We start from the raw sequence: 72,089 nt of genomic DNA, 5'->3' as shown, positions 1-72,089 counted from the left end.
CCTATTACCTGATTTGCCGATCAATACTACCAACTTAATTATGTTTTCTCCCAATTTCTTTAGCCCAACGATTAACTCCTCTCGAGTTTGAAAAACATCTTAAGTCAAAAAATACTCACCAACATCAATAATAAATTGACACCCATCATTTGAACATAGATTTTCTTCTTTGTCATGGTACTCATCTTCAAACGGAGCAATATTAAGGCCCAGAATCTGTCAAAAGGCGAAAAAAACATAAAAATCTCCTAAAGAAAAAAATTCTTCAGAATGGAACGGATTGTCCAGTCCGCGACCCCTTTCAGAACAAAACGGATCAGGTAATCCGTCCAGGTGTGAGGAAGGCTCTGGACTATCCAGTCCGTGATCTTTCAGATCTGGACGGACAAGGTGATCCGTTTTGGGCTGAAACGCCTCGGGCTGGTTCAGTCCGTTCACGTAACCGAGATTTCACTTTTTTTTCGAAAAACCACACAATACGTATTGAAACATAAAAAAGAGGGTCGTGGAATGGTTGTATACCTCATGAGAAACTTCTCCTTGTTCGAAAATAGGTGAAAGAGTTGGAATCGATGTAGAAATCAAATTTTTGGATCCCCCTTCTTCCATGGTTAATTCTGTAACTTCTTTTGAAAAGATGATATAAAGGAGATATAACACAGTTGAATGATGAACAAATCACTCGGATTGATGGTTCTGAATAAAAGAATGGTCGTCAGTAGGTGTCAGTGTCGTGGCCAGAAAATGTTGTACTCTTTTCTAGGATTTTGTTTTGGAAGAAAAATGAATTGGGCTTCCTTTTGTTTTTGTAGAAGAAGAAGGAAATGGGTGACGTTAAAAACCGATGCTTATAGAGAACTCGGATCAATAATGATTGACCCGAACCAACGAAAAGGCCGCCCGCTAAGAGTCTTTTGACCCGGTACTTTTAGAAGCACCCAAAATTATTGTGGATTACAACCCCTCATCAATTAACAACACAAGGAAAACGTTGGAATGGATTCCAAGCCTGGAAAGATCAAGGTCAAAGATAAATATTGGTTGTTGAGCTGTCTCTTTTCTATAGATGTTCTAAAGGCCATAGTATCTTTTCAACAAGAAAAACGTATCACAAATTTAAACAAAATCAACATGAAGCATGACTTCACATTTTTCATGCACATAAAGGGAAAAAAGCTTTGATAGTGAGTGAGAGTAGGAAAACAAAATACAAACACACGATTTAGTCACGTGCACAAATACATGTATATAATCGTTTTTTTATGACAAGTAATGGTCAATTTTTATGTCCTTTTGGAAGATTGACTTTTAAACACCATTAAGATTTGTTCTGACTAAAATTCGAATTATCATCATAGTTAAACAAATTATGTTCGAAAACACAACAAAAACAATCTTTTGCAGTTTTTTGTTACGTGAGTACAAAGGGTCAAGATGGATCTCTTTTGAAGGCCCGTATGAGTGAAGTCTACAATTCTTTGAAGACAACATGAGTATATATAAAAGATATATAGACATCCGCACAACAATCTGTAAGCATGGGAACAACATATTGTTCTTGGTTTGCACTAAAAGGATAATGAGATTTCTATCTTGCACAAAACATGTGGATCACAATTTTAATTGATTGTAAAGACAATGGTGAATAGGACTTTTTTTTTTTGGCAAAAGGTGAATAGGACGTTTGACAATAATCTCTCTATTGGTCAAAAATATTGTTAGACAAGATTTAGAATACACAAATCGATAAATTTTGTCATCAAATTCTAATATTATAAAAAAAAATTATTAGATGAAACAAAGGGTTGCCGACATTATCTATCAACCGTGATACACATCCCGGCACGAAACCTGGCCGAAACCCGGCGAAGTGAACGTGTCGGGCTGTGATCTAGAGAGAGAAAGTATTTCACTTCCTCTCTCTAGATCACAGCCCGACACGTCACCCTGTCGGGTTTCGGCCGGGTTTCGTATTGGGATGAGGATCATTTTCCATTATCTATTACCGACAAAGATAACAGACTAGTTGATGGTTTTAATATAGAATGCAATATCAATTATCATCTCTTGTGCAAGTTGACTAATGGTTTTTCCATATATTCACTCATGCATAGACCTCTGAAAAACAACGCCTAGCTTCTTGTTAAATGTTAATTTTCTTTCCATATGTTCACTCACTCATACGAGTCATACCAAGTGTTTTTTTTGTTGAATCTCATAAGTCATGCCTAGTGGAGTAGTGGTTAGTTCCATACACTTTTAGCAGCACGGCCATTTGAGACCAAGATAAAAAAAATGCGTGCTTCACAAGCCATTTTATCTTTCTCTCTCTCTCTCTCTCTAAAAATTCCATCACTCTCTTTTTTTTTTGTATAATCTGTTAAAAACAAATACACTATAAATCTGATCATCAGGAAAAAAAATAAAAAACCTAATTTCCAGTCACAAATGATTATCCCCATTGTTTATTAATCTGGAATTAATGAGATAGTCTTAATACTATGGCAATGCCATTAGGAAGTGTGTTGATCTCGGACAAAATGCAGTTTGGTAACAATGGCGGCGGCGGCGGTGGTGGGGGTGGTGGTGAGATCTGCCCTATGCAGTGGTTTCCGGACGAAAGAGATGGATTGATTTCATGGTTGAGAGGGGAATTTGCTGCATCAAATGTTATAATTGATTCTTTATGTCATCATCTTAGTTCAATCGGAGAACCTGGTGAATATGATGTTGTGATTAGGTCTATTCAGCAACGCCGTTCCAACTGGAGTTCTGTTCTCCATATGCAACAATATTTTCCAGTTGGGGAAGTCATGGTTGCTTTAAATGAGGTTTACATGAGGAAGAAACACAGACATTTTGGCCAGATGAAAGTTTCAGACAAGGGTTTAGTAAAATCTTCTCCACTTAATTCTAATTTTGATAAGAACAGTTCTTCCGAATCAGTGAATGTGGATTTGGTTAATGGAATAGAGAAAGAAGAAATGGGTTGGGAAGACAAGTATAGGGCTGATAATGAAAAATCAGAAGGGAAAGAAGGTAATAAATAATAGGTTTTGAATTATTTTTTTATTTATATTTGAAAATCTTTATTTGATTATAAAATGTTATCTGGTTATGCTTTCATTAGTTTAAATTCATATAGTCTAGGTTGAGGCTTATTGTGTTATCTTTGTGAACCAAAACTTTCAAGGTAATTGAAATTTTGGGCTAAGAGAGTTTTTTTTAAAAGAAACACAATTAATGGTATTTGAAAACTTGATGCACTATCATAAGAGCTACAAGGTTAAATCGTGAACACGAATTTCATGTTAAACAAAGTAAAATGTCATGCATATATCGAGATGTTCCTTAATCTTTATTTTTATATGACTTTATCATCAGGTTTGGGTTATGTCACGAAGTTTGATGAAGGTAATCGCTTGAATAGTCATCCGGAAACTGAAACTAATGGTTCAAAGACTGAGGTAGTGAGCAATGGATGTATTTCAACTTCAACAGGTTTGTTTGCTTGCATTTGCTCTAGATTTTTCAAATGGGTGGGCCTTTCTTTCGCATAGAAATATTGGGATCTTTCCTATTTCCTTTCGCCGATGAAATTAGACCATTAAGTTGCAAGCAGTTTTTGGACTGCTACATAGAGGCGGAGCGATCTATTTATATCTTATAAGCAGGAGAAAAAAATGCCGTTAACTATGTTACTTCTCGGTTATTAGTAACTTATTGCTTGTATATAAATTCATTTTCAATGCTTACAGGTGCAGCAAGAAGCGTACTTCTGAGGTGGAAGAGCATCTCTAAAATGCAATTTTGTTTGCTTTGTGACAGAATCATTTGAGGCATTCCCTGAGAGCACCGAAAATGTGATACAAAACAATGATGAGAAGCAGAATCGAGTTCCTACGTTCAAAACATTTGTGGGAACTGAGATATATGAAGGAAAGGAGGTAGGGCATTGAGATCACATGTGGCTCCAATCTGTTGATCTCCTTCATATAGATAAAAAAAAAAAAAAGTTTCTATCAACTAGGCCATCTAAATTCGCATTATGTTGTTCTGTAGGTTAATGTTGTTGAAGGACTTAGATTGTTCGAGAAACTGGTTGATGAATCAGAAACTTTAAAGCTTACTTCCTTGGCAAATGAATTGAGAGAGGGAGGGAGGAGAGGGCAGTTAAAAGGCAAGTTCATTATCTGTTATCAGAGATAGATTTGATGCAATGTTTTGTTTCTTTTTCTCAACAGTGTTTAATCATTTACTTTAATTTTCATTTGGTCTGGTCATCCATTTCGGAAGTCGTATTGCTAAAGTTTTAGACTTTTAGTTATTTAATAACTAGAAGCGTTTCTACCGTGTTTGTTGCTTATGCCATAAACTTTCAACTAGGCTCCTCAAGTTTAACCAAGGTGCATTTTCCAATTCATTATCAACGTTGTTGTGAACGAAAGCAGGACAAGCATTTGTGGTTTCAAAGAGACCCATGAAGGGGCATGGAAGAGAAATGATTCAATTGGGCCTCCCAATTGCCAATGCACCACTGGAAGATCAATATACTGCTTCGTCTTCCATAGGCATGTTTCTCTCTCTTAAATATTACCAATACTTTTTATTTAATAACCTGCAAACTGTCGATAGCTGCTTTTCCTCTGGCCCAAACAGCTACCTTATAATAAACTTTGCAGATCGGAAGATGGAACCTATCCCGGGGTTGCTGCAAGATGTCATTGATCAGTTATTTCAGTCTCAAATTATAAGTGTAATACCAGATTGTTGCATCATTGACTTTTTTAATGAGGTAAGCACCGTTAGTGGAAGCATGTTTAAGAAAAATGTGATATTCTTTGCAAGATTTGTGATTGTTTTTGCACATTCCTAATCTGGGTGAATAAAACCCATGTTGACAATTGATTGTTGAAATTTTGATTTTTGAACAAAGTGTAAAATAAACACTGATATTCTAAAACAATCATAGTTAATGTGGAATTCTCTACCCATCTTAGGTCAGTGACAACACCGAACTCTTGTATGACTCATTTTTTTTGTTTCTCTCTAGGGGGATCATTCCCAACCTTATACAAGTCCATCTTGGTTTGGAAGGCCTGTTTGTGTTCTATTCTTGACAGAATGCAATGTTTCATTTGGTCGCGTAATTGTTGTAGAGCATCCGGGAGATTACAGAGGTTCTGTCAATCTTTCTCTTTCACCAGGGTAAGCATTTATTCACTAGGTCTTGTCGTGAATACCATGGATTAGCTCTAATATGATATATTTCTCGCAAATGCAGATCTCTGCTCTCAATGGAAGGGAAAAGTGCAAATTTTGCTAAACATGCAATTTCCTCTCTTCCCAAGCCACGAATACTTGTTACATTTACAAACTCTCAACCAAAGAAACATATGGTAATTCCTTCTGCACCACAATCACCCTTGCCATGGGCCTCACCACCGACTAGGCCATCGAGTCAATTCTATCATGACTCAAAACATTTTGGGCCCATCCCAACTACACCATCCGCGCTTATCCATGTACCGCCACACCTCCCACTTCCCAATGGTGTGCAACCACTCTTTGTTCCAACCCCAGTGCCACCGCCAGGACCTTACCCAGCACCAGGCCCACTCCTTCCACCTGGATCAGCAGGATGGGTACCTGTTTTTACTCCAAGGCATTACCCACCACCAAGATTCATACTCCCTGGGACTGGAGTTTTTCTTCCTCCTCCGGGCTCTTCCTGCAACTCCTCAACTCCTTGTCTTCAACAGGCGGCATCGACTGGAACAAATCCTGCACTTGAGACACAATCAGCAAAAGTGAACGGGAATAAGTCTGAAAGATCAAATTGTCTCACCAATTTTTCCTCTCCAGAGGATGATACAAATGGGAATTTGAGCAATAGTACTACTACAAATGCAACAGAAACAAGTCTGAAAGTACATAGTCAGGAGTCTAATGGAAGTGTGAACAGTACTAGCGATGCAACAGTTGTAGCGGGAAACGAAGAGCAACAACAGTCTGCTAACAACATTGAGAAGAAGACAGCAAGCAAGACAGCAAGAATATGAACTGTTAAGCGTGTTCTTGCAAGAGAGAGAGAGAGAGAGAGAAAATTCTCTTAGAAGATGCATATGGTGCAAGGAGAGGATGAAGGCTAGAGCAGCTGCAAAACGCAAATGAGTTTAGATCAGACGTAAAAAAAAAAAAGCTGGGAAGAATTTGGAGATTCAAGTTTTTAATTATTGAACATGGGAGTTTTGATGTCAAATTTTTTATTATCGTACATGGGGAATTGAATATTTGATGTCAAAATTTTTGTGGGCTTATTTATCTGAACCGGATTTGAAGCATGTTAATCGTACTGAACCATTCATTCATGTTCTTGATTTAAACCAATCCCTGTACCTCTGATTAAGGATTTAAATTGGGCGGGTTTGGCACCAATCACCTGTCCTCGGTCCAATACGAAAAACCACCAGGTCAGGGCACTGGGCACGTCTCTTCGGTCCAAATTCCAAAAGCAACCGGGTCAGCCGACCTGCCTTAATTAATCATAGATGCCTGATGCCTGAGTTTTGATTTCGAAAGAGCATGGAAACTCCCCTGGTTCTGGAAGGCACATGATGCAGGTATTGTGTTGGTTTTTGTTTGGGTCGAGGGGCTAAGGAAAAAAAACCTTCATAATTCAGGTTCAAGCCAATGGGAAGAGGAAGTTAAGAGCAAATCCAACCTAGGCCCGGAACGTCAGCCGGTTGGGGTTGAGCCCCAATCGACGACTTCAGTCGACTCTAATATTAAGGTCGACCGAAGTCTCCCCAACATGACCGTTTGGGACTCCCAATGTTCATGTCGGGCTTCATCTTGGCCGTCGGATCACATCCAACATCCAACTTATTTTTGAAGTTTTTAGAAATATAAATTATCTTAATTTACAAAAAAAAATTAATACTCAAACGCTAATAATAAAAATCCACTAACAATCCAACTTCTGGCCAACAACTCTTGGATGGAGTGGTAAGAAGTATAATCTTCCACCTTAGAGGTCAAGGGTTTCAAGGCACACGCTGAACAATTAAAAAGACAAAATCAAATTTTGCATTAATATTCCAACGATCCAATATATATTACAAACAATCCAACGACCAAAATCTATTCATTGTCATCATTAGATTTCGTATTCCACATGTGTTCAACAAGATCTGCCTTCAACCGAGTATGAATTTCCTGGCTTCTAACTCGACCAATACGTTCAAGTACTTTGTCCGGTAAATTTCCCACCAACGTGTTATGCATTATGATACATGCCTTTATAATATCACTCAAGGTCTTTAAATCCCACCAACGTGAAGGTTCCCGAATAATTTCCCGACGAGCTTACAATACACCAAAAACTCGTTCAACGTCTTTTCAAACCGACTCTTGTCTTTTGGCAAAGTATGCTTCTTTCCAGCCATATGGATTAGAAATAGTTTTAATTAAAGTACCCCATTGAGGGTATATCCCATCAGCAAGATAATAACTCATATCATATTGTGTTTCATTAACTACATAATTAACTGGGGGACTCTCACCCATTAACAGTTTATCAAAACCGGTGCACGTTCAAGAACATTAATGTCATTGCAGGATCCAGACATCCAAAAAAAATGCATCCATATATGAAGATCTGACGATGCAACTTCTTCTAAGATGATAGTTGGAGCTTTGACATGGCTAGTGTAGGTTCCACACCATGCGACAGGGCTTTTATTCCATTCCCAATACAAACAATCAACACTCCCTAGAATTCCAGGAAATCCTTGTGATCCACCAAGTGCCAGGAGTCTAGATATGTCTGACTCATTCGACCCCTCAAGTATTTAGGGCCGAAGACATGGATGATCCTATTACAAATACTCTTAAAGGAGACAATAGACTTACTAATCCGACAATATTCGTCTTGTGAATCGCTCGGACCTCCATATGCAAGCATCCTCGTAACAAATGTAATTTCTTGATGAGGTGACAATCCCTTTTGGCCCATTGCATCAATTCTTTCGGTAAATTTGGGGTTGTATTCCCCAACCCGCATTGAGAATACGCATAAATAAATCACGATTGATCCTGTAGCGTGAGCGAAACATTGTATCATCATATACGTTCGAGTTTCATTGGAATAGTCTCTCACAATGGTTTCATGACCAAGTTGTTTACTACGATCTATCGTTTGGTGACCCGAAACGAAACCAACATAACGAGAACATTTTCGTGTAACTGTAATTTCCACTCCTTCTAACATTCTGAGATCATCATCCTCCCTTTCTTGAGCCCATTCATCTTCTTCAAGCATCAAGTTTAATAAAGTAAAATCGGGATTCATTGTAGAGAAAAATAGAGGGTATAGAAAAAGAATATGGAAGATGAAGTTTGATGAGTTTGTAGAGAAAGAAGAAGATGAAATTTGATGAGTTTGTAGAGAAAGAGAGTTGTATTTGTAGAGAGATATGAGAAATTTAATATAGTTGTTGGATGGGTAGAAAAGAGAGAAATTCAAATTCAAATTTTCGATCTCAAGAGAGGCTGGGGTTGGAGCTGAATTTTTTAGGCTGAGCTGGGATTAAAAATTTAGGTGAAAAAAAATGATTTTTCCGAACTAAGATAGACTGGGGTTGAAGATGCTCTAATAACATAGGGTTGGTCCAAGCGACTTGACCATGCTGAAAAAGTTGGGGAGGCGCTATTAGTACAGATGTGGGGCGGCACTAAAATTTTCCAGCCAGTCTTACCAGTGTTAAAGACACCCGATATAAGTATCATAGGCGCCTCCCTCAAGGCAAATTTGAGGAAAGTTTGTGAGAGAAAGAGGCGCCTTTAACACACTGGGATCGGTTGGTTTCGCCTCCGGTTTTCAAGTTCAAACGGGTGAGTGAAGAACAAGAAATGACTTGGATATTCCACGTGTAACAAAATTGCAAGTAATCTCAGTATTAGGATATTTTTTAGACTAATTAAGCTAACTTAATTAGGGTTTTTCGAAATCCAAACATTAACACCCGCCGCAGTTTTCTCTAATTATAGAAAAAATCCTTGTATTCACTGTTTTCACCACCTTTGGATTTTCTTAAACAACGGCTTAGATTTACTTAAGAGTTCCCGCTTTGAAATTTGACACCCTTATTTTTCAACCAAATTTAGAGAGAAAAAATCTTCATTTTGATTACTCTTTCTAAATCTCTTGAGAAATTTCCTCTTCAAGTGTTTATCATTCCAATTTTAAAATACTAGGGTTCCTTCTTAAAAATGTATAATTTCTGTTTCTAGAATTCAAATTCGTCAAGAAACAATGGTGGGTTTTTTCTTTCTTTCATGAATTTTGAAGTTGTAATTGAAATATATTGAAATCTGAGTTTGATTTGAAACTATATTATTGAATTGATAGGTGGGTTATGGAATTTATTTAATGAGAGAAAAGAAGAAAAGAGAAGAATGGATTAGAGAATTGCTGAAAAGTAAATTTTTTGATTCATGTTTTCGACATCATCAAGAAAAAAAGAATGAAGTAAATTTATTCTGTATAAATTGTCATGAATGTTTATGTCAACATTGTGTTTCTTCTTCAACTTCAAATTGTGTACATAATTTTATTCAAATAAGAAGATATGTTTATCAAGATGTTGTTAAAATTCATGATATGCAGAAGCATCTTGATTGCTCCAAGGTCCAGGTAATTCTCTCTCTCTAACTTTGTTCTTTTACTTCTCAAATACCTAATTTCCGCAATTCTTCATTTTCTTCTAGATTTTTTTTTTGTTTTGAAATTGTCAACTTGTCTCTAACCCTTTAGCTCTAGGATGGAAGTCTACTTTTTCTTCTAGGTTAGATTCTATAGTACTTAACTATCTTAAATTGCAAATAGCTCATGTTCTACTCCTCAATTTTCTGATTTTTTTAGTAGTTATCTAATAAAATTATAATGTTTTCACATTAAGTAATACCTTGCTCTCCAAGGTTTATAGGCTGTTACATTTTTTTTCTTTATTTTTGTCATGATTTTCATTTTTTTTTAGTAATTTCTTTTATAAAAAAAACTTAATAAGTACTAAAAGAAATACAATAACACCAATAACAAACTTTAAAATAATTGATGGCTTAGTGAGGATTTTTTCCCTCTATCACTCATCTTTCAGCCAAGTCTTTGCCTTATGTTTCAACAAAAAAAAAGTCTTTCCCTTGTATTTTTCACTTATCTAATCTTTCACTAATCACGAACCACTCAAATTCCAAATTCCATGATACAACCTAGTCCTTTTCTCTCTTGTAATTTAATTGTTTGAGATAATGTTTTCCACTCAAAAATATTCTTCAATCATAGCTTATTTTAATTAAAAATCATAAGCATAATAAATTAATATGAAATGCTAACATTTACGTACTTTTAAGGTCAAAATTTATAACTAATCAATTTTATAGCACTTAAAATTATTATAATAACAAAAATCACCCACTTTTGAAGTGATGAAAGCAAACAAAACAAAGAAAGTGTTGAAAAACCAAATAGCCTATTAGTTAGAGTTCGACTTAGAAGAAACTGATATGACATATTTCTAACAACGAATTTTATTAAGTACTTTAAGAAAATTTTGACGACTTAAAAAATGAAAACTATATGTTGTGCTGCAAATGTGTTGCTTAAGTATGTGAGTCACAGTAAATAATTGTAGCAATTTGAGTAACTAATTCATATTTATCTCCTATTTTTCCATCTTAAATTAATGTGATTTTATGCCTAATTTTCTCCATAACTTTGTTCATTAATTTGATTAGACATACGTTTCGAATGCATCAAAAGTTGTCTTCTTAAATCCTCGTCCACCATTCAAGACTCAAAAATCAGGCCCTAGCTGTAAAGTTTGCGAAAGAATGTTGGCAGATCAGAACGAGTATTGTTCCATTGCTTGTAAGGTAGATCATTTCAAATACAACATTGAAAATTGTAGTTTCTTTTATTTTTCTTTTCTCAAAATTCATTGTATATATAAAATTTTCAGGTCTCAGAGTTTTTGGATAATTCGAGTGATAATGGCAAGAAATTTGAATTATATGCAGTTCCAACTCCAGACTTCAGTAAGGCTCATGCTGATGATCAACAAAATACTGAACTCGATATTAAGGACAATGAGGATTCCCCAAATATATATTGTTTAAGTAAATCAGAAATATTGAAGCCAAAGAAACGGGCACATAAGAGAAAAGGATTTCCTCGGAGAGCTCCACTATCTTAAATGGATTTGAAGTTTTGTTTAATAAATACATTATTTTTCTTCGAAGTGAAATATTTTATTTTCTTTTAATGTGTAAATGAAATGGAAGATTTGTTTATAGTTCTATACGAGTGTCTCAGTTGGAGACCCAATCGTTAAAACTTAGAGAACTACATAAGTTTTATTGTTTTTCTCAGGGAAGACTTACCTCTACAATGACATAGAGTAATTTGTGAAGAGATGGATGCTTTGGGTGATAAAATTTCATTTGACTTGGGTCAATTAAACAACCCTTATTGACTTAAACGACACCCTGACATTAAATCCCAACACTTAACATGTATGGTTTGGTGATACCATACATGTTTTTTGGATCATTGTAAAATTTTATCTCTCCTCATCTCCACTTCATTGCATTGTAAAATTTTCAGGTCACATGTTTTTTAGATCATTCAAGTGAAGACATTAAGAAAATTGAATTCCCAGATGGAGCCTTGAGTAAGATTTGTATTTATAATCACCAAAATATTGAACCAGTTATTAATGATAGTGAGGATTTCAGAAAAAAATATCTTGTAAGTAAATCGAAAATATTGAAGCCAAAAAAAAAAAACAATCACAGGTTTAAATGGTCTTTTTAGTTTCCTAAAAATAATTTCTTAATAAGAAGTTTTCATCCCTAAAAAATGTTCATCTTTTTCGTTTAAAAGAATGTTTCCCTAATATTTTGACCCAAAGAAAATAGATCATAACTCTCTCTTTTTCATTTCATCGAGAGAAATCGCAGAGAAAAGTCATCCACGATTTTAAGTCTTCATCAATGAATTAAATTTCTCCTGTTACCATATTCTCGTTTTTTTTTAACGATAGATTGTTGCACCGTGTATGATTTTGTTATTTTTATTCTTAAAGTTAGGATATCAATCTTTTTCTTATTAAAAATCTTTTAGATCTTGTCCCACTTTTCTTTCTCTACAATCTTGTTTTCTCTAGAAAATTTGCATGGAAGGTAATTATATATTAGGGTTTTTTGAGCTTACCCCCTCATCACTAATTGGTAATTGAGTTTACCTCCCTCGATAATGAGTAATTGAGTTTACCCCCTTAGATTTATGTTTTTGACAAAAACACAAAGGTTGTGTTTGACGTACGTGAAATAAATGTGACTACCAAGAACAATTATCCTTCAATATGATTCCCCGTAGTTATTGCACCTTACTTTTATTGTTTGATTTGGTCGGTAATAAGATTAGTAAAGATTGATTTTGGTTGTAATTTGTGATTTTATCATCCCATGCAAAACATGTCCTTAGTAGTTTTGCTAAAAATACTAAATTCAACGAGGTAAGCTCAATTATTAAGGTGGGCAATACGTGGACAACCAATTTCTATATATGGACAACTACTTTCGAGTCCGTTGCGAGTCAATTATATTTGACTTAGTAGACTTTAATTTAATATGGGGACAACTACTTAAAGGACCTAAATATTAACTGTTAGTAAATTGTGGACAATAACCAAATTTTCAACCCTAAAAAAATAATTAGAAATCTCCATCGTTATCTTTAGAGTTTGGTGGTTCAATTCCTCCCACTTTTCCTTCACTTAGAGCATCACCAATGGTTAGCACCAAAAATATCACCAAAAAGGAATCTTCACCAAATTTGTTGGTGTTTTCAAATTGTTGAACCCAAAGAGAAAACACTAAAACTCCCACTAAAACACTATTCATCACACTAGATTTCATTTTTAATATTTTTAATACTCATTTTTTTAAATAAAATAAGATAACAATTAATTTATTAAAATAGTAATTAGAATTATAAGACTTAAATTACAAATTAAGATCATTACTGCATTTTATTGTTTTATGGGGACCAAACAGAAATATTTTATGGGACCAAATACAAACTTTAAAATAAATAAAGGAACTAAAGGAGAAATACCAACTTAGAGCATCTCCAATGCAACACTCAACTTGCAAAACTCAATTTGACACATAGGACTACTTGAGTTTTTGACAAAAAACACTCTCCAATGCAACACTCAACTAGAGTCTCAATATGATGTGGCAACAATAAATATTGAGATACTCAAAAGAAAACTCAATTGTTGAGTTTTCTTTTGAGTATCTCAACATTTATTGTTGTATCTCAATTGGTCCACATCAACATTTTATATATTAAAATAAGAACCAAAAGTAAATCTAAAGTAAATGTTGAGTTTTTTTTAGTGTTGCATTGGAGATGAATATTGAATTAAGTATCTCAATAGTGCAACCTAGGAAAGAGAAACTCAATTCATACTTGACACATTGGATTAATTGAGTTTTTGTTGAGTGTTGCATTGGAGATGCTCTTACAAAAGGGTTAATTATATATTAAAACAGAGGGACCACCATCCCACCATTTTAGTGGGAGTGACGGCACAACAGATTATTGGCAATCTGTTGTGCTGTTGGGTGCCTTTTTCCCGTCTCCTGGGCCGCAGGGGATGCTCTTAGCAGAATCAATCTTTCACCATTCTCTTTATATTCTCTCTCTAAAACTCCCTCTCTCTCTATCTACTCCAAAGTGAGACTACTGTGATTGTCAATTAGGTGTTTTAACACAAGAATTAGAGTCTTTATATCTAACTAATAATTTTAATACTTTCAACAAAAAAAAAGTCTAATTGTTCTATTAGGGGTTGTCTTGTTTTTCTTATCTTTAATGGGTATCATATACTTCTTTCTCATAGACTCTAAATTTCCCTCCCTTTTCATCTTTTCTTTCTTACTTTGATGTTTCCTAACTTGGGTTTTGCTTGATTTTCATTAAGAAATTATTATTTAGTTGAACCCATCTTCTTCCCCATTTCTTCTGGTTTTTTATTGTTTCAGACCTTAAAATGCCTCCTTCACTATGTCCTCTCCCGTGGGAAAGCACTGGAGATCAATGGTGGTATGCTTCTCCAATTGATCGGACAACTTTAAACGGACCACGAACAATAGCTAGGTCTTAAAGCCGAGCAGATCTAGTTGTTTTTTAAACAAAAAAAATGATTTATAGGTTTTAAAATTTTCAAGGGAGGGTTCTTGAAGAAAACTTAGATTTTACATTTCTATTTGGGTAGATTCTTCAACAATTGCCTTCCCTTTTTTTGATACCATAGTCAACAATGTATCTCTAAAGTTTTTCTTTCTCTAGAAATTTGTTTGTGATTAAGTAGTAGATGAAGAAGACTAGGGTTTATGAAAAAAAGGAATTAAAATAAAATTCTAATTTTTGGAGGACTTGAGTGAAAAATAATAAAATTTTGTCCCCCTAAAAACGGATGTCCATATAAAAAAATTAATTTTTGTGGTTGTCCAGATAAAATAGTCGTCCATATAAAAGAATTGGTTGTCCACGTATTGGTCACCATTACTAATTACTGAAGGGGGTAAACTCAATTACTGACTAGTTTTGAGGAGGTAAGTCCAAAAAAACCCTATATATATTATATTTTGTTTACTTTTTGTATATTCTCATAGCATTTTTTTTATTCTAACAACATATTTACGTTATACAATTTTCTGCTTACTCAGAAAATAATTTACGTTTTGTAACTTTGAATGGGCGAGTTTGTTTTGCAGTAGGCAACACCCTCAAATTTCTTATAGCACTTTTTTGATTTTGCATAAATGTCAAAATTTTACCAACATTTTCTGAACTCTGACAAAAAATAACATATTTTACAAATATAACAAAGTTACTCTAAAATGACTTTATCGACAGTTGAACTGTACAGATTTTTCATAAAGTTTTATATTTCGATTCTTTTACGTGTATTTTATTTTATCATTCCATGAATTATAGAATTTTTCGTAAATACTCTTTCTCATTCAATCAATAGAAATTTACGAAACAAATTTAAGACCGTTGATTCTGATACCAAGTTCAAAGTTATCAAAGAAATTATTTTATTCCTTAATGATTTTCAAAAGAAATACAAGACTCTATTAATTTGTAGAGTTAGAATACTAATAGTTTCTAATTTACTAGTTGCTAATATGTAATAGAATTTAATATCTAATAGTTCAAAATGTTTGTACTAGTTTTCAATATGTACTACTGTTTAATATCTCAATATAGAATAGGTATTTCAACATATTTATTATGCTCCATCCGTCCCATTTTTTTTTTGTAGTTTTGGTGAATCCAACCTAGTGAAGATATGTTATTTATTGTTGACAAATATATAGGCTTATCTTAAACCACCATTTACAACATTGATAGAAGTGAAGAACCAATTAGATACTTGGGAGATTTGTTGTTGGACCCCCTTTCGTATAATTCACTTGTTGTTTAGACTCATTTTTTTTACAGTGTTCCACTTTGGACTCCCTTTTTCAAAAAATAAGTTAAATATAATAGTTCAAGAGGTAGAAATACTATTTTACCCTCTACTTAACCTAACCCCAACCTAAGTAGGTAACCCACAAGTTAACAAATACCAGAAAACCTATCCTCCCCATAACCGTTTTTCCTAAGAGAGAAAAAACCTAAAGATCTTCGATTTTCTCTGGCGAAGGAATGTCCTTCGCCGGAATCATCATACCACAAACCAGTGGAGCAATCAAGAACTGATTTTAAGGAGAGAAGTGAAAGAAAAATCAATGATCGGTTCATTCTTCTTGTTTAAAAACGAGAATCTTCATCAGAAATACGATGGTGATCCTACCTGTATGGATTTCTCTTACTTCTCCCCTCTCGATCTAGTGTTATCATTTCATGGCCTCCCTCGCTGTGATCTTTGGATCTAGACAATGGAAAACCCTAACTTCTTTATCGAAATATTTTATGATTGAAACCCTAAATTCTATGGTTCAAATGAAAGAGTCGCAATCTTTAAGTTTGGACGATTCATCGACGTTGGGGAAATTCTGATTGCTTTTTGTTCAGATCCGGTGTAGCGATCCTTAATCTTGCACATCAGTAAGGAAATCGATTCAGTATTGAACTTGACAGTCATACGGGTTATCGTTGGATCTGTGTCTGGATATTGCTGTTAATTTTTCTTTGTATGTAAGTATATTAAAATTCACGACTTTTAGGTTCTATTTCGTGATCTTTAGGATCCTTAATTTGTGACCTTTAGGGTCTTTTTATTTTTTTGCAATCATGTACCCCTTTCCCTTCATGTTGTCTTTACTTTTGTGAGTTTCATGTTGTTATTTACTTTAGCAAATCCATGTTGCACTCGTAGGAGTCAAAAACAATTCAAACCATGTAATTTGTTGGATTGTATTCATTCTCTGAATGAAATTCTAGTTTTTCTCAAAAAAAAAAAAAATTTAGAAACTTTGGGTTTTCTAATCCATTTTGAAATCTATCAAAGATTAAGGTCATTAGGATGTGTGACACTAAAAACAACCCAAACAAAACAGAGAAATATTGCACAAGCTAGTTTCCTCTGATCTTCCCTCATTTTGTTCATCAAATAGCCATCAATCTTTCTGCAATTACATTATAAATAACAGGACAATTAGAAGATAAAAAAAAGATATAAAAACATGAACACGGTAGATTAAGTCATAACATGCAATATAAAATTAACAAACTAAAAAACCTCTATTGATGACCATTAATAGCTACTTTCTTTAACAACTCATTTCATATATTTCATGGAGCATTAAAACAAAACAAACCCCAAAATCCAAAACAACAAATCATATAAATTTCATCACAGAAAACTTCTATTTAATTAAAGTAAAGAATAAACATGAGTGTAGAGTAAGTGATAAATATCACTTACAATGGAGATGCTCTGAATGAAAAATGGAATCTGAGATGGTAGAAGAAGAGTTCTTGTTCAAACTATGAGATAGTTCTAGAAGTTTCATAATATTAATAACTAAATGAATGTTATAAAAAGAAACTGAACACTTTTGAGACATTCATAAAAAAAAAAAAAAAAAAAAACAGCCAAATAAATTGGGCCAGAGGGAGTATTATTTAAAGAGGGCTGATTTATTGAGCTCGAGCTCATACCATGAAGTATGAGCTCGAGCTCCCAGCTGTTGATCTTAGAAAGATCACGTTAAATCCAAAACTTTTGGAGACCCTGAAAACCAATGCAATAAATAATCCATTCGACTCCTTTAAATTTACAAGATTGCCATGGATTTAAGTAGCTTGGGTCCACATTGGAGAACTTCAAATTTAACCTATGGAAATGAGCCATTCAGGGGTCCTAACTTAGAAAATTGTCATCATTTTGATTGGTTACTTGCAAACTCGTGCATGAGACCATTAAATATAACCCTTCCAAATCAAATAAACTTTTTCATCAAAAAATAAAAATAAAAAATCAAATGAACTTCCAAAAAAAAAATGTACCAAACATCAGCTCCGCCCCATCTTTACCGGCAATGCAAAAGAATCATATTTCGGACTCGAACTTCTTGGTTCGTGGAAGTTCAGACCGAAATCATTACAAATGTGAAGGAACCAACGAGTCACAGTTTGGCGGCTGCAGGCCGATATGAAGGATAATACGAGGGTAACCTTTCTTTCAAGCAGGGAGAATGATGTGAAGCAGACGGTCAATCAAAATCAAGCTTCCATTTTTTATTTTTTCTCGAAGAAATCGTCTACGATATATGTTCATCATTATGAGGTATTGATACATCATAAAGATGTTCAAAGATACTGGACTACAATTAAACCTAAGCTGAAATGTGACAAAAATTTAATTGGTGATGGAACTCATAAAGCAGGTTGAACATAACTTCACTCAAGTATATTAGATAAAGTAAAAGGTTGAACATAACTTGAAGGAAACCCACGTTATCCCCCAATTTCTTTTTCTTAAAATACCAAATAATAGAAAACATAATATTTGAAAAACTAATTCTTTCTCCATTAGCGAAACAAACCTTGGAAAAAAAAAGAAAAGAAAATGTTTATAGACTAAATGTTTCTCGAAGAAAAATTTTCTCCGAGTAAATATTTTTCTATTTTTTTTTCTTTTTCCAGTGTTACTATCAAACACAACCAAAGTTCCCATTGAGAAAATACTCACTCACATCTAACCAATCAAAATCATGGCAGTTTTGTAAATGATGAGTGTCTAATGGTTCATTTCCATAGGTTAAATTTAAAGTTGAGGGGTTGGGCAAAAGGCCCAAAATCAGCCCAACAATATGTATCAGGCCCACTGCAGATAAAGAATGAGGGGCAGGTCCAAAAAAGTCAGGCTAGGGGTGGAATTTCCGAAACACCCTTCTTCTTTTTGAAATTTACGAAACGACTATCGAAAAATTCCCGGGAAACTCGAAAATTTCTGACAAGTAATCTGACACGCCTCCCATCAGACTGTGTACTTTCCATAAATTCACAAAATTGCCATCGAAAAATTCCCGGGAAATTCGAATTTTTTTGGAAAATAGTCTGACGCACCTGACATTAAACCTTGTACTTTCCATGAATTTACAGAATTGCCATTACAAAATTTACCAACTTGCCATTTTCGTTCTTTTTTCCAGATTTATTTCTTATTTCTTTTTTATTTTCTCCCACACATATTTCTCTCTCCAATCTCAACAAATTTCGTTCTTTTTTTCCAGATTTATTTCTGATCTCTTTCCAATCTCAACAAATTTCTTCATTTTTGGTAGTATTTCATTGATTTGTATAAAGAAATTTTCTTGTGTACCGGGAACTATTTAGTGTACTGGTCATTTTTTAGATATGTACTACACATTTTTGTACTGGGAATTTTCTTGTGTACCGGGAATTGTTCTGTGTACAAGCCATTTGGTTATGTACTAGAAATTTTTGTAGTGGGAATTTTCTTGTGTACCGGGAATTGTTCTGTGTACTCGTCATTTGGTTATGCACTAGACATTTTTGTACTGGGGAATTTTCTTGTGCACCGGGAATTGTTCTATGTACTGGTCATTTGGTTTAGTACTGGACATTTTTGAACTGGGAATTTTCTCCTGTACCGGAAATGGTTCTGTGCACTGGACATTTGGTTATGTACTTTGATGTTTTTAGAGATGAAGAAGATAAAATGTGAAACAAATAAGAGTGATGAAGAAGAAAAATAAGAACATAAAACTTTTAGAGAGAGAGACAGAAAACTTTGATGTTTATAGAGATTGAAAGAGATGAAGAAGATAAAATGTGAAACAAAATAAGAATGATGAACACCCAAAAATGAGAACATAAAACTTTTAGAGAGAGTAAGAACAGAAAATTGATGTTTTTAGAGATTGAAAGAGATGAAGAAAATAAAATGTGAAACAAAAAAGAATGATGGACATCCAAAAATAAGAAAATAAAACTTTTAGAGAGAGAAAGAAAAGAAAATTTATGTTTTTAGAGATTGAAAGAGATGAAGAAGATAAAATGTGAAAAACAAAATAAGAATGATGAAAAGAAGATTTTTGGATGTATAAATAAGAAGAAAGAAGGAGTTGAAACAAAATATAATGGGAGGGATCCAAAAAAATTGGCTGAAATTTCGTCAAAAAATGGCGCCATTTTTGAATTTTCAGAAAATCTGAATGTTTCTCTGACATGACGTCATGTACGGGGAATTAATTGATTCGCTGTCGTCCGTCAGATTGTCAGAAAACACAGAAATTTCCCGTGGAGGGGTAAAAGAGGGATAAATAAAATAAAAACCAGGAAACTGTGAGCTGTCCTGACAATTTGGACTGGGTTCTAATTTTTTTTTTGGGCTGGGGGTAATGCTTATTTACCCTCCATTTTTTGGGCCTCTCCCTCAAAAATCCTTTAAAGTTCTCCAATGGACCGGAAGCACTTAAAGTCTATGGCAATCTTGTAAATTTAAGGATTTCCATAGGTTAAATTTGAAGTTCTCCAACGCACCGGAAGCACTTAAAGTCTATGGCAATCTTGTAAATTTAAGGGATTGAATGGATTATTTGTTGCCTTCATTTTCACGGTCCCCAACAATTTGGATTTGACGTGATCTGTTTAAGATCAAGGGTGCCTCTATAGGCGCCTCCCAAAACTGCTATAGGGGCCTCTAGTCTGTAGGCGGATCCCGTACGGCCCGGGAGGCGCCTTCCGGGCACCCCCACTTTCCTTTTCATCTTCTTCGTTCATTCTTCTTTTTCTTCTTTCTTTCTCTATTTTCTCTAAAACCTGAGATTTGTATAGCCATTGACTGATTACAGTAAGCCTAACCAATTCTGATTTTTTATCTTTTGAATCCATAAGAAAAGAAAAGAACCATAGCTTGAAACCATGAAAATCATAGCTTGAAATGAAGAACCCTATCTATTTCTAGTTTTTCAATTTTGAATCCATGGAAGATATGAAACTCATAGCTTGAACCCATCAAAACCATAGCTTGAAACGAAGAATCCTAAACATTTCGGATCATTTTCATAAGAAAAGAAGAAAACCGAAGCTTGAATCCATGAAAACAATAGTTTGAAACGAAGAACCCTAACTATTTTTTGTTTTTCAAATTTTGAACTATGGAAGAATATGAAAATCATAGCTTGAAAGGAGGAACCCTAACCATTTCAGATGTTTTTCAGCTTTTGAATCCATGAAAAAAAGATGAAAATGATAGTTGAAATCCATGAAACCATAGCTTGAAGAGAATAGCCATTTTATGATGATTTTCAACTTTTTGAACTGGGCTAGTCCGAAACGTTTCGGGTTGGACGACTCGTCTCCTCTCGGACTGGCCCAGTCCGAAGACATGATTTGGGCTTCGGACTTATCAGTCCGAAAGGGGGGCGCCTACAGTTGTCGGAATTTGATCTTAGTCAAACTCTCTTGGGAGGCCCCTACAACATTTTTGGGAGGCGCCTATAGCCGCTCCCTAAGATCAAAGGTTGGGAGCTCGAGCTCTCGAGCTCAATAAATCAGGCCTCTTATTTAAACAAAAATAGAAACTTGGCCCACATTATCACACTCTTTGCACAAGTCTCCTTATCAGATAGGTGAAAATAATCAATAATGATGGATCATTTATCTAAGTTTATTAATTGCATTATCACATTCCTTGCACAAGTCTCATTATCACACTCTTTGCACATTATATAGAGCCCCAAACAGGACCATTTATCTAAGTTTATTAATTGCATTTTAATTTTGAATTAGGTGAAAATAATCAATAATGATATAGGCTTCTAACCATATATCTACCATAGGGTTGTATTTTTCAAACTATATAAACTCATCTGCAGTTCCTCTTATTCTCATCAAGAAAGTGAAATATTTAAGAATTCATGATGGTTGAGAAACTAGAGGTTGAGACTGAGGTGAATTCTTCAGCTCATCAATTCTATGCTTTATATAAGGATGATGTACACCAAGTTTCAAAGCATATACCTCATATTTACCATAACAGTGTCCAAATTCTAGAAGGAGATGGAGTTAGTGTTGGTACTATCAAGGTGTGGCATTACAAAGTTGGTAAGTCACTCACTATATACAAAATTTTGTGGCTAGTTTTAAACTTTGGGACAATTTCAATTTCTCCCTTTCTCAGACTGCACATAAAATAAATGTATAGATTTCATGTTTATAGATATTTTTTTAAGAATTTTGTTGACACCGGAGAGTCTCGCAAATATCAGTCGACATTTTATATATTTTGAATTGGACAAAATGTCCATTGCCATTTTGAAAACCTTACCATGACAATTGGGAGACATTTCATGATATTTTGAAAGACATTTTCTAGTAAGATTAGGAGATTAGGATTTTCATTGATCTCATTTCCATGAAATTTTCTAAAACAAAACACACGAGGGAATAACTCGTGCCAGAGACGCATGGACAACTATATCAAATTTTGAAATTGAAAAAAAAAAGTAAGAAGATTGAGTTTGGAAATGATTTCTTAAAAACAAGGAGGATGACATTTTTGTGTCCATCTGAAGATGAAGTGTAATCTCAACCATTGAAGATAAGTTTAGGGCAGTGAAATTTTAGTCATACGAGAGAAAGGTACTCTAAAACAGATATCATTCTATCTTATTATATGGATATAATAAAACAAATAAAGAATAATAACATTTGATATTATTATTGTTTATTATAAAAAATATAATTGCATATCAATATAAATAATATATTATTTTAATAGTATCATATTATTGTTGTTATTGTTATTATTATTATTATTATTATTATTATTATTATTATTATTATTATTATTATTATTATTATTATTATTATTATTATTATTTTATATTCTTTGTAATATGGTTATCACTATATTACTTTTCTATTATTTAATTTCTACTTATTTGTGTTGTAAATATTGTTAATGTCATTATTTTTCAAAAATCATTATTTTTTTAAAAAATCATTATTTATTTAAAAAAACATTATTTTTTTTTCAACAATCATTTTTTTTTCAAAATTCATTTTTCTTTATTTTTGAAAAATAATTATTTTGTAGAAGGAATAACTGTTTTTTGAAAAAAAATGGATTTTTAAAAATATAATGATTTTTGAAAAAATAATGATTTTTTAAAAAAATAATGATTTTTGAAAAAAAATAATGATTTTTGAAAAAAACTAATGATTTTGAAAAAAAATAATGATTTTTTCAAAAATCATTATTTTTGAAGAATAATGATTTTTGAAAAATAATTCTTTTGTAGAAGGAATAACTATTTTTTGAAAAAATAATGTTTTCTGAAAAATAATGTTTTTTGAAAAATAATGATTTTTGAAAAATTATGATTTTTGAAAAAAATAATATTTTTACAATAATTATTTTGTAGAAAGAAATAACTATTTATGAATTTTTCGTGGAAAAAAATAGGTTTCATGAAATTTCAGTTACCGGAAAAAAAATAGGTTTCATGAAATTTCAGTTACCTAGAGAGACAATATTTGGATGAGATTTTGTTTTTGGGATATTATTCATGAATTTGAAGGATATTATTTTAATTAGAATCTTATTTTATAAGAATCCAAATATAATAGACAAACAAACCAAAGGATTTTAAATGAAGGAATCAAGAATCCTAGAATTCTTATTGGTTACCAAACAAACCAAAAGAAACCATTTGGATTCATGAATTCGTGGAATCATGAATCCCAAGGACTCATGAATCCACGGATTCATGAATCCTGCAACCAAACGCACCATTAGATTATCAGTGTCAATATTAATTATTATATCACCGTAGTAGAGAGGAAACTTTTTTTTTGTTTTGAAAGTAAGAGGCAGTCTTGAGTTTAGGGAATTTAAAATAAAAAAGAAGTTGATGATGAAGTAGCCCTAAAATTAACGAAGTTTTCATTTTTTTCGAAACCAAGCGAAACCATTTTTCATTTATAAGTGATTCAATCACAAGTTACATGGACGATAATTCTTATTTCTTTGAGAACTCCATGAGAGTTAAATACCTTTAAATATAAAGTGCCCCATAAAGGGAAAGAAATTGACTAGACACAGACACAAAAATCCTATAGATCGAGAATTAAAGACCCTAAAGGTCGACGAAAAGATCATATAGATCGATAATTAAAGACCCTAAAGGCCGACAAAAAGAAAATTACAACAATAATATTAAACCAATAAAAGTGAAATCTAGATCGTTCTTTTCTCTTGACTTGTAATTTCATCTTCAATCTTCTTGAATCGTTCATCGTAGAATTCGGCGATATTGAATCTTCTTTTCTCTCTGACATCTTTATCCATACTTCCATTCCTTAAACATATAAAACCACCAACAAGTGGATTAGAACCTTCAACAAAAAAAAAACAAGTGGATTAAATCCTTCATCGAATGTAATTTTTGTAACTTTAAGAAATGAATATTTGATCCATGTTAGAGAGAGAAGAACAAGAAGAATCCAATAAGACGAACTGTGTAGAATAAGATTTGATTCCATAGAATTTCTCTTTAAAACCTACACTCTGAAATCTTATTATATATATAATATAAATAACAAAGAGGAAAATCCGGATGAGGGACTCTCAAAATTAACCGAGTTACTTACACTAATTGGGCCATCAGTTTTGTGTTTGAGACATAAAGAGTAAAGACTATGTTTGGTAGAGCGAGCTAGCCACCAATTGACTTGCTGCCTAAATAGTAACATGCTTTCAAATAACCTCTCATTATCTGATTATCATAATCTTCACCACCACAGGCTTCGACTACCAACCTGATTTCTCTTTTTTTTTTTTTTTTTGTTGAAACACCTGATTTCTCTTTCTCTTAGAAACTCTAGTCCACTTAGCTGGGAGAGAGAAGAGAGAGAGAGAGGGATATATATATATATATATATATGATAGTGGTGGTCGGAGGTGATAATAGTGGCGAAGACGAAGATTACGGGATAAATCACAAGCATATTAGCTTTTGTGGTGAAAATGGAGTCGCAACGACCGAGTCAATTGGGTTAACTCTGGTTAAAAGTCAACGTTCCGTGGTGGGAAGTGGATACCCAAATTATCCATCTTACAAAATTAATGCAAAAATTGGTAAATACCCTCCTTGAATTGAAATTTGTGGTTGGTTTTTGTAATACGTTTAAATAAATGAAGGATATTATGATAACCGGAGGGCTACAATGACAAAAAGTTGGCAAAATTATTGACTTAAAGACTCATTTTCACCAAAAGACAAAAAATTTTCAAAGTTTGAGTTCGATCTGAACCGTTCGATGTGACTTATCAAGTCAAGGATTTTCTTTGTACACTTAGTATTAGATAATGACAGTTCTACAATGATAAAGACTACCATTTCAACAAAAAAAATGATAAAGGCTACCATTCATGTTTCTCTCCTATATGACGCCACATTGCAGTAATCTTTTTCATCATATATTCATATGTACAGAGGACTACTAATGGTCGAATCTCTTTGCAAGTAATTTTGATTTTTCACAACATACAAGCAATTATCCTACCTTAGAATTAAGAAACCCTTAGGGACAACATAATTTACTTGTAATTTAAAAAGGATTATGATATGTAGCTGGGAAACCTGAAAACTGTACGGAGAGGACAACCGTGGTAGACGATGAGAAGAGGGTGATCACTCACAGCGTCTTTGAAGGAGATCCCATGAAATTCTACAAGGTTTTCGACCTCACCCTTACTGTTACTCCTAAGGTGGATGGAAATGGTTGCTTGGTCAAATGGACTCTAGAATATGAGAAGATCAACGATGACGTTCCCACTCCAACTGAGTACATTGAAACCCTGGAGCAGATCACCAAAGACTTGGATGCTTGCCTCCAACTTCAAGCCTAATAAAATGGCTTAGTATATATAAAACTGTGTGGTAAAGTACTTGTATGAATTAAATAAGTGATAATGACTACGAATTGTATTGTAATAATGGTGGTATGGACATAAACCTGTTGCTGCCTATGTTAAGATGAATGGTTTGGATGACTATGGTTTGCTAGCTCTTTTCTCTTTTAGCACTTTCTTGTTCTTATGTTATTACAATACCATTGTATTAAATAAATGGCTCTTCTCAAAATACACAGTTGTGTTTTACACATAATTTATGCTAATCCTATTTGATTAGTTGGTTGCTTGATACATTCGGGTCAAGTGGCCGTCCGTTTATGCTTCACGTACACTTAATACTCCGCCTCAAGTTTGAGTGGGAATTAATGCTAATGACAGCCAACTTGCCAATATTTTCTCAAAAGCTTAAGTATCAAGTGGTTTACTAAAAATATTTGCGAGTTGTTCAGACGTAGGTGTGAAGCGAAGGGTGATCAGTTTGGACTTAATATTCCCGATCCAAGTGGTTGTCAATTTCAATATGTTTAGTGAGTTCGTGAAGGACAAGACTAGTGGTAATGTGTAAGGCCACACGATTATCATAATGTATAGGGAGAGAATGAGTGATACCAAGATAATAGATGAGATATTTGAGCCGTTGGAGCTCAAAGGTAAGAGTAGCCAAATCCTTATATTCAGCTTTAGTAGAGGATTTTGCAACAATTGGTTGTTTTTAAGATTTCTATGTAATTAGACTAGAACCGATAACAGCGAAATAACCAGTAGTGGAACGTGAGAATGGTTTAGGTCAAGAGCCCACAAAGTGGGGATTGCTCTTGTATTGTTACTCTTGTATTTATAGTAAAAGGAAGAGAGGATAATTACAATAATAAACTTACAAGACTAAAGTTTTTACACATATATAATTATCTATTGACACCCCCTCAAGCCGAACGTCCCATAGTGAGAGAGAGCTTGAATCTTAAGTCATTGAACCGAGAGGTGGAGAGCCCTTTGGTGAATATGTCCGCCAGCTAAGAGTTGCCTGGGATGTACTTGACTTGAAGTTGCCCTGCTGTGACTCTCTCTCTCTAACAAAGTGGAAATCAATGGCAGCATGTCGTGTTCGAGAATGAAGAATTGGGTTCACAACAAGGTATGTTGTGCTAATGTTATCACAAAATACAACAGGTGGTTCATGGAGGAAATTTTGCAGCCAAATCAAGTCAGCACTGGTGTGAGAGACAACTCTATACTCTGCTTTAGTCGATGATCGAGCAACAGTGGGTTGAGTTTTAGATGTCCACATAATCAGATTGGGACCAAGAAACACACATGAACTTGTTGTGGATTGTCTATTGTCTGGAGCTCCAGCCCAATCTGCATCAGAGAAGCCAATAATGGGAGAGTCTAATGCTCTTTTAATACAATAAGCCCTCATCAATCGAACCCTTCAAATATCGAAGAATCCTTTTGGCACCAGTGAGATGAACATTGGTTGGAGTTTTCATAAACTTTGAGACTTAATTAACAACATAAGCAATATTTGGCCAAGAGAGTCAGATATTGCAATGCACCACCCATACTACGAAAATGTTGAGGGTTAGATAAGGGATCACCATCTAATTTTGGTAATTTAGTCCCTGTTGTAACTGGTGTTGGGACTGGTTTAGAGTCAAACAGACCAAATCTCTTGAGTAAATCAGCAGTATACTTCTTTTGAGTAAGAAGGAGAGAGTTTGAATTTCGTGTAGCCTCCATGCCAAGAAAGAAATTCAAATCCCCCATACCCGACATCTCAAATACCTTTTTAAGATTTTCAATCAATACATTCAAAACAGAGACAAGAACCAGTAACAATAATGTCGTCGACATATGAAAGAAGAATCGTGAGATCATCATTGTGTCGAGAGTAAAACATAGAGGGGTCAGAGATTGAGAGCTTCAAACCTAACTGAACCAAGAAGGTGTTGAATCGATGATGCCAAGCCCTAGGGGCTTGTTTGAGGCCATAGAGGGATTTATTGAGTTTACAAACATGAGTGGAATATTGAGGGTGTTCGAACCCCTGTGGTTGTGTCATATAAACAAACTCATGTAATTCACCATTAAGAAAAGCATTTTTAACGTCTAATTGACGTATTAGCTAATTACCTGACACTGTCATTGAAAGAACAGTTCAAATAGTAGCTGGACGAACCTCAAGACTGAATGTTACCTCATAATCAATGCCTAACTGTTGAGTAAACCCACGAGCTACTAATCTAGCCTTGTGCCTCTGTATTGAACCATCAACCCTTTGCTTAACCTTAAAAATCCATTTACAATCAACCAAATTCATGGACGAATCTCTAGGAACTAATGTCCAGGTATTGCTCTTCATTGGAGCTAAAATTTCATCTTGCATTGCTGACTTTCAGTGTGAGTGTTTTGACGCCTGAGAAAAACTTGTTGGTTCATGAAAAATGAAGGAATGAGAAGAAGAGTCAGAGGTTGTGGTTAACAACACTCTTGGTTTTCCTGTTCCATCTCGACTGCGAGTGCCCATAGGATGTAAAGAAGTAATGGAGGTGGAAGAGGAATGAGGAAATTGAGGGGTGGTTCAGACAGAGAAAGTACAATCTCTGTTTCTTGAGGAAGACGAGAGGGAACAGATAAGTCTACGTGTGAAGTGATGGGAGACAAGCTAGGAGGAGAAGACAAATGGGGTAACATGGTGAAGGGAGGCCGGACAGATGCCATCTGAGGAATCTCAGAGACAGGTGTATCAGAGGAATTAACAGGAGGACCACTTGAAGGTAAAACGCGTGGGACCATAAGAGGTTGTGGTGAGAGAGGTGGAACGTGTGGGACCACATCAATATGTGTTGAAGGATTAGCGACTCGATGACTGATGGAGATTAACGGTGGAATAGAGGGGGGTACTGGAGACAGAGGACGAACGGTTGGATTAGAAGAGAAGTGGGTACTGATGTGGCGTTAAAATGCCACATTTGGATCACTTAACTTCGATGAGTTAGTTCGTTTCGGGTTTTATTTCTAACTATTTATGTGTTTTTCTTGGTAGGTACCTTATTTGGAGTTTGACGCTTCATTCGGAATAAAACGGAACATTTATCACATTTTCATCTCATGTGGAAGTGACCGGAAGGAAAGAACATCAGGGGTATTTTTGTCATCTTGAGAAAATCAGAGGTTAGATGGAAAGTGGAGTCAATGGTGAGTCCGACGGCGAAGACGGAAGTCCGATCGGAGTTCGAACGGAGAAATTGTGAAACAAAGAAGCCGAGGAAGTTATTTGGAAACTAATGATGAAGGCCCCTGAGTTTTACATAAAGCCCAAGTCCAAGCCCAAGTTCAAGAAACAACTCAAAGAAGAGAAAACCAACCAGAGGAATTTTGTGGGCGCCCCCTCAAATAAAGATTATTATGAATCAAAGATTTTAGAAGCACCACCTATGTGGGCCTAATTTGAAGAGGATTAAAACAAGTCTGATTGGAAAAAGGGGGATCATCTTCTTCATTAGAGTATTAGGGTTTTTGGAGAAAATCATCTTCTCCATTGGCTAGGGTTTGCAGGAGAGAGTTTTGAAGAGCTAGGGTTTGTTCAAAGGGTTAGAGAGAGAAAAGCATAGAGGTTGCCGGCCAACACTCAAGGCCGGCCAAGTCTAGGCCGGCAGGGTAGCAATTCAGGAAGGATAGAGGCAGCAGCAACTAGGGTTTTAATCAACTCAGGTTCTCCATTGGAGTAGCAAGGGGACAACAGCAAAAAGGTTCAACTCGGTACCAAGGAGGCACGGAACAGTTGCCCGGATTCACTAGAACAGCAACTCGGGTCACCGGGAGTAAGGCTACTCGGGTTTTGCTGCCATTAAAGCAGCTCGAGTCGGGCTTACAACAAGATCGGCAGCAAGAACAGATCGGTCTAGGTAGCAGCAGCACGGGATTGTGAGAAAGTAGACCTGGCCGGAATTTCCATCTATTTGACCGAACTGTTCTTCCTTATTCCGGTCACTATTTTTGCCGGAAACTATAACGTTTTCGTTTGGAACTTCTTTGCCTTGATGCTCTTGATCTTTGGTTGTGTTTTGGGTTCAAATTTCTAGTGAGAGAAAGCTTGATCAAGCTTTCATGGTGGTTTGGTTTGAGAGGAAGAAGATGACACTCTGTTAAGGGGAGCTCAAGTTCTGCTGAGAGGACACCTATTGTACACTGTTAAGGGGATTCCTGCATTCTTGTACAGGGAGATCGACAACACTTAAACACATATACTTCCCGTCGATCTTAGTCTCGCGCCTCATCGAAATAAGGAGATTTTCACCTTAACTCATGTCTTTCTTTACTTTCTTCTCGTTTATTATGTGCTCCACCATGTCTAGCTAGCTTTTGTAGTCGGATACTCGTGATACATGTTTTGATGTGACAAGAGTTTTATTGCTTTTAATGATAAAATCTTCCTGATTTTTAGACCGTTCATGGACTGGAATTTGAGTTAAACCAAGAGTTTGTGACCAATCCAAGTAAATGGGTGAAGTTAACTAACTTTTCATGCTTATAGATCATTAGTACTAGTCACTATCGATTTTGTGGATCGAAGTATCCCCCTCACATTATTCTTGCTCGACCCTTTTTCCCGACTCTCTCTCACCTCTCCTGTATATAATTTAGTTTACTTTTCGTTATTTCCTATAAGTCACTCCAAAAACCAAATTATCATCTTTTATTTTAGTCTGAGTTCAGTGACACCTAGACCGGTGGGCTAGACTTTCTCGATATTCGTATTACCTTCCTATCTTCGTGGATCGATCCCGGTCTTACCGGGTTATTACTTGACGCCCGTATACTTGCGGGTGGAGACCTTTTAGGGTAATCTTTTAGGCCCATCAAGTTTTTGGCGCCGCTGCCGGGGATAGGTTTTGTAGTTTGTTTGTTTTGTTCATTAGTTTAGTGTTATTTGTTAACTTAGACGTTTTTGTTTATTTTCGCAGTTTCTGACTCTTTCTTGTTTTCAGGAACTACTTTAAGAAAAAAAAAAGCCGAAAAAAAAGTTAAAGCGAAGGAAAAGACAGGAGTTAAAAAGCTAATCGAAAGGAAGAACGAAGCGAGAGGAACATTCGCTAGTATCGTATTCTATTTCTTTCTTTCTTACTTGTGTGTGATTGGTTGAATAGTTCCATTTATAACTTGTGTGTTGTTCCTTGAACATTGTGAGATCATGGCACGTTATTCTAACGGTTGGCTATTATATGTTGATAATGATGACCTTGATCTGAGGAGTTCCATCACTACCCGACCTGATATGACCTTAAGAGAATACCAACAGTTGCGCGGAGCTGAGCTTAACCAACATGGTATGACCCTAGGAGAATACCGACGGATGAATGAGGGCAATAGACCAGTTGAGCCTAATCGACCTGGTATGACCTTAGGGGAATACCAACAGATGAGTAGAAACGAGCCTGACCAATATGGTATGACCTTCGGGGATTATCAACGAATGTTTAGAAACGGTCCGATTAGTGAGTGGAGTAGACCAGAACCTGATCGATCTCGTATGATATTAGGAGAATACCGACATATGTATAGAGATGGTCAGATTAGTGATGGATATGGTCTGACACCAAATATGTATGAGAGACCATATAGTCCACACTATTCTGAAACCAGTGACTTTAGAGACAGTTATGATCCTAGTATGTACGGTGGGAGTTATGATCAAGAGTCTTCATTTAATTATACTAGTGAGCCTTAGTATGAGGAAACTCTCGAGGATAGATCCCAAACAGAGTCTAAGAGTCATTTTACTGAGATGATGTCGCAATTTGCGACTCAAATGCAGCAGGAGATTGAGTCATGGCTCAACAGGTAAAAATACTTAAGTCACAGTCATTCGTCGACGAGGAAGGGGTTTCACCACCCCAAACTCAAGAGGGTACTAGGTACGATGACGAGGATAATACGTCTAACCCTAGTACTAAGTTAAATGTCGATGAATTTACTGATAGTACCCAAGAATCTGAACAGATTGATGACCTTATAGTCTCTTTACCTCGATCCTTATCGTCTCATTATGATAAGACTCTACCAGACTTTGATGTTCAGGATGATGGCTCTATGAGCAAGTTTGAGGATGACACGATTATGAACCATCCGAGTTTTGACACTTGTAAGGAGTCAGTCTTAGATGCAATGCTAGGAAGGCCTGATATTATAACTCACTGCGAGGCTCCAGATGGCTTTGAGGGTATTGATGACTTAGTAGTTAGAGACATGTTGGATAGTTTGTCAGACTATTTACCTAAGGAAATCATCTAAGGAAATCATGGACCTTGACTTGGTTCCTGAGCCTATTGCCTTACCCTTAGAGTCTAGTTCGACTTTCCACATGATCTCAAACTCGGTTGTTGATCCCTTTTGGGACATTTCAGACGTCTTTCCAAAGACGTCTATGGACATAGTGGATATTCTATCCACTAAGCTCCCAGATGATTTTTTGCCTTCTACTGATATTTTGACTCTTCACGTGTATGTCGATCCTTTTGATGATTTCTTTGTTGTCGTTCCTTCTATTTATGCCTACTTAGTGGTCTATGCACCCACTAATTTTGGGGATGGTTTGTTTTCTTTTATCGTCTCATGTGCACTTCATATTCTTTATCTTTTTGTGAGAAGATTAGCACCTGTGTATAGCTTTCTTTGGGTTGACCCCCAAAATTTCCGACTCTTATTGTATGATCTTTGATTGATTGAGATGGGTCTTGATGTTTGTGGGTATCATCTCTGGAAACCCTCCACGAGACAGAACTCGTGCTCTTGCGAGAGCAAGAGAATCAACGGCTAATTGCATAGCTCAATGCAATCGTGTTTACCCGCGTTAGTGGTCATTTTTATGGTCATGATCTTATGTGCTTCATTCTCATATTTTTTGTTGATCATAGGAGCATTTCTTACTTGTTTTGCTTCTGAGGCATTGTTTGTTCCAAGTTTGGGGATGGCGACGAGCTCGACATCAACTTGGAACCTGTTCATACACGAGTCTCGGTAATAGTATCTCTTATCTCCTCCGGCTATGGTAATATCTTTCCATTCTTCTCTTTAAATTAATATGTCTTATCTTTTGGTGAGTATATGGTTGAAACATTGAGGACAATGTTAGTTTTAAGTTTGGGGATGGGGGTATGACTTTTAGCCATGACCATGGGGTTTCAAAAGACAAGAAGGTTCGATAAATTCGACCAAATTTGAAATTTTTTTGGGTAGATTTGATATGACTTTAGTGGTATGCTTAAGTATGTTGATGCATGTGTTTCAGTTTTGGTGAATGTTATGCATGTTCTTAGTCTTTTTCATGAATGTCGAGTCCTTTAGCGTTTGTTGTCTGATCATGTGAGTAGCATCCTAAGGAAGAAGAAACATTTCTGAGGGACCTATACTTGTCATTAGTGGAGACTTAAACCCATGTGAGATATCTGAGCCTTTATATTATTTTCGAGTGTACTCTTCTGCGCTAACTCTGAGTAGAATGAAGAGCTACTCAACCTCGTAACTTTTAAAAGAGCTTAGACGATCTCATGAGCTCAACTTTCTTAGCCACTAGGAGTGACATCAGGATAGCGACCTTACTCTTGTAGTCCATGAAACCCGATAATAGTGTCAACTTTAGGTAGACGGATACTCCACCATCTATTCATCATCTTACTCCCGAGAATGAAGACATGATAGTTGTAGAAAGAAGAATGTGAAAGCAAAGTGCGAAAGAAGAAAAAGTTGTTTGTTGAGAATACTAGTGTTCTTGTTTTGTTATTAGACAAAAACAAAAAAAACAAAAAAAAAATAAATAAGTGAAAAAAAAAAAAGATTGAGTTTATTTGTTATTTTGTTTGTGTTGTGAATAGGGGTGGGAATCGGGCGGGTATGGGCACCCGCGGGTAGTTCTGAGTCGGGTTCGGGCGGGTCGGGTAAGTTTCTCCTCTGTCCACTCGGGTTCTCGGGCGGATTCGGGCGGGCTTTTCTGAAATCTCCTATGATCAAAGCCCGCCCAAGCCCACTAAAGCATCGGGCAAGTCGGGCTTCGGGCAAATCGGGCATCGGGTTTCTTTATCTGGTATTTTTCTACCAGATCAGGAAACTCTAGAAATTTGATATTGTTCAAATAAGCTTCTCTAAACAAATTGATACCAAATCTTTACAAAACTTATAAATCAAGAATGAAAGAAATACTCAGATTCCGTAACATAAGAAATCAACAACTGATATAGATCTATATATGCAAACATGAGACTTGGTTGTCTTCCATTTTTTTTCTTGTCTTTGTATGTTCCATTAGTTCTTCTTTGTTCTTCCTCACATCAAAATAATCTTAAAATTTGACCACTACATAGAGATGGAAGATGATCCCAATAACTTATTTAATAGAGAAGAAGGTTGGCATAAGAAGGTCTAGTAAATAAGAGAGAAACGGCTAGAGAGACAACGTAGATTCTTTTTCTCTCTCTATGCTACCGAATTTTTCAGATTCAATGTGGTAAACAATTAGGGTTGCTTCAATGTGTAGTTTATATATCTTGGGAGAAACCTTAAATCTACTTTGGGCTTTATAGTGAAGTATAATCGACACTCAAAGTGATTGGCATCTATAGGCACCCGTCGGGTGAGCATATCGGGCTCGGGTATGGGCGGGGTGGCGGGCAGAGCTTTTCACCCGAGCCCGCCCACGAAAAATCATCGGGCTGGGCGGGTAGTACCCATCTTCGGGCGCGGGCGTCCATGGACATTGTCGGGCGCGGGTAAACGTGACGGGTATCGGGCTTTCGGGTAGAATTCCCACCCCTAGTTGTGAATAATAAAGTGTTCAAAGCAAAAGCTAAATTTAGTCGTTGTTTGAGCGTTCTTTTTATTGAAGACGTCGACATTCTCGGAATTTCACTACTTTCATCTCATTACTTGTATCCGTTGACCTTTAGAAGACACTGTTAGAGGGTAGAGTGAGCTTCCCCATTCCATTTAGTGGTTATTTCCATTCTTTAGAGATCATTTCATTTTAAAACTTGTTATCCTCATTTGTTTTGTATGTGTTGAGTTTCACTTTATTTCATGCTCACACATAGAGTGAACCATTATTATATATTCTTGAGTAATTTCATGTTTTTGAGTGTATGACCGTGAGGCTAAAGTCGAGGCGAAATGTACTAAGATAGGAATCGAGGTTTTGCAACTTTGGACTTAGATGATGCTCATTATGATTGGACGCTTACATTTTTGGATGAGACTACTAGTGAGGAGACTTTTAGCATTTATATGCGTTTATCGATTTTGATTCGCTTGTTTAGCATGCTTGAGTGTGTCATTTGTTGTCATTATCTTATTTACATCGTTGTTGAACTCTTTTATGTCTTTGGAATCTTGAATTTTGTGGGTATATTCTTTGGAAACCCTCACGAGACGACACTCGTCCACTAGAGGTAATCTAGGGGTTTAACGGCTTATTGCATACGCTAAATGCAATCGGGATTCCTCCGAAAGTGAGTTAGGATTTTACTTTAAGTTTGTTTGCTCGAGGACTAGCAAATTCTAAGTTTGGGGATGTTTGATGTGGCGTTAAAATGCCACATTTGGATCACTTAACTTCGATGAGTTAGTTCGTTTCGGGTTTTATTTCTAACTATTTATGTGTTTTTCTTGGTAGGTACCTTATTTGGAGTTTGACGCTTCATTCGGAATAAAACGGAACATTTATCACATTTTCATCTCATGTGGAAGAGACCGGAAGGAAAGAGCATCAGGGGTATTTTTGTCATTTTGAGAAAATCAGAGGTTAGATGGAAAGTGGAGTCACTGGTGAGTCCGACGACGAAGACGGAAGTCCGATCGGAGTTCGGACGGAGAAGTTGTGAAACAAAGAAGCCGAGGAAGTTATTTGGAAACTAATGATGAAGGCCCCTGAGTTTTACATAAAGCCCAAGTCCAAGCCCAAGTTCAAGAAACAACTCAAAGAAGAGAAAACCAACCAGAGGAATTTTATGGGCGCCCCCTCAAATAAAGATTATTATGAATAAAAGATTTTAGAAGCACCACCTATGTGGGCCTAATTTGAAGAGGATTAAAACAAGTCTGATTGGAAAAAGGGGGATCATCTTCTTCATTAGAGTATTAGGGTTTTTGGAGAAAATCATCTTCTCCATTTGCTAGGGTTTGCAGGAGAGACTTTTGAAGAGCTAGGGTTTGTTCAAAGGGTAGAGAAAAGCATAGAGGTTGCCGGCCAAAGCTTGGCCGGCCAACACTCAAGGCCGGCCAAGTCTAGGCCGGCAGGGTAGCAATTCGGGAAGGATAGAGGCAGCAGCAACTAGGGTTTTAATCCACTCGGGTTCTCCATTGGAGTAGCAAGGGGACAACAGCAAAAGGGTTCAACTCAGAACCAAGGAGGCACGGAACAGTTGGCCGGATTCACTAGAACAGCAGCTCGGGTCACCGGGAGTAAGGCTACTCGTGTTTTGCTGCCATTAAAGCAGCTCGAGTCGGGCTTACAACAAGATCGGCAGCAAGAACAGATCGGTCTAGGTAGCAGCAGCACGGGATTGTGAGAAAGTAGATCTGGCCGGAATTTCCATCTATTTGACCGAACTGTTCTTCCTTATTCCGGTCACTATTTTGGCCGGAAACTATAGGGTTTTCGTTTGGAACTTCTTTGCCTTGATGCTCTTGATCTTTGGTTGTGTTTTGGGTTCAAATTTCTAGTGAGAGAAAGCTTGATCAAGCTTTCATGGTGGTTTGGTTTGAGAGGAAGAAGATGACACTCTGTTAAGGGGAGGTCAAGTTATGCTGAGAGGACACCTATTGTACACTGTTAAGGGGATTCCTGCATTCTTGTACAGGGAGATCGACAGCACTTAAACACATATACTTCCCGTCGATCTTAGTCTCGCGCCTCATCGAAATAGGGAGATTTTCACCTTAACTCATGCCTTTCTTTATTTTCTTCTCGTTTATTATGTGCTCCACCATGTCTAGCTAGCTTTTGTAGTCGGATACTCGTGATACATGTTTTGATGTGACAAGAGTTTTATTGCTTTTAATGATAAAATCTTCCGGATTTTTAGACCGTTCATGGACTCGAATCTGAGTTAAACCAAGAGTTCGTTGACCAATCCAAGTAAATGGGTGAAGTTAACTAACTTTTCATGCTTATAGATCATTAGTACTAGTCACTATCGATTTTGTGGATCGAAGTATCCCCTCACTTTATTCTTGCTCGACCTTTTTTCCCGACTCATTCTCACCTCTCCTGTATATAATTTAGTTTACTTTTCGTTATTTCCTATAAGTCACTCCAAAAACCAAATAATCATCTTTTATTTTAGTCTGAGTTCACTGACACCTAGACCGGTGGGCTAGACTTTCTCGATATTCGTATTACCTTCCTATCTTCGTGGATCGATCCCGGTCTTACCGGGTTATTACTTGACGCCCGTATACTTGCGGGTGAAGACCTTTTAGGGTAACCTTTTAGGCCCATCAGGTACAAACGGTCGGATTAAAAGGGAAACTGGGAATAAACCAAGTGAGTGGGATAGGGTGGGAATTAAGGTTATCAGAATTTGAATTCGATTTGGGAATAGAAGAAGATAATGGAAAACAGAGCTCATCAAAGATGACATGACGAGATATGTGAACATGGGAGGATTTCTCATCTAGACAACGATAACCCTCATGTTGAGGACTGTAGCCGATGAAGATGCATGGTTAGGATTTAGAATCAAGATTTTTTGAGCGATATGGGGAGAGAAGAGGAAAACACGACATCCAAAAGAACGAAGGAAGGAATAGTCAGGTTGTGAGTGAAAAAGCTTTTGAAATGGAGAGATACCACTGAGAACAGAAGAGGGTAGTCGATTTATAGTATAGATAGCAGTCTGAAACGCATCAGGCCAAAATTTCAGACGAACAGAGGCCTGATGGAGGAGAGAAATTGCAGTTTCAACAAGATGGCGAACTATCCTTTCTGCCACCCCATTCTGTTGTGGGGTGTGTGGACAGGATTTGCGATGAAGTATTCCATGTTGGGTTAGAAAATTTGAAAAATCACTTCTAATGTACTCACCTCCCCATCAGATTGTAGGATTTTAATTGGGTGGGAAAATTGTTTCTCCACCATTATTTTAAAGTTTTTGAAAATTTGTGGAACCTCTGATTTTTTTTAAGAAAGTACAACCAGGTAAAACGAGTGTAATCATCACTGAGAAGGAGAACAAATCGAAAACCATAATTGAACAACTTAGGAGATGGTCCCCATAGATCAGAATGGATAATTTCATTAGGATTTGAAGACAAATGATAAAAAGGATTAAAAGGAAAACGATGATGCTTTCCTGAAATACAGTCAACACAATTAAACTCATTCAGTACAGAAGTATTCAATGACAAGAGTTTTTTATTAGCAAAAGATTTAAAACATTTCAGATTGACATGTGCTAGACGACGATGCCAAATTTCTGGAGAAACTTTTGAGCCGGGAGACAAGGACTGAGCAAACAGGGATAGAGGTAACTTTGAAGCTGAAGCAGAGGAGTGACGAAAGAGGCCATCACTAATTGTGCCAGCGAGAAGTATCTTCCTTGTGGGAAGATCCTGAACAATGAAACTATGATGATGGAAAATGAAAACACAGTTAAAATCATGAAGAAGACGAGAGATGGAAATGAGATTTTTCTTAAAAGAGGGTACGATCATGGTATTTCTAAGAATAAATTTATTTGAGGGTAGAAGAATGTTACCAACTCCCCTAACTGATGTTGTTTGTCCTTTTCCTACCATGACACTGTCTGGAACTAAGGATTCAAAGCGAGAAATCATGGAGGTTGTATCAGATGCAATGTGGGTGGTGGCTCTAGAATCTACATACCAGTTGGGGTCAGAAGTGATAAAATCAATGCCAAAAGCAGCAAATGACTGAATTGAAGTCATGAGAACGAAGAAGATTGTTGCATTGACGAGCAGAATGGCCTGATCGACCACACTATTGATAAATCAAGGAAAACGATCAGGTGGGGTACCAAGAATAGAGTTACGTGAGAAACCACCTCTGTTAGAGTTTCTTGCTCGACCACTATATCGATTTGAACCTCTGCCTCGATTGTTTCGAGAAAAAGAAGAAGGTGAAGAACGAACAGAGGGTGGGAGAGAGGTGAGGAGAGCTGTTGGAGGAGGGTGTGAGCTATTGATTAGCTGAAGACGACATTCATGAGTGAGAAGAAGAGAGTTGAGCTCAGAGTAAGAAGGAGGAATAGTACGAGTTGTGATTGAGGTAACCAAACCCTAAAAATCACTACCTAGACCAGCAAGAACAATGAGAACAAGTTTATCATTTGAAACAGGGTGACCAATAACAGCTAGAGAATCAAAAATTGTTTTGATACGAAGAAGATATTTGGAGACAAAGAGAGTTCCTTTCTTTGTGGTTTGAAGTTGGAGTTTGAGATTCATGAGTCTAGTTGAGTTGAGGGAGGAGAAGGTTCTCTCAAGTGATTCCAGCAGACCGAGAAGAGGTGAGACCAAGAACTTGAGATAGGACTGGTTCAGTAAGAGTGGCATTAAAAGACAAGAGCATCTAGTCAATACGATACTAGTAGACATAGTCTGGGTTGGGAAGAGGAGTAGATGATTGAGAGGAAGATAAGGTTTCAGGTGGTGGAGGAAATGTTCCATTAACAAACTTGAACAGGTCTTATGAGTGAAGAATGGGAAGAAGCTGACTCCTCCAAAGGAGGTAGTTAGTGCTATCAAGTCGAATTGACACAAGATGAGAGATATTAGTGAGAGAAAGAAAAGAGGAGATGCTTGAGGTGGGAGACGAACCATGAGTTGGAGAGAAAGCTTGAACAGGGGTTTCGGCCATGTTTGACAAACAAGGAAGAGAGAAGACAAGACAAAAAAGAGAGGAGATGGCACTGAAACCCAAAAATAAGCTTAAAAGATAGTGGCTCTTGATGCCATGAGTATGGTTTAGGTCAAGATGCCCACGAAGTGGGGATTGCTCTTATATTTATAGTAAAAGGAAGAGAGGACAATTACAATAATGACCTTACAAGACCAAAGTATTTACACATATACAATTATCTAGTGACAGAACGTTTGGTAGTGGGACAACCAACCCAGAGAGAGCCACTGTAACAAAATACAAGGGGGTGGAGTTGGAAGCAGAGATGAGAATACCTTCACTATTGGAGCCTTTGAGTGAACAAAAGACTAGAACATCTGAATGAATGTTATTGGGAGATTACATGAATTGATTGAGGTTATTGACAACATACTCTACAAATGAACTATATCAAGCACATTCCTTGGAGTTAATATGCATTGGATTTTGAGTCCTTTTGGCCTGCTTTTAGTTAGTTCGCATATACTATAAAGTTAGTTTTCTAAATTTCTTATATATATGCAGGTTCCAGAATGGATTTTTGAGCTAGGGGTCCAAAAAGTGGGGGGTAAAACGAAAAAAAATCCTAAGTTGCCTAAAAATTTGGTGCAGGTCCTAATGTCAAGGAAAATATTTTTTTTCCTTTTTTTTTTTTTTTTTTCTTCCTTTCTTGCCCCTCGACTTGACCCAGCTCCTTCTCTCTCCCACGATTTTTGAGGGATCATTAAATACCCGTCCATTCTGATATAGCTCTGGTGGAAGTTGGTTCTTTGATAGTCACACTCTTTGATTTCTTCGTTGTATTGCTACTTTTCACCATATCTGCGTCAAAAAATGAAAGATCATTCACAAATTTTAGGGTTTCTAAAAACTTCTATCAAAGAAACAATAAGAGATTATTTCTATAAACTTTTAAGGTTTCTAAAAACTTGCGTCAAAAATGAAAGATCAATCACCATATCTGCGTCAGAAATTTTAGGTTTTCACAAATTTTAGGGTTTCAAAAAACTTTTATCAAACAAGTTTAGGGGGATGAGATAGAAGTAAAACCTACTTGAATCCCTTCACAAACTTGTAGATTTTTTCTTCAAACAAACTTGAATCCCTTCTTCAAATCTTGTAGATTTTTTCTTCAAAAAAACTTGAATCCCTTCTTCAACTTAGGATTTTGGCTTTTTCTTTAGAACTGTTCTTCAGAAGTAAAAGTTGAAGGAGGAAGATGCAGGAGGAAGTTGAAGGAGGAAGATGAAGGATGAAGGATTTTGGAGGTTGGAATTTCGTGAGAACTAGCAAAATTACCTGGGAATAGGCGTGGGATGGGCTCGGCGTGGGAAGAAGTTAATGTGGAAGTGACGTTTCCTGCAAACAGTCACTTTCGTCCCTCCAATCCGTCAGAAATCGCGCCAAAAAATTCGCCAAATCCCGGTTAATTTTCAATGGCACGGGTCGTAAATTCGATGAACTCGGAGGCTGTTTCCGTCATTTTAAGTCCCTGCCTGACACATTGGACCTCTCGTTTATTTATGGGCAACCGTGGACGTCCAGCCCATTTTGGGCCTCGTTTTGGACGTCCAGCCCAATCCCTCGTTCCAGAATGGAGCTTTGTCCATGATGGGGATACCTGGAAGCTGAACCGGACGTGGAAAAAGTAAGAGCTTCACTAAAGGACTAGTTCGATCAACTTTTACAAAAGTATTCCAAAACTAATATTAATATTGAATACAAAACTTTCACAAAAAATCTATCTGTCTAAACACATTATACACGTAATCAATAATATTCCAAGAGAGCAATAAGGTAGGAAAAATCTATTAGTTCTATTTTTTTTTGATGAAGAGCTATTAGTTCTATTTAATAATAATATTTCTACTACAAACAAAAGTGCTGCTTTTAGGTATCCGAACTGAAGATTCCACTTTGGTTCTTTTGAATAAATCCATTACCAATTCTTGATGATCAGACTATTGTTAAAGCATTAACTAACCAATTTCTTAGTTTCTTCATTAAAAAAAAAAAAACCGATTTCTTAGTTAAAAAAAAAAAACAATTTCTTGGAAATTAGTTATTTACAAGAAAAGATTAGAATAATAACAACAACAAAAACAAACAAAAAAAAATACAGAAAAAAAAGTAAAATTAAATAAAAAATCAAACTAGAGAAATCAAAAGTCAAGCCTTAATTCAGGGACTTCTCCCCATCAAGATGAACGGATAATTCCAATTGGATTTTTGAGTCAACGGTCCAAAATCTGGGTGGTAAACCCAAAAAAATCCGCTCTTGTCCAAAAATTAGTTGCAGGTCTAAATGTCAGTTTTTTTTTATCCCCCTCTTGCTCTTGGACGGGACATGCTGACGTTTTCCTGAAAAAAAAATTGACTGGTAAATAAAATAATTTACCAGTACACGAAAAATTCAAATTTTCAAACGAAATTTCAAATTCCCGCCCAGCAAACTATCTCTTCTCGGTAAATAAAATAATTTCCCGTACACAAAAAATTTTAATTTTCAATTTTTTTTAATTTTGAAATTTTCAAACGAAATTTCAAATTCCCGCCCAGCAAAAGTGTCTAGTACAGAAAAAAATTCCAGTAAATAAAATAATTTTCCGGTCACAAAATCATTTTTTCGAAGTTTTGAAATTTTCAAACAAAATTTCAAATTCCTGCCCAGCAAAAGTGTCTAGTACAGAAAAAAAAATTCCAGTAAATAAAAAAATTTCGTTTCTCGGGATTTTTTCGGTGGCAGTTCCGTAAATTTCTGAACAGTACAGATTCTGATGGACGGGTTGTCAGATTTTTTTCAGAAAAAAAATCGTTTCCCGAGAAATTTCGATGGCAATTTTGTAATTTTCAATGGCAATTTTGTAATTTTCGATGGCATGAACGGTAAATACTTTATTTTCCAAGGGCCCTTTACGTAATTTTGAACCCCAAACTGACACATTGGACCTCCCTTTCATTTTTAGGCAACCGTGGGTGGGATTTTCATTTTGGGCCCCTTTTTGGACCAAGGGCCCAATCCCTCAATTCCAATTTAACCAAAGATCCAATGTCCATAGAGAGTGTTTGATTTGATATGATCTCTATGTCATTTGATAGGGTTCGATAAAATCTTTAGGAACCAAACACTTCTCCTTTAGATAGAGCTTCTCTTGTATAATTGAAGATGCAAGAAGAACTTGCATTTGAAGTTCATGTTTGTTATTTCCTTTTGCTTCTGCCTTGTCATCCTGATGATTTCCCTGCATTTTTGTAAACTACCCATGAATTCCTTTTTCATTTATAATTAAACTTGATATATATCAACTAAAAAGATGAGAAGCAAGAGTGGGAGAGTGTGTTTTTGTAGCCCCTCGTGCCAGACAAACACGTCCTAATGACTCACAGACGAGACTAAAACCTGACAGAGTCTCCTCTATAAGTGAAACCAAAGAAGTACACCAGAGAGAGAGAGAGAAAAAGAGATAAGAGTACCTGAGTACCTGATTATTACTAGTTAGTAACTGAAGAATACAAACTTGGGCTTGTAAGTATTTAACATATTTGAAAGCAGCATGAAACATCTCAGCAGTATTCATTTTATTTCCACCAGGTATAAGCTTCCCAAGCTCTTGAGTCTTTTCAGTAATCTTTCTTTTCCTCTGTCGTGCCACTACACTCTGTGCCGATAATCACCCACCACTGTAATTTGGTTTCTTAACACTCCCCATTATTGTCTGATCATCACAACCACCTGAATAAGTTGTTAATGCCGGAATATCATCGATCATCCCCGTAGTGATCATAGGTATTATTTCAGTTGAAGGCGGGAAGAAGAGTTCTTGAGGCAAGATATTACTACTAGTTTTCAGGTATAAAGAATTAAACTTAGAATTATAGTAATAAGGATGATTGTTAACCAAGTAATCAGTAGTTGAGTAGCTACTCTTGAGACGCTTATTGTTAGGGTGTTTGGTTGTTATTGAGTAGCTACTTATAATAGAATGATATTGCTGTGAAATTCTCCTTCATCTTTTACTAGGAGCATGATTTGTATTTATAGTCAAAGTGGTTACATGAGATAACTATAAGAATTGGTTACATGAGATAACTCTTAATATAAAGATAAATTATAACTACAGAGATTTTAGGAACCAAATCCTTGTGAGATATTGGCACCATTTGATTCCTTATCACGATTCCAGCTGTGGTGCTTCAATACGCCCCCTCAAGCGAAGCTGGGATGATACAATAGTGAGCTTGACCCTAAGACGTTCAAAAGAAGTAGTTCCTAGTGGTTTAGTCATAATATCAGCAATTTGATCGCGTGAGGAGATAAATCGAACTTGAAGCTTTCTGTCATATGCCCAAAATTTAAGGAGAAAAAATTTGAGAGAAATGAAAAGGTTAAAAAGAGAAAAAAATACAGAAAGATGGAAAGAAAGTATCAAATAGAAAGAAAATATTTAGTGAAAGAAAGTATAAATTTACAAAGCTGAAAGTTAAATCTGGAGAGAGAAACAAATTTGTTGAGATTGGAGAGAGAAACATATGTGTGAAAGAAAATAAAAAGAAAAAATGAGAGAAAATAGAGAGTGAGAGAGAGAGAGAGAAAAAACCTTGAGAGAAAATAGGGAGAAAGAATAAAATTTAGAGAGGGAAAAATTTTGAGAAAGAAATTAGGTATTAGAATGATAAAGTTGAAATTGGAGAGAGAAAAAAAGTTTTTTTTTTTTTTTTTAGGTAAATCACTACATAAATTCATAGCAGGTTTACAAAGTCTAGTACTTTAAGTACTCAGCCAAAACAGAATACAAAAAAAGGACTATCTTGTAACAAATTTAACAGATGAAGGTTTATAAGCTAATAGCCTAACAATCTTGGATTAACGCCAAAGCCGCGAGTTATGTGCCTCCATATTGCAATTCTCGGACAAAAGCTTAAGATAGCGTCAGCTTGACACGTGAGTTGTCTAAGTTCGTTGATTTCATATGAGATTCTCCAAGGGACTTCCGAATCAACGGATGAGATTAGATCTAGAATCACCTTTACATCCCCTTCTATATAATAAGAGCTCAACCCTAAATCCGCCGCTAACTCAACTCCCTCTCTAAATCCCTTCATTTCACTGTATATAGCCGATTTAGGGTTTAGTCGTTTTATTCTTGATCCCAATATGAATCCTTCTGAATCTCTTGCAATAGCCGCACATGATGCTTTGTCGATCTTGAACGCTCCATCAAAGTTTATTTTAACTGACCCCATCGGAGGTGGACACCACTGTTCTACCTGAAAATCTTCATTAGAGTTTGAGTTAGTTAAAGGAGGAGAAACATACCTTAGATTCTGCTTCGTAGTCCACCAACATCTTGGTAGATCCAACTTTTTGTTATTGAAATGAAGATCATTTCGTTGTTTCCACCATTCCCACATAAGCTGAGTAACATTGTACCATAAATTGTCATTATTTTCATCTTGTATGAGGATCTGCTTTAAATAGTTAACTGGTTCAATGTTTTGATGTTGAGGATCTATTAACCCAGTGATATTAACAAGTTCCTTGTATTTTTTGCAGCTGGAGAATAGATGATTGGTTGTTTCTATCTCTTGTTCTTCGCACATTAAGCAATATTGAGGTAAGTGTTGAAGAATAGATCCTATTTTCCCTAATGTTGGTATGCCATCGTGGATCATTTTCCATATGAAGTTCTGAACCTGTGGTATCATATGTGTTTTTTTCCAAAACCTTATCCATGGAAAATTGTGTGCTTGATCCGAAAGAACTGGATTGGATTTGATTTCCTTATAGTATGATTTTGTGGTAAATCTCCCTGTTGGTGTTGGCTTCCATATCAGTTTGTCCTTTTGATAATATTGAGGTATAGGAATGTTATGTATTGCATCTTTTGTAGACTCGTCAAAGTATCTAGATATGATATCATCATTCCAGCATTTAGTATCCTGCAATATTAGATCAGCAACCCAAAATATATTTGGTGGAAGATCACCAATAATGGTAGGCATATGGTTAGTAATATCGGGAATCCAAGGATCAGACTTAATTTTGACAGAAGTCCCATCTCCAATAATCCACAGCACATTTTGTTGCATTGTATGTTTGGTCTGAATAATAGCTTTCCAGAAAGATGACTTAGATTGAACACTATTATTGGACCAAAAGTCATCTGTCGTAACATATTTAGATTTGAAAAGTTTCACCCAGGTTGAATTTGGTTGAGTTAGTAACCTCCAAGTCATCTTAGCAATAAGAGACTCGTTCACTTCTCGAATGGATCTAATGCCTAAGCCACCCTTGTTCTTTGGACTGGTAATTATGTCCCACCGGATAAAATGAAGTTTTTTGTCCTCTTGGTTATGACCCCACCAAAAGTCCCTTTCGATTTTCTCTAGCTGGTTTATAATATTGACAGGAAGCACCTGATAGCTACAGGGGTAGGTACAAAATGATGCTAGAACAGATTTAATTAAAACAGTACGACCTGCTTGTGATACTATTTTATTTTTCCATCCTGACAAGGAATTTTTAAAATTATCTACTAACCATGTATGACTTTGGATACGGTTACCTTGCTTGAGGATTAGAGCTCCCAGATATTTTGCCTCATTTGTCATCGGCGGAGCATTCAGTTTATTAGTGAACTCTGTCTTGATTGCTGTGGGAACTCAGTTGCTAAAGAAAATAGATGACTTTGAGAAGTTGACCTGCTGTCCTGAGAAGCTTTCATAAATTTCCATTAAAAGTAATATTGTATTTAAATTATTATTTGTAGCTTCTCCAAACAAAATCAGATCGTCGGCGAAAAGCAAGTGAGAGATGCTTGGGCTAGAACGATTGATTTTGTAACCTGTGTAAAGACCTTGATTCACATAATAAGAAATTAAAAGCGAGAGTGACTGGGAGGTTAGGATAAACAGATAAGGGGAGAGAGGGCATCCCTGACGGAGACCTCTAGATGCCTTAAAATCTCCTTCTAACCTACCATTTATCTGAATTTTAAAGCTGGCCGACCTAATGCATGACAATATGAGACTAAGAATCGTTCCATGGAAACCAGAAGCCTTTAGGAATGTTTCTAAAAAAAGCCAGTTAACTCGGTCATAGGCCTTTGTCATGTCCATTTTAAGTGAAAAGGCCCCCTTCTTCGTTGTCGATTTGCTCATAGAATGTAAAAGGTCCTGGGTGATCACTATATTGTCCATAATTTGCCGATTTGGTATAAAAGCATTTTGGGTCCACATTATACAGTCCTCCAAGTAAGGTCGAATTCTATTGGCAATAAGTTTGGTGATGAATTTATAGCCCGAATTGCATAAGGCTATAGGCCTGAACTCGGTGGCCATACTCGGGTTTCTAACCTTAGGAATTAAGGCGATAGTGGTTAAGTTGAGGGATGGATCAATATTACCTGAAATAAAAGTGGACTGAATGTAAGAAGTGAGTTCTGACCCTATTACCTCCCAGTTGTGTTGGAAGAAAAAACATGGTAATCCATCGGGACCCGGACTCTTTGTTGATCCCATCTCCATAACGACAGCCTTTATTTCTTCTTGTGAAGGAACCCTCGAGATGTAGCCTAATTATTCGGGATTAAAAACCTTATATGCATTTAAGATTTCGGTTGGAGGTGAGCTCACTGATTCACCTCTGAATAAATTCTGAAAATGCCTTATTAACTCATTTGAAATTTCTTGCTCATCACTAGTCATTTCACCCGTACTAAGTTGTAACTGCTTAATTTTATTTTTCTGCCTTCTCATGGACATAGCCGTATGATAAGCTTTTGTGTTTCTGTCCCCATTTTCCACCCATTTTGATTTAGCCCTTTGCTCCGCTTTTGTTTGCTCAATATTTTCTAAAAATAGTATCTCCTCTTGAATAGTACTTTCAACCTCCTGAATTTCCCCTGAAGGAGAGATAGATTGTATATCCAGCAATCTTTTCCTCAAAATAACCAACATGTTCTTTATGACACCAAATGCTTTTTTGCTCCAAATATTGATAGTTTCTTTTGTTTTGTCTAATTTGTCCAGGAATTGACCTTCAGCCTGATCCCACTTGTCTTTGAAAACTTTTTTATATTCTTTGTGGTGAGTCCAAAATACCTCGAATTTCGTAATAGTTTTCAAAATGTGGCCCTGTACTTGTAATTTAAGCAAAATTAGAACATGATCGCTATTGTAACGTGGTAAGTGAAATACCCCGGCCTCCGGAAATTGTATTAACCAGTTCGAATTACATAGTACTCTGTCTAATCGTTCTTTTGTCAGGTGGTGAATCGATTTGTTATTTGTCCACGTGTATGCTGGTTCATTAAAACCGATGTCCAAGAGATTTGCTGATGTGATAAAGTTCTGAAAATTATGTAGAAAAGGAATATTAGTACTGCCGCCCCATTTTTCTGTGGTACAGGAAATAGCATTTAAGTCGCCGATTAAACAAAAAGGATTGTTCAGACCATTGATCCGAGTTAATATGTCATCCCAAAAAGTTTGTCTGTCTTGGACCCGAGGAGGTCCATAGATGCAAAGCATATCCCAAAGGTCTGATGTTATCGAAGACTTAATAGTCAAATGAATGAGATTGGGAGATGATGAATGAATATTCACATCAATAGTAGGGTTCCAGTGAAGAATTAATCCCCCACTTCTACCAATAAAAGGCACAGAAAAGTAACTACTAAGATTATATTTATTAAACATAGATAAAGGTACATAATTAGTAATACGAGTTTCGGAAAGAAAAACCAATAATGGTTTTGTCGATCCTAGGAACTGATGTAAAGTTTCTCTTGTCGGGGTGTTCCCAAATCCCCGACAATTCCACGCAAGTATACTCATAATGACCCCGACATTTGGGTTGCCGGTACCCCATCGATGGATGCTTCCACTGTCATTTGTTTTGCCGTCCTTTTGTAGTGTCTTTTTGCTCTTTCTTCATGTGGAATTTGGGCTGCCTTGACTTGTGAGGTTTCACCTTTATGATATTGTTCCTCTAGAAGATAAGTCAAGTCCCTCGGAATTTTGGCCGACGGTATTACATTTGATTGGGTTTTGAACCTCTTCACCTGACACAAACGGTTAAGCAAGTCTCCAAAATTAGCATTAATAGAAAAATTTGGAAGTTCTATATTATCATAGAGAAAAAAAGTTGATAAATTAATTTTAGAGAGGGAGAATATTTTAGTTTGGAGAAAGAAAAAAACTGACGCGTCATTATTCTAGTGGATGACACATGTAATTTTACTACAAACAACTAAAACATGGGATTTTCTTCAGTGACAAATCCGTAAATACCTTTGTAACTTCCATGTGTTTACTGTCAGGAAACAAACTTATGGATGTGCAAATTAGGTTCTCATTACCTAGATGATATTGGGTCTTTTTCCCATTCCCCCTTCAACCATGTATGTTGCTAAAAGCACCTGTCTAAAGTCTATAAGGGCGCAGAGTTTTTCTTGACTCGGGTCAATGATCATTGACCAGAGCTCTCTAGAAGCACTTAGTCAACTAACTTGAGTGAAGTTCACTTCCATTATCCTTTCTATCTCCTGCTTCCAAAACAACATTCCTTCGAGTACAAATGAAGAACTACCCTTGTTCAAAATTACTTTTTTTTTATTTTTTTTTTGTTGAAGGAAAAACACAAAAAAACCAAACCAAGACAGTTACATCTTCAGCTCACACCTCATTCTCTCCATCGAATGGCACGTTCGACTGATCCCTTGTTTTCTACCCCACTTGGCTAAAGCGTCTGCTAAAGTATTGATCTTTCTCGGACCGTAGTGAAACTGTATTACTTGATAGTGTACAAGTTGAAACAATATTAAGAGTTTTTACTTCATCCGGCTCTATGCTATCACTATCTCTCATCTTCCTGAATAAAATCAAAAGCTTCTTGATAAAATCTTTCATTAACATTTGCTCCAATTATTGCATTCCAAGTTACAATATCTCTTTTAGCTTACAAGAATTATCATAACAATCTATTTCCGAGTACATCTCAATCGAAGTTTTAAATACAAAACATCCAATTGAAAGCCAATTTTCACAATTTGACAATGTAATCTCATACCGAATTGGTAATGGATGATCAGACAGATCTTTGGCTTAGGTTAGTGAACTCTGTATCGATTTGCAAGGACATTCATCTAATCTCACCCAATTGGTAAAGTCTATGTCAAAATTTATGGCAAGAGGGATTGGGTTGATAACTTGATTTAGATCCAAAAAGGACTTTAAACTGGTATGGTGCGTCTTGTTTCCGCACGTTATCTTCTTTTTTCACTCCTGTAAATTTATGTTCAAACTATTTACACAGATTAGATAAAAAAATTTAAAAAGAGAAATTCTATTCATCCCTCCATTTTGGTCCCTCCCCCAGCCCTCCGTCGATAGAATTTTTTATTTAAAAATTACAAGCCCCAACTTTCTAGCTCTTTACGTTTAAACTGGTATGGTGTGAACTCTCGATTTCTCAAGATAAAGACTGACGTCTGACTTTCTTGATTCATTTTCCATTTAGTGACTCGATTGGTCCACTAGAGTAAAATCAAATATTATTTTCAAGTATACAAGTATCAAGTTCAACAAAAAAAAGGTATACACCTCGAATCAAACTATGGCTATGGTCCCATATTTTCTGTCTGGTAACTCGATTAACTAAAGTAAACCCAAATTTCAACTTTCTAGCTCAAATTCCCTAGGTAAGGTTAGTTTGTTTTTCCACGACTAATATCCGATTTTGTGAAAAATGATAAGTACAATGATTATTTAAGTTATTAAGTTGAGATTAAATATGTATTATAATTTTACATAAAAAATTTCTTTACCACATATAAATTACTTTTGAAAAAGGCGAATTAATTTAAAAAGTCGGTGTTTTGGTGAAACAAGAAAAGCTTTCAGGGCAATAAGTATTGGGTGGAAACAAAATGTTTTTGTTTCCTCAAACATCACCCTTAATTATTTTTCAATTCTTTATTCTTTCTTCTTCCCTTCTCACCTCCACTATAACTCCGACGACTTCTACCATACCCGGCGACTTCTACCATACACTGGCGACCTTCGCCATTAATGTCGGCGATCACCACCACCAAATTCGGTTGGCTCTTCTCTCTCTGTTCTCTCTTTCCTCGTTTCCTATCTCTTTCTTTTCTCTCTCAGTCTCTCATAAGATTCGACGAAGGGGAGAATTTGTTGGAAACTCGTCTGGTTTCCAAACGAATATGGTTGCGGCAAAGGGGCTCTCTCCCCTTCGCCGAAACTTAGACAAATAAAGAGGAGAGAGGTAAGAAGTGAAGAGAGAGAGAGGAGAGAGAAAGACGTTGTCGGTCGTCACCAACCATCTCCGGGAAGCCCCTTTATGCCGGTGATTTGAGGGCTGCGTTAGTGGGTGTCTTTTGGATTTTTCACCCTTTCTCTAGAAACTTTTCTTGTTTCACCCAAACACCTACCATTTAAAATTAGGAACCAAACTAGATAAGGGCCTAGTTGTACTAGGATTGTATAAGATGAGAAAAAGTCAGGTATGTATAATTTTATGAGAAAAAATAGTTTTTTTTAAGACAACTGTAAACACCCTATTATTTATATCTCAACAGTTTAAAGAAGTGAAACAAAGGTAACATCAGCTAAATACATAAAATTGAACAATAACACCCGATATCCGCTCTTACCTGATTCCTTTAAATGCAGGGGAAGCTCAACAACATCAAAATAACCCAAGATGACCAAGATGTGGAACCCCTGCAACAAAACTTGCTCTAAACCAGTATATCCAAGATAAACTTCTAACTCTAGCGTACTTCTAGACTTGTCAATCCTGATTTGATTTAATAGCATGGACCAACGAAACCTCCCCCAGATAGGATGAAAAGGAAAATCAATACCTTCACTGAAAGCACTAAATTCCCAAAGAGCAGAACCAAAAGGTTCTAAGGTTACTCTCCAAACTTCTCTTGAAAGAGAAATAATATCTGATCATTTTCGAGACGAAGAATAGTTAGATACCTGGTACATAGGGTTGCCAACCCAATCTGAGTCCGAAGACACAACTGAGCTAGGAATAAGAAGCAGTGAAACTGCCAAAGGCGAGAGGAGAGGTGCATGCTCAATGCCAATTAAAGACATATACAGAATTAAATCCGTTAGTATTGTAGCAGCAGAAAAAGAGGATAGTCCATAGTCCGTTTCCGTAATAAACCTGGACAATTTACCTGGGTCGAAAGGCTTACCAATCACATATAAGACCAAGCCCTTTTGAGTACTCCCGGATCAAACAACTGGCTTATATAGTAGTAGGAATAAGCCCAACTATAAAAGGTAGCACTGGGCCAACAAACTTCCTTAAGGCCCACTAAAACTAACAACCCAACAGTTGTAGAAGAAGGAACACACGTGTAGTCCTCCAAAGTAAGAACTTCATTGCGCTTGACACGTACTCTATCTTCTTCCACCAAACCGTGTTCGACCCCGACGTCGGAAAAGGTGAGCTCGGCGACCATCATGTCGTTGTTCTTTCGCTTATCAATTCTTCATCAAAGATGAAGCTTTGATTCCCTACTTATGGCCCGGGTGAGCCGTTATCTCCAACTTCAAGAGTGAGATTACAAGAACTAGCTAGAAAGAGAGACAATAATTTAAAGGGATCAACAGAAACTAATACTTACACAGGGTACTATATAAACCACTAAAAGGATAAATTTATATGTAGAAAATGAGGACTATAAGAACAAACAAGATAGATCAAACAACCTAAGAAAGATATATCCAGCTGAAAGTAATAAACATGAAAGACAACCAGAGAGATAGACAATCCAAAGAGAAATTACAGATCTAACTGGAACTTGCCCTCAGATTCTCAAAGATAATAAGAAAAAGAGGCCAACAAGTGAATCAGTGATTGCTTTGGTGGGAGGAAAGTAAGTGAAGGGAATAGTTTGAAAAATCACGAAGAAAGAGAGACGGAAGAACCCGGACCTAAATTCTCTCTCTAGAAACTAGAGAGAGAAACTCCTATAAATAACCCATACTTTATTCAGCATCTTTATTTCTCTGGACTCTTCAGAAAAAATAGTTTTGATTTGATATATAATGCCCCAATCCGGCCCACATTATCGCTCTCTTTATACAAGTTGTTTATATGACATTCATCTTTATACAAGTTGTTTGTATGACATTCAACCAAAAAGTAGTTTGTATGACCTTCAAACAAAAGAAAAGTACTCCCTCCGCCCCCATTTTGTTTGGTTGTTATTCCTTTTATGGATGTCCCAAAATGTTTGGTCACTTTCCTTTTATAACATTCATCTTGATGAAACTTCCAAGACTACCCTTTAGTTGGTTCTACGCTTCTACCAATGTTGTATTTAATGAAATACTCTATATTAAATGAGGGTAATTTAGGAAAAGTCTTTATATTTGTCAACAATAAATAACATTCCTTAATAAGTTGGATACCCCTAAACTACAAACAAAATGGGATAGAGGGAGTAGTTTGTATGAGGCATATAATGCCCCAATGGCCCCACTTACCTAAGTTTATTAATGAACTATTTCTCAAATGCCCCCTACTTTATGATCCGTTTTATGCGTAGCCTCTTTTTTTTTTTTTTGAGATACCCAGATAGTTTTCTTTGACCGTTACCGTAGCCTCTTACTTTATCGAAAATACCCAAATGGTTTTCTTTGACCGTTACCGTCTATTTGACTGTTAACCTCTTTTTGGGTTTTTATAAATACCCTTATTTTCATAATTCACATCAATCAAATTGTTTCTTTCTCTTCTTCATCTTCTCCAAATTATTTCTTTCTCTTCTTCATCTTCCCTAAATTGTTTCTCTCTCTAAAATCAATCAAATGACTCTCTTCCCAGAAATTTAAGTTTTCCATTTTCTTTCTTCTTCCCAAAACCACAACCATTTGATTTTTTTTCATGTACTTACGTCAATAGAAATCAAATTTTTTTTTTTTTATTAAATGGTTAATTGATTTCTGATCAGGTATTTCTAAAAGAAGAATAGTAGAAAAGGAATTTTTTCATTCAGTTTCTCAATGTTTTCAGATCATCATCTTAATATGAACATTCAAATTTTCTACCACCCCACATTTGCATTAACATATTGATTCCCCCAAAAGAAAACCCTAAAAACTAAGGAGAAGAAAAACAACATCTCATTCAACCCATCTCCATTAAAGTTTGGGATCATGGATGGAAAAAAACTAACCCAAGCAAAATAAAACAACCCATCAATCTTCACTTACCATTTACTCTTTACAAACCCTAATTATGTTGAAACCCCCATATGACCATCTTGAAATAAATCTTAAACTTTCAACCTTTTTTTTCAGAAATCAAGCCCTAGTTTTCTACAACAGATGGTGAACCCGTGATACGAATCTTTACCATCTCTGCAAGAAGAATCCAAATCCAAATCCACCTCAGAAAACATATTCACTATCTCATTAAATCCTAATTTTCTAAATCTCGGTTCATCTTTATCAAGAATTTTGAAAATTTTCTTAAACAAACCAACTTCACAAGGCAAAACTAATCCACCATTAGATTGATACCCAAATTCCTCTTCTGCTTTCTTCAATAAAGAAACAAAATTCGATAAATTTAGAAACTGAGTTAGGATAACATATCTCTTTCTTTCCAATCCAACATAAACTGCAAGAAACCCAGATGGAATCCGACGATTTGAACCACCACCACCACCACTACATGAAGAAAAAGAAGAAGACCCAGAATGTGAGTTTGCTTATGAATCAGAATCAGATCGTTTTCCTAAATTAATCATCTTCCATTTCTTCATTACTTGTTTAAGTTGAACGATCTTTCGGATCTTATTAACCATTAGAGCATCTCCAAACGTGAAACCTCTGTATTGGCATAATCTCTATATTTTTACTCGTTAAATAGAGATTCACTCCAAACGCAAAACACTATTCAAGTCTCTACATTGACATGTTTATTATTTTATTAGTTTTAAATCTGTAACTTAGATTTTTATTTATTATAACTTCTAAAATTTGATAAATTAAATATAATTAATACATATTATATATAAAACATTATATTAAAAATCAAATATATAATATCAGAGATATTACAATGCGTACATTACTACAAAATACAAAAATATAAACTAATATTGTTACGTAACTACTCCCGTAAATTATTTTGTATTTCGGTAAGTCTGCACCTTTGTCTCCACTTCTAGGTTCACCTCCGTCTACACATCCATACCCACCTCCGTATCCACCACTTTCATATCTAGAAAATGACACCGAAAAGTTTTACAGAAGAAAGTTTTACACAATTTCTATCTTGACACAAAAAAATTAAAGATAAAGAGAGTCACTGTGCATTGAGAAATGCTTTGGTTGAGCATTTGTGGGCAAGACGGGGTGATGCTATGTCTTAGAAAAATGATTAAATTTTAAGAGACGATATGGTCTCATTTATTATCTAATCTTGTATTTTGTTAAGTATTTTATTTGTATTAATAAAATTTTAATTAGGGTAATCTATAATTATATAATTAATTAAATAATATTATTAGTTTATTAGAATACAAAATAATATGACATAAGTGTCAATTTATAAAACATATTAAGGAATCAAATATAAATTTTATGGGAACCAAGGACCAAAAATATATCATGTCACATCAACTCTATATTATAGAGTTTCAAATATGACGCTTCTTTATTCAGAATTCTGTATATTATAGAGTAATAGAGTTTCCATTGGTCTTAACAAAAAAAAAAAAAAGAGTTTCCATTGGAGCTTGGAAAACTCTATGTATAGAGCTTGGAAATCTAAGTGCCTTATGAAAAACTTAAATTTCTAGAAGGCATAATCTTGCTAAAAATTTCCCAAATGAAAAATTAAATGGTAATGGTAGGGGAAGAAAGTTATTTGATTGATTTTAGAGAGAAAAATAATTTGGGGAATATGACGAAGAAAGAGAAATAATTTGGGGAAGATGAAGGGAAAAGAGAAACAATTTTTGTTGATGTGAATTAATGAAAATAAGGGTATTTCTGGGAAATCCGAAAGGAGGTTAACAGTCAAATGGACGGTAATGGTCAAAGGGGGCCGTCTGGGTATTTTCGATAAAGCAGGGGGCTACCAGGAGACTAGTCATAAAATAGGGGGCATTTGGAAAATAACCTCTCATTAATTGCATTTAATTTTGAATTAGGTGAAAATAATCAATAATGACGTTGGCTTCTAACCATATATCTTCCAGGTTGTTATCTTTTCCAAACTATATAATCTCATCTACAGTTCCTCTGATTCTCATCACAGAAACAAGAAAGTGAAATATTTAAGAATTCATGATGGTTGAGAAACTAGAGGTTGAGATTGAGGTGAATTCTTCAGCTGATCAATTCTATGCCTTATATAAGGATGATGTGAAGCAACTTTCAAAGCATATACCTCATTTTTACCATAACAGTCTCCAAATTCTAGAAGGAGATGGAGTTGGTGTTGGTACAGTCAAGCTGTGGCATTACAAAGTTGGTAAGTCACTGTAAATATTTTGCAGTTAGCTTAAAACTGTGAGGACCCCTGGTGATGGGTCTGAAATAAAAATATATAATGGATTTAAAGTCAAAACTTAATAAAAAGAAAGTGAGTAATAAGTTCATTTTTTAAATCTCCGACTTTTTCTCATCCAAATAAACAATAAATGCATCATTTATATAGTAATTGTTTAGTGAAGATGTTGAAATGCATTTTTTTAGACAAGACAAATTAAGTTGTATGAAATATAACAGTAAACTAGTTGGGATTATTTACGTTTTGCTTAATCTTGTAAGATAACGGTGTCAGAGGCGGAACTATGTGAAGACTAATCTAGACTATAGTGTGGGTTAGATTCACATATGGTGGACCAAGATTTTGTCATGTAAGAGAGATAGGCCGGTTGGTTGATGTTGTGACTTGCACTCCCAAGGTACGGGGTTCAACTCACTCAAAAGCATGAATTAACTCTCTCTTTTTTTGCAGCTGAGGTTTTGGGAAGAATAATTGTTGTTTGCCCCCATTTATAACGAAATCTTGGTTTGCCCTTAATTCGTAACCAACTATTATTTTGGCACTTAATTGTGTCCAGAATTTGTGTTTGACCCTCATTTATTTTGCGCTTATTCTGTAGTATTTTAGAAAAAAAATATTGAGAATTCGACTATGATATACGTACGTTAGTCGTTACAAGACATTGATGCATCATGAAGATGCAATAAGCACGATAGCCGCCTAATTTAAACCAAGAATGAAAGAGGCATAAAGCCCAACAATAAAGAGACCTAAAGCCTTACAAAATATTACATTATTTATAGCTTAAATTACATAAGATAAATTTTGATGGCAAACTGTTTCCACCGAGACTCGATCCCACGACTTCATGGGCTTAAGAGGGGCGTCCAACCACTGCACCAAAGGCCGGTGGACTTAATTTTTTTTGTTGTTCTTGCATTTTTTATTTTCTTTATCTCTCTTTCACTTCATCTTTCTCTCTTCGTCTTTCTTCACTTTCCTCTTTTCATTTCATCTCTTTCTCATAATCTTTTCTCTTTACAGAGGGTTGGCTTAGTATGTTGCAATATTTATTTCTTACTTGGCAAGATAAAAGAATTTATGTCCTATTTTTTTTTTTGCTTGCTTCGAATGTAACCTTCTTTGTCTACCCAAACAAACTTTTGTTGAAAGTCTATATAATAAAACAGGTGGATGGATGCTGACTGGGACAAACCCCTGGATAAATCCAGCCGTCCGTCCCACATCACCATCGATCCCAACAGTTGGATTGAGTATAATCAATTAGGTTGGCAACCGGACGCCTGTAACAAACGAATCGGTATACCTTCTCAGTCCACCGGACATACCTTCTCATTTCCGATCCTCTATAATTTATGGGTAGTATACTACTGATGGGATTCACCAAATTGAATTCTCAAACTTCCAACTTTCCCTAAAACGTATTACTAATGGAATTCACCATTACTGTCTTCATTATCACCATTGTTTAATTGCTGCTTCACTATTTTCTCCTTCTTCTTCCACATTCAGTTTGGTGAGGAATGAATTCACTGTATGTTAAAAAGCGAGTAAGAAATCCAAATTCATTTTCTCATCTTTTCTTCTCTTATCTATTGGTAAATTTCAATCTCATAATCCTTTGACCATGATGATGAAGCGTGTGAAGAACTCATTTTCCAGGGGTCGTAATTCTTCTGTCTTTTATGTTTTATTTGTTGTGTTCTTTTGCTTTGGAAGTAGATGTTGTCTTTCAGTTGTTTGATAAAATGTCAAAAAGGAACTTGGGTTTATTATCTATTACTTGTTATGAAATATGGGTCAGTGACTGTTCTTTTTAAGGAATTTGGAAGTAGATGTTGTCTCTCAGTTGTTTGGTAAATGGTAAGCAAGCTTTTTCTTAATTTCCTATACAGAATATGTTCCTTATCGTTGCGCATTCGTAAAAGTGTTGCATATATATATATATATATATATATATATATATATATATATATATATATATATATATATAATCAAAAGAACACAAAAAAGTGAAAGGCGCACAGAGCATTTTGTGTATAACGGGATTTCATAGATTTCACGTCCAACTGTTCCAACAGTTCACGTCCAACTGTTCCAACAGTTCACGTCCAACTGTTCCAACAGTTCACGTCCAGGGTATCTCCTGCAATTACTGGTTTGCGGAAGCTCACTTTGTCGATTCTTGCAAAAAAGAAGTTTTCGCAAGACCCACTTACTTCCGGTTGCAGCATCACCAAGCCTTCAACTTGGTAGGAGTGTTGGATTGAATGGTAATTATCTCATATATGGCTTTACATGTGATCCAAGTACTAATCGCTCTTGAGGCTTTTGAAGAGCTAAACTTTTGGTGGAAGGCAAAGTAAGATTTGAGTGATATTGAATTAGTAAATACTAATGGAATTCTTCTTCATCTATTCGTCTCCTCAGAAACTTCTTTTTGCTCCATAGATGTTGCAAGGTAGAGAGTAGACTATGTCGAGTAATCTTCATGAAGAATTCGAAACGCTGGAATCATGATTTCAAGCTTATCAAAGAAGATAAATATAAACGGAATCGACAAATAAGCTAACGATGAAAGGCTCATCAAAGAAGATTCTGGTATTTTCTTTCTTCTGTTTTACACTTTTACACTATTCCTTCATTATCGCCCCATTTCTCACTTGCTCTATGTGGTTTTCATGGCATGAGGTGGTTCCTCACCGAGGTTTGTGTGATAGTGCCTCATGGTGGTGATGACAATTTTTATAGAAGGTATAATTTTTATTTTCTGATCTGCCATTTTAATATGGGTATTGTATTTCTGTTTGCATTTAGCTGGTGGAATCAGGGTTTTTGAGAAACATAATTTCCCATTCAATGACAACCAGAGCTTCACAAGTTGTTTTTAGAGGATTAGAACTTGTAAATCAGAAATTTTTGCGACCGCGTTTGATAAAATGCCTCAACTAGAAGATGGGAAACAAAAATATGTTTGAAGGGAAGAGAATTAATGGTAGTAGTATTAGTCAGATGCTTTATTCATACTTGATTGCTTTATTCATACTTGAATTCCATCTGAGTTTGTATGCCGAAAATTATTAATAGCTCCATTCATACTTGATTTCTTCAAAAACATAGAACCAAGCGAGATAGGGCAGCTAAAATTCTCATACGTTTGCCATGTAAGTCGCATTCTCTTTCATTTTGTGAGTTATCTCATAATGATGTCTATTTTTCAGTCTTCGTCAAAATACTTAAAAGAAATTTTTGTTGGTAAACTGAAGATGTCTAAATTCGGATTAATTGGAAATTGTATTAATTTAGTTTTTATATGTAGACCATGATTCTTAAATTATGGAATCATTTTACATGGACGTTTCGCTCATTATTATAACTTGTTGCTGGTATAAGTGGACTACTTGAAGGTTATTTACCACTTTCAATAGATTCACTACCACATGCTGAAGATTATTTACGTGATACGTTAAATATATTTTCTTTGATCTTGCAAGTATACCGCTTCGAGCGTCTACATTCCCTATAGATGGAATTAGACCTAAGATTGCAGAATCCGTCAAAAAATGCAGGTTTCAGAACCAAACCTTTCTTCATAATTTTTTCAACACCCCTTTATCTACTATGTAATAGTTTTATAATGAGCTTTGAGATGCCATGGACAAAGTATGTTTCAGAAGAAAAAACTTGTTATTGTCATTTATCTCCAGCTCAAAGTCTTAAAAAATTGAGTTATATTTCATAATCAAAATGCATCTTTCTTCTCTCTAATGTTGGTGAATTTGCAGGTTGACATCTTATTCGAGCGAATCTGGTAGACAGACTGATGGTAACTTATGGGCACCAAAGTACCTGCCAGAAAAGCCGTCTGCAGTCATTTGTTCCTAATTTTTTAATTCGTAGACGATAAAATTGTTGTCTCACTCTCAATATAAAATGCAATACAGTTGAACATATTGGAATCATGTACTGTTAATCGAGGTGATAGGCTTGACCGTTACATCGATGAAGAAAATCGCATTACGTGGGATTTATGCAACAGGAATCCCTATCAATATCGACACAACGAACTACCACAGGAAACTAACATTGGAATTGCACAAAAGAGATCACGCATACCACCTGATGATGGGAATTTCTCAGGCTCTTTTTCTCTGCACGGTCAGGGTCGTGCTGGGCCAGTGGGTGGAGATTCTTGGGTTTCTTGAAGTCTCGGGACAAACCCTGTAACTATTGCATTGCTGGAAAATCTACCTATAGTGACAGTTGCAATTATCTGCATCAATGGTTTCAAAGTGATAGGTTCACGATGTTAACCTAGCTCACTGACCATAAGAAGGTATTCAGTTTGTCAGTTATTCCATTTTCATGGTTGTTTGATCTACATTTGTGCGCAATATGTAAATTGTCCAAACAAGATCTTTTTTCTCCGTAGTACTTCGATGGACAATGACTATATCAAGGTCGATAAAGTATAAATAAGAAATTTCTAGGAATATAAACAAAGACCATAGTTATAAACTGAACAAGCGTTTTATGACAGATTGACAGGTCATCCAGGGGATTGCTTTTCCAAATTCCAGTGGAGTCTGACAAAATATTCATTATCCATACACTGGTGTGGTCAATCTGGGAGGTGACGTTGGCTGCATGATTAATGAAGGATCATGGTTTGTTTTGCAATTCTAAATTTTGTCAAGGTAACTTGTTCATTCTTTGATGTGTCCAAATTTCGTCGAAACCTTTGGATTCGAAGTTCACCTAATTATTTGTTTGACCCAATTTTCTCTTGCTCCATTGTTGTCATTGTGAAAATGTTGCAGACTTGCAGGCATGGAACACTTGCTTAACATAGATCACAGTCTTAGTGGGTTTACATGACAAGTTTATGAGCTTTTGAAATTTTGAGCGTATATATTAAACAAAAAAGTATGTATAGAGCCGTAGAGTACCTGTTGGGACAAAAAATATTGTATAAATGAGTTTATCATCTTTTTGTCGTTGATAGAGTTGCATTTAAGAGAGGAACCTCTCAAATGAGATTTATTTTCCTCTATGTTTTGGTTTGCAGGTTTATTTACAAATTTCTTGATATTGGGAAGAAGCAGCTATTTGCATAGTGGCGATTCTTCTATGAATATACTAAACTAATTATACACCTTATAGTCAAGTTTATTATAGTTGTAAATACACTCCCCACTGTTGTGGATGTACATTTATGCATTGTCTAATGATCTTTTCTCCTTTTTTTTTTTTTGTTTTTAACTTACATTGATGCCTTATCTATTACATTGGTATTACTCTATTACAATAACGCCGGTGTTTAATGAAATTTTTATGCAATTTGTATTTGTTCTTTTCATTTATTTAGTTTTAGTTAGGTTGTGTTTGTTTTTTTTTTTTTGTGTCTGAATCTGAATTGGCTGAATCTGAATTGGCTTATCTGAAATGGTTGAATCTGAATTTGGCTGAATCATTTACTAAGTCAGATGTTTGTTTTCCAGATCTGAATAATTAAGTCTGAATAAGAAAATTGACTTTTATACCCCTGGGTTATATAATTAACCAAAAAATTAGGGTTTTTTGTTTATTGACTGAACAAAAAGAGAGGACTAGGGTTTCATTTTCTCTCCCCTTCAAAAATGAAAAACTCTTCCTCTCCTTCTCTCTCTAACCTAGCCGCCGGTGCTAAACTGACCGGATATCTCTCTCTCTCTCTCTTATGAAGCTGCTTACCTCTCTCTTTTATGAAGCTGCCAGATCTCTCTCTCTCTCTCATTCTCTAACAGAAGATTTGTAATCTACCTTAGCCAGATCTCTCTCTCTAACCGACCCTCTTCAGATCTCTCTCTAACAGAAGGTGTACCTACCCTCTTCAGATCTCTCTTTACCCGAAAGATGGGAAAGTTAAACCAGTCGGTAAGACAATGAGAAAAGACGGTACCCCAGTTATCATCTCCGGCAACCTCACTGGTAAACTCCCAATATGTTTCGAGACCAAACCCTTGGTTGCTGCATTATTTGCACTAACCCTAGTTATGGCAATCTGGAATTTCCAACCTTATTACGACAACCTCTTCTCCACCCCTCGCCGCTGCTCTGTTCCTTCATCAGTTCAAAAAATCACAACCACCGCCACCGCCACTTTACCAGAAGAAAAGAAATTCTCAACAAAACCCACTGACCCAAACAAACGCACATTCACCAGATATGGAAACGCAGCTTCTCTGTTCGTTCAAATGGGTGCTTACAGAGGAGGACAAAATACTTTCGCCATTATTGGTCTAGCTTCAAAACCCATTCATGTTTTTGGTCGTCCTTGGTATAAATGTGAGTGGATCTCTAACAATAATTCATCTTCAATTAGATCAAAAGCCATTAAAATGCTTCCAGATTGGGGTTATGGTAGAGTTTATACTGTTTTTGGTCGTCCTTGGTATAAATGACCTCTGATCAATCAATGTGTGTTGTTGCTGTGTTGGTGTTGATTGTTTTGGTTTGTGGTGGTGGTTGTGCCGGTGGTTGTGTTAGAGGTGGCGGTGTTGCTGGTGGTGTTACAGTGATGTTGGTGTTGCCAGTGGTATTCCTGTGGTGGTGGTGGTGGAGGTGGTTCCAGACTTCCGGTGGTATTGTACAGTGGTGTAATTTTGAAAATGAAACGAGATTTTTCTAAATCAGAGGGGCAGAATTGTCTTTTGACGAATTTCAGAAAATGGTCTTGGGTTTCAGACTTGTTTTGAAGTCTGAAATTTGTGGCTTTCTTTTCAGCCCATTCAGACCTCAGCCAAATTCAGTTATTTTTTCAGATTTCTTAATATTGGAAAACAAACATCTGAAATCTGAATTGAATCTCAATTCAGATTTCAGATCTGAAAAAAGAAAAAAACAAACAGCACCTTAGTCTGATTCAGATTGTTGAGATCAAAATCTTTGTAGATTTTTGTTTTTTAATTCTTACTCTACGCACCTAATGGGTCATATCTTGGCTGGCCCACTCAACAATCTATATAATGAAACAAGTGTATTTTTCATGTTCACCTATTATATATATTCAAACGCGTTCAGTGTTTCAAAATAGTTCCGTGCCGGAGGCACGGGCCATAACCTAGTATTTATATATTTGAGGAAGAAAATCATTTGAAAAAATTAAAATTAAAACTAAATCAGACATGGGAGACTAAATCAGACATGAGAGAAAAAAAACAAAAAATTTAGTGGAGAGAAAATGAGAGCGAAATCAGGAAAAAGAGAGAGAAATTATGGTGGTGGTCAGTGGTGGTTATATATTGGATAAATTACAAACATGTTAATTTTTTTGGGTGAAAATGGAGTCGGAACCATTAAGTCAATTGGTGTTTTTTTTTTGTTGAAGAAGTCAATTGGTGTTAAATCAGGTTAACAAAGTCTACATTCCCTCAGCCGAAGTGGATGCCCCTAAGTTATCCACCTTAGATAATTAATGCCAAATTTGGTAACTGTATGCCTTGGGCTTTTGTTAAACATACAAAATACAAATAAACGAAATATAAACCCATACAAATTTTTGATGAAAGGCCCAAATTTTGGCCCAAATACAAAACAAAAACCCAACCGGGATTATTAACCCACCCAAAACCCAATAATCAACTAATATCTCAAATCAAACCCAAATACACATCCCTATGCTCAATCCGGACCCAACTCGTATCTCTAAGACCTAATAGTTTCTTCTAATCCCTCTTTTGCCCTCCTATATATATCCAACAACTCTCTCCCTCTATAAGAAACATAAACTTTCTCTCTCCTTAATATCTCTCTTTCACAAACTAAATATTTTTCTCTCTCCATAATCTGTTTCACTTTCTCTCTCTACCTAACACAAACCCAAACCCTCTTTTCTCTCTCGAATCTCACCGACCATCATCTTCTTCAATCATCATCTTCATCTCTCTACAGTCATCATCTTCTTCAATCATCATCTTCATCTCTCTACAGTCATCATCTTCTTCAATCATCATCTTCATCTCTCTACTGTCATCATTCTTCAACCCTTTTCATTACCTCATTCTTTCTCTAAATTTTTTTTCCAGATTTCTCGCTCTACATAAATCTAAACCCTCTTCAAGAACATTCATTATCTTCCTTTATTTTCAATCATCTTCATTCATCATCTTCAATCATCGTCTTCAGTCATCATCTTTTTCATTTGAGCGACCTTCATCATCTTCTTCGTTTGAGCAACCTTCATCATCTTTTATCTTCAATCATCATCTTCTTTAATGGAGGTTAAAAAAACTTCAAATCTGGTTTTAGGATGTTTTCATGGTGTTTTCATAGTTTTGTAGAGAGTTAAATATATAGATTTGTAGATCTACTTATTTGAAGCACCATTGGTGAGGTTGTTCTTGGTTTTAGGGTATTTTCATTGTTGTTCCGTACAGATTTGTTAATATTAGCAACCACTTCTCGTTTTATAAGCAACACTTTACAGTTTGTCTAAACATTTTACGGGATGTGTTAACACTATTCTGTACAGTTATGTTAACAGTAGCAACTGGTTCTCGTTTTGTTAAAAAGACTTTACAATTTGTATTAACATTTTAAAGGATGTGTGAACATTTTGAAAAATGTTCACCAGAATGCATTTTAAGCAGTGCCCAAACATTTGTTAAATTGCAAAGCAGAATTCAATTTAAAATACCTACACTTCTTCGCTGATGAGAGAACTTTTGATTTTGAAACGGACATACTCCGTCGTTGTGTAACATTTCTGAATATATTCTGAAATGGATGAAGATTAGGTAACTTGCATGCTACATTATACATAATGCTCGAGGAACAATTTCTGCAATTCTTAAACATTCTTGAAAATGTTCCAACATTATCAATAATTCTCTAACATTATTCGAATTTTTTGAGAAACAATTGTTGTTATTACCTTGCACCCCTAAACATTATTTACAATGCTATAACACTGTCAATAATGCGAGATCATTTTGCAAATTGTGTACCAAAAAAAACTGATGTCATTGGTTTCCATAACTATACACAGAACCCTAAGAATAATGTGGACAACATTTTCCACAATCAATAATGAGAGGACATTTCAAAAATCTGATGCCACTGTTTTCTCCAAATTTTAACTTTTTTCACAGAACATTATGTAATTTCGTATGCATTCCTAAACATTATGCAAAATGTTTAGGAATGCATCTTACCTTGGTCTGTGATTCAGTCACTTTTAATATTTTTTGCGTTTTTTACTAGGCCCTGCAGTTGTTGTCTCTTCACTAGCCTTCTTTCTAGAGCTAGCTCTTTGTACAACCTATTGTCTTGCTGCTGCTGCTTCTCTTTTTTAAATGTTTTGCACAAAATGTTTCTACATAACCCAAAATGTCAAAAACATATCAATTTTTACTCATTAATAACCACAAAATCCATCATCACCCCACTAAATGTTAAAACATAAACCAAATTGTCTGCCACATTGACCAATAACATCACTGTAATAATCAAGTAAAACTTCCAAAAATCATAAACAAAGTACATTCAGCAAACAAAAACTGGACTACAAAAGCTTCCAAATTGTCCCTTGCTACCTTGTGAACTGCTTTCAAATTACATTTGTAATTTAAAGAATTTTTCTTCTTTTGCTCCCTTGACTCTGTACGTTGAGCCTCCACCATCTGCTCTTTCGATTTGGATGTTGCCGATCGATGCTTCAAACACACAGTAATAGATATGTTAGATCATTCAGCAAAATGTTCCAACACGACTACGAATGCTACAACACTGTAAGCTGATGCCAATGGTTTTCAGAACTTTTCACAAAACCCTAAGAATAAGAGTAGGAATAAACGAAGCAACATTTTACAGAATGACAACACACTAGCAGTTATGGCAAAACATTATACGAAATGCGAGACCACAGACAATACTGAGAGGACAAACTCCAAAATGTCTCGAAATTATGTAAAATGCTTTGAAATATTTATAGAATATCATACCTTTGTCTGTGATGATGTCACATTCATCATTTTCTTGCCTTTTTTACTAGGCCCAGCGGTGGTTGGCTCTTCACTATCTTTTATATGTTTTTTGCACAAATTGAAATGTTTGTAAGATACCCCCCATGTTTGAAACAAACCAAAAATGTTTCTACACAACCCAAAATGTTACATCATATCAAGTTTCATGGGTAAAAGCCACCAAATGCATCAACACCCAACCAAATTCTTTTAAGAAAAACAAAATCTCTCCAATATTTACCAAAAACAGAACCCAAAATGTCTCAACATAACCCTAATTTCTTTAACAGAACCCAGAATTCTAAAACAAACCATTCATTTCATCAACAAAGACAAACAACCAAAAATCGAAAACAAAGTACTAAATGTCTCCACAGAAACCTAATTTGCTGATCACAAACCAAAATGTAACAACAAACCCATAATTTCATCAACAAACCTAACCTAAAAACTTGATGAAGAACCATAAACACCAAAATTACCTTCTGTGAAGATGCATGATTCCGAAATCAAAAACAAAATTCATAAATGTTTTATCACAAACCAAAATGTTTTCAACAATCACGAAGAACAACAACTTAAGAGCAAGTTAAACCCCAAAAATCAGAATCAAAGTACTAAAAGGTGTGAAACGAAATCCTAGTTTTTTTTAAAACAACCCAAAATGTCAAAACAAACTCATAATTACACCACCAAAAACCCTAAAACTTGACCATGATCAGAGATAGGAAGAAGATTTTGAGGAAGAACATAGTCGTACCTATGTGTTAAAGCATTCATCGAAATGTTCGAACACTACTCAACCCAAAATTTTACATCACATCAAGTTTCAGGGGGTAAAAAACCACAAAATGCATCAACACCCAACCAAATTCTTTTAAGAAAAACAAAATCTCTCCAATATTTACCAAGAACAGAACCCAAAATGTCTCAACATAACCCTAATTTCTTTAACACAACCTAGAATTTTAAAACAAACCATTCATTTCATCTACAAAGACAAACACCAAAAAATCGAAAGCAAAGTACTAAATGTCTCCACAGAAATCTAATTTTTTAATCACAACACAAAATGTTACAACAAACCTAACCTAAAAACTTGATGAAGAACCATAAACCCGAAAATTACCATCTGTGAAGATGCATGCTTCCGAAATCAAAAACAAAATCCATAAATGTTTTATCACAAACCAAAATGTGGAAAACAATCACGAAGAACAACAACTTAAGAGCAAGTTAAACCCCAAAAATCAAGATCAAAGTACTAAATGTGTGAAACAAAACCCTAATTTTTTTGAAAATAACACAAAATTTTACAACAAACCCATAATTTCATCAGCAAACCTAACCTAAAAACTTGATGAAGAACCATAAACCCCAAAATTACCTTCTGTGAAGATGCATGCTTCCGAAATCAAAAACAAAATCCATAAATGTTTTATCACAAACCAAAATATCGACAACAATCACGAAGAACAACAACTTAAGAGCAATTTAAACCCCAAAAATCAAGATCAAAGTACTAAATGTGTGAAACGAAACCCTAATTTTTTGAAAATAACACAAAATGTTACAACAAACCCATAATTTCATCAGCAAACCTAACCTACAAACTTGATGAAGAACCATAAACCCCAAAATTACCTTCTGTGAAGATGCATGCTTCCGAAATCAAAAACAAAATCCATAAATGTTTTATCACAAACCAAAATGTGGACAACAATCACGAAGAACAACAACTTAAGAGCAAGTTAAACCCCAAAAATCAAGATCAAAGTACTAAATGTGTGAAAGGAAACCCTAATTTTTTGAAAATAACACGAAATGTTACAACAAACCCATAATTTCATCAGCAAACCTAACCTAAAAACTTGATGAAGAACCATAAACCCCAAAATTACCTTCTGTGAAGATGCATGCTTCCGAAATAAAAAACAAAATCCATAAATGTTTTATCACAAACCAAAATATCGACAACAATCATGAAGAACAACAACTTAAGAGCAAGTTAAACCACAAAAATCAAGATCAAAGTACTAAATGTGTGAAACGAAACCCTAATTTTTTGAAAATAACACAAAATGTTACAACAAACCCATAATTTCATCATCAAACCTAACCTAAAAACTTGATGAAGAACCATAAACCCCAAAATTACCTTCTGTGAAGATTCATGCTTCCGAAATCAAAAACAAAATCCATAAATGTTTTATCACAAATCAAAATGTGGAAAATAATCACGAAGAACAACAACTTAAGAGCAAGTTAACCCCCAAAAATCAAGATCAAAGTACTAAATGTGTGAAACAAAACCCTAATTTTTTGAAAATAACACAAAATGTTACAACAAACCCATAATTTCATCAGCAAACCTAACCTAAAAACTTGATAAAGAACCATAAACCCCAAAATTACCCTCTGTGAAGATGCATGCTTCCGAAATCAAAAACAAAATCCATAAATGTTTTATCACAAACCAAAATATCGACAACAATCACGAAGAACAACAACTTAAGAGCAATTTAAACCCCAAAAATCTAGATCAAAGTACTAAATGTGTGAAACGAAACCCTAATTTTTTGAAAATAACACGAAATGTTACAACAAACCCATAATTTCATCAGCAAACCTAACCTAAAAACTTGATGAAGAACCATAAACCCCAAAATTACCTTCTGTGAAGATGCATGCTTCCGAAATAAAAAACAAAATCCATAAATGTTTTATCACAAACCAAAATATCGACAACAATCATGAAGAACAACAACTTAAGAGCAAGTTAAACCACAAAAATCAAGATCAAAGTACTAAATGTGTGAAACGAAACCCTAATTTTTTGAAAATAACACAAAATTTTACAACAAACCCATAATTTCATCAGCAAACCAAACCTAAAAACTTGATAAAAAACCATAATCCCCAAAATTACCTTCTGGGAAGATGCATGCTTCCGAAATCAAAAACAAAATCCATAAATGTTTTATCACAAACCAAAATATCGACAACAATCACGAAGAACAACAACTTAAGAGCAAGTTAAACCCCAAAAATCAAGATCAAAGTACTAAATGTGTGAAACGAATCCCTAATTTTTTGAAAATAAAACAAAATGTTACAACAAACCCATAATTTCATCAGCAAACCTAACCTAAAAACTTGATGAATAACCATAAACCCCAAAATTACCTTCTGTGAAGATGCATGCTTCCGAAATCAAAAACAAAATCCATAAATGTTTTATCACAAACCAAAATGTGGACAACAATCACGAAGAACAACAACTTAAGAGCAAGTTAAACCCCAAAAATCAAGATCAAAGTACTAAATGTGTGAAACAAAAACCTAATTTTTTGAAAATAACACAAAATGTTACAACAAACCCATAATTTCATCAGCAAACCCAACCTACAAACTTGATGAAGAACCATAAACCCGAAAATTACCTTCTGTGAAGATGCATGCTTCCGAAATCAAAAACAAAATCCATAAATGTTTTATCACAAACCAAAATATCGACAACAATCACGAAGAACAACAACTTAAGAGCAAGTTAAACCACAAAAATCAAGATCAAAGTACTAAATGTGTGAAACGAAACCCTAATTTATTTGAAAATAACACAAAATTTTACAACAAACCCATAATTTCATCAGCAAACCTAACCTAAAAACTTGATAAAGAACCATAAACCCCAAAATTACCTTCTGTGAAGATGCATGCTTCCGAAATCAAAAACAAAATTGATAAATGTTTTATCACAAACCAAAATATCGACAACAATCACGAAGAACAACAACTTAAGAGCAATTTAAACCCCAAAAATCAAGATCAAAGTACTAAATGTGTGAAACGAAACCCTAATTTTTTGAAAATAACACAAAATGTTACAACAAACCCATAATTTCATCTGCAAACCTAACCTAAAAACTTGATGAAGAACCATAAACCCCAAAATTACCTTCTGTGAAGATGCATGCTTCCGAAATCAAAAACAAAATCCATAAATGTTTTATCACAAACCAAAATGTGGAAAACAATCACGAAGAACAACAACTTAAGAGCAAGTTAAACCCCAAAAATCAAGATCAAAGTACTAAATGTGTGAAACAAAACCCTAATTTTTTGAAAATAACACAAAATGTTACAACAAACCCATAATTTCATCAGCAAACCTAACCTAAAAACTTGATAAAGAACCATAAACCCCAAAATTACCTTCTGTGAAGATGCATGCTTCCGAAATCAAAAACAAAATCTATAAATGTTTTATCACAAACCAAAATATCGACAACAATCACGAAGAACAACAACTTAAGAGCAATTTAAACCCCAAAAATCAAGATCAAAGTACTAAATGTGTGAAACGAAACCCTAATTTTTTGAAAATAACACAAAATGTTACAACAAACCCATAATTTCATCAGCAAACCTAACCTAAAAACTTGATGAAGAACCATAAACCCCAAAATTACCTTCTGTGAAGATGCATGCTTCCGAAATAAAAAACAAAATCCATAAATGTTTTATCACAAACCAAAATATCGACAACAATCATGAAGAACAACAACTTAAGAGCAAGTTAAACCACAAAAATCAAGATCAAAGTACTAAATGTGTGAAACGAAACCCTAATTTTTTGAAAATAACACAAAATGTTACAACAAACCCATAATTTCATCATCAAACCTAACCTAAAAACTTGATGAAGAACCATAAACCCCAAAATTACCTTCTGTGAAGATTCATGCTTCCGAAATCAAAAACAAAATCCATAAATGTTTTATCACAAATCAAAATGTGGAAAATAATCACGAAGAACAACAACTTAAGAGCAAGTTAACCCCCAAAAATCAAGATCAAAGTACTAAATGTGTGAAACAAAACCCTAATTTTTTGAAAATAACACAAAATGTTACAACAAACCCATAATTTCATCAGCAAACCTAACCTAAAAACTTGATAAAGAACCATAAACCCCAAAATTACCCTCTGTGAAGATGCATGCTTCCGAAATCAAAAACAAAATCCATAAATGTTTTATCACAAACCAAAATATCGACAACAATCACGAAGAACAACAACTTAAGAGCAATTTAAACCCCAAAAATCTAGATCAAAGTACTAAATGTGTGAAACGAAACCCTAATTTTTTGAAAATAACACGAAATGTTACAACAAACCCATAATTTCATCAGCAAACCTAACCTAAAAACTTGATGAAGAACCATAAACCCCAAAATTACCTTCTGTGAAGATGCATGCTTCCGAAATAAAAAACAAAATCCATAAATGTTTTATCACAAACCAAAATATCGACAACAATCATGAAGAACAACAACTTAAGAGCAAGTTAAACCACAAAAATCAAGATCAAAGTACTAAATGTGTGAAACGAAACCCTAATTTTTTGAAAATAACACAAAATTTTACAACAAACCCATAATTTCATCAGCAAACCAAACCTAAAAACTTGATAAAAAACCATAATCCCCAAAATTACCTTCTGGGAAGATGCATGCTTCCGAAATCAAAAACAAAATCCATAAATGTTTTATCACAAACCAAAATATCGACAACAATCACGAAGAACAACAACTTAAGAGCAAGTTAAACCCCAAAAATCAAGATCAAAGTACTAAATGTGTGAAACGAATCCCTAATTTTTTGAAAATAAAACAAAATGTTACAACAAACCCATAATTTCATCAGCAAACCTAACCTAAAAACTTGATGAATAACCATAAACCCCAAAATTACCTTCTGTGAAGATGCATGCTTCCGAAATCAAAAACAAAATCCATAAATGTTTTATCACAAACCAAAATGTGGACAACAATCACGAAGAACAACAACTTAAGAGCAAGTTAAACCCCAAAAATCAAGATCAAAGTACTAAATGTGTGAAACAAAAACCTAATTTTTTGAAAATAACACAAAATGTTACAACAAACCCATAATTTCATCAGCAAACCCAACCTACAAACTTGATGAAGAACCATAAACCCGAAAATTACCTTCTGTGAAGATGCATGCTTCCGAAATCAAAAACAAAATCCATAAATGTTTTATCACAAACCAAAATATCGACAACAATCACGAAGAACAACAACTTAAGAGCAAGTTAAACCACAAAAATCAAG

The 72,089-nt window shown here is 35.3% G+C and overlaps 3 protein-coding genes, 3 long non-coding RNA genes and 1 pseudogene across 6 annotated transcripts; 5 read left to right on the top strand and 2 right to left on the bottom strand.

The window, feature by feature from the left end:
- Window positions 1-1,802: 1,802 nt before the first annotated feature.
- On the top strand, window positions 1,803-6,371 carry LOC147566400 (RNA demethylase ALKBH10B-like). The gene is made up of 8 exons (XM_086652891.1): window positions 1,803-3,039; window positions 3,385-3,501; window positions 3,829-3,947; window positions 4,063-4,180; window positions 4,452-4,571; window positions 4,683-4,795; window positions 5,054-5,208; window positions 5,285-6,371. The coding sequence occupies exons 1-8, from the start codon at window positions 2,502-2,504 to the stop codon at window positions 6,060-6,062; spliced, it is 2,058 nt and encodes a 685-aa protein (XP_086509017.1). The 5' UTR covers window positions 1,803-2,501; the 3' UTR covers window positions 6,063-6,371.
- A 2,806-nt stretch (window positions 6,372-9,177) lies between these two features.
- Window positions 9,178-11,300, top strand: LOC147566399 (protein RGF1 INDUCIBLE TRANSCRIPTION FACTOR 1-like). Its single transcript, XM_086668373.1, has 4 exons — window positions 9,178-9,319; window positions 9,413-9,697; window positions 10,798-10,935; window positions 11,022-11,300. Exons 1-4 carry the CDS (start codon window positions 9,317-9,319, stop codon window positions 11,253-11,255), a joined length of 660 nt encoding a protein of 219 aa, XP_086524499.1. The 5' UTR covers window positions 9,178-9,316; the 3' UTR covers window positions 11,256-11,300.
- A 9,953-nt stretch (window positions 11,301-21,253) lies between these two features.
- On the top strand, window positions 21,254-25,632 carry LOC147566397 (major latex protein 146-like). Its single transcript, XM_086652892.1, has 2 exons — window positions 21,254-21,664; window positions 25,198-25,632. The coding sequence occupies exons 1-2, from the start codon at window positions 21,478-21,480 to the stop codon at window positions 25,473-25,475; spliced, it is 465 nt and encodes a 154-aa protein (XP_086509018.1). The 5' UTR covers window positions 21,254-21,477; the 3' UTR covers window positions 25,476-25,632.
- LOC147566398 (uncharacterized) lies at window positions 23,566-24,484 on the bottom strand. Its single transcript, XR_015230451.1, has 2 exons — window positions 24,420-24,484; window positions 23,566-24,382 (listed from the first exon to the last, which is right to left on the bottom strand). It is a non-coding gene; the product is annotated as an uncharacterized LOC147566398 (long non-coding RNA).
- A 3,340-nt stretch (window positions 25,633-28,972) lies between the features above and the next one.
- LOC147566396 (uncharacterized) lies at window positions 28,973-36,564 on the top strand. The gene is made up of 2 exons (XR_015230453.1): window positions 28,973-33,347; window positions 34,294-36,564. It is a non-coding gene; the product is annotated as an uncharacterized LOC147566396 (long non-coding RNA).
- A 17,153-nt stretch (window positions 36,565-53,717) lies between these two features.
- LOC147566395 (protein SMALL AUXIN UP-REGULATED RNA 51-like) lies at window positions 53,718-54,230 on the bottom strand (annotated as a pseudogene).
- A 1,453-nt stretch (window positions 54,231-55,683) lies between these two features.
- Window positions 55,684-65,453, top strand: LOC147566394 (uncharacterized). Its single transcript, XR_015230452.1, has 2 exons — window positions 55,684-57,096; window positions 63,052-65,453. It is a non-coding gene; the product is annotated as an uncharacterized LOC147566394 (long non-coding RNA).
- The last annotated feature ends 6,636 nt before the right edge of the window (window positions 65,454-72,089 follow it).

This window comes from Eschscholzia californica, unplaced genomic scaffold, assembly GCF_041429995.1.
Source record: "Eschscholzia californica isolate CP2 unplaced genomic scaffold, dmEscCali1.0.p SCAF_1, whole genome shotgun sequence".
Taxonomy (NCBI): Eukaryota; Viridiplantae; Streptophyta; class Magnoliopsida; order Ranunculales; family Papaveraceae; genus Eschscholzia; species Eschscholzia californica.
This window is presented reverse-complemented; position numbering and strand designations above follow the sequence as displayed.

Bases quoted from the DNA above. Each gene is read 5' to 3' on its own strand.
- LOC147566400 (XM_086652891.1), top strand. From the start codon at position 2,502: ATGGCAATGCCATTAGGAAGTGTGTTGATCTCGGACAAAATGCAGTTT. The intron at 3,502-3,828 runs GTTTGTTTGCTT...GCTTTGTGACAG, and splicing joins ATGTATTTCAACTTCAACAG to AATCATTTGAGGCATTCCCT. The intron at 4,572-4,682 runs GCATGTTTCTCT...TAAACTTTGCAG, and splicing joins TACTGCTTCGTCTTCCATAG to ATCGGAAGATGGAACCTATC.
- LOC147566399 (XM_086668373.1), top strand. The intron at 9,698-10,797 runs GTAATTCTCTCT...TAATTTGATTAG, and splicing joins TTGATTGCTCCAAGGTCCAG to ACATACGTTTCGAATGCATC. The intron at 10,936-11,021 runs GTAGATCATTTC...TAAAATTTTCAG, and splicing joins ATTGTTCCATTGCTTGTAAG to GTCTCAGAGTTTTTGGATAA.
- LOC147566397 (XM_086652892.1), top strand. From the start codon at position 21,478: ATGATGGTTGAGAAACTAGAGGTTGAGACTGAGGTGAATTCTTCAGCT. The intron at 21,665-25,197 runs GTAAGTCACTCA...TATGATATGTAG, and splicing joins GGTGTGGCATTACAAAGTTG to CTGGGAAACCTGAAAACTGT.